Here is a 72,089-nt window from a genome sequence, read left to right on the forward strand (position 1 = left end):
AACAACTCGGAATGACCCCCTATATTGGACATACCATCAGACATTTACCAGACACTCCAAGTTGCATATATATGGTAACTATGGGCCCGATTCAAACCTAATCGCTGCTGTGCGATTTTGCACAGCAGGCGATTATTGATAGATTGCTCGTGCGTATGCACCGCAATGCGCACGCGCATCACCAAAAACACAACAGGCACTGCCGAACAGCGACAGGCTGGTGTGAAAATTTCAATTGCACATGCTGATTGACAGGAAGAGGCGGTTTGTGGGTGGTAACTGACCATTTTCTTGGAGTGTCAGGGAAAACGCAGGCGTTCCCAAGCGTTTTCAGGCAGGGTGTGTGACGTCAGCTCCGGACCCGATCAGTCTGTTTCATCGCACTGTAGGAGTAGGTCCTGGGCTGCCCACAGACTGCAGACAGTGGAAAAAACATTAGATGGTGAATGAGGTGTGAACGGATTTGCAGCTGTCCACTGCTGGAGGGAAATTTGTAGCATGGGGCGTACACATGTGATCGCACACTTGCATGGAAAATTTACACTCCCCTTGGGCGGCGACTATCTGATCGCAGGATAACAAAATTTGCAGCCCAGCAATCATGTCTGAATCACCCCCCATGTATCTACCAAATAGATAATTTACCTCCTATACAGGTTATTCACCCAGTGGAGGTCATTCCGAGTTGTTCGCTCGCAAGGCGATTTTAGCAGAGTTGCTCACGCTAAGCCGCCGCCTACTGGGAGTGAATCTTAGCATCTTAAAATTGCGAACGAAGTAATCGCAATATTGCGATTACACACCTCGTAGCAGTTTCTGAGTAGCTTCAGACTTACTCGGCATCTGCGATCAGTTCAGTGCTTGTCGTTCCTGGTTTGACGTCACAAACACTCCCAGCGTTCGCCCAGACACTCCTCCGTTTCTCCGGCCACTCCTGCGTTTTTTCCGGAAACTGTAGCGTTTTTTCCCACACGCCCATAAAACGGCCTGTTTCTGCCCAGTAACACCCATTTCCTGTCAATCACACTACGATCGCCTGAGCGAAGAAAAAGCCGTGAGTAAAAATCCAAACTTCATAGCAAATTTACTTGGCGCAGTCGCAGTGCGGACTGCGCACTAAGCGGAAAATCGCTGCGATGCGAAGATTTTTACAGAGCGAACAACTCGGAATGAGGGCCAGTGTTTTATGTATTGCTTTATTGGCACCTTTATTATCATTGAGTGTTTTGTGTAAATGTATTTGTACATAGCCGGCTGTATTGCTGTTTTTTTATGTGATTTTTTTTTTATATAAAGTATATTGAAGATTGGATAAATATATGCTATATAATTAAATTATAATAATAAATATTCATTTATAGCACACATGTAATTCTAATGGTGTTCCCCCCCCCCATCCCCCCCTCCATATCAGACTCTGGGGTCTATTCATGAAGCAGTGAAAAGAGTGGAGAAGTTGCCCACGGCAACCAATCAGCTGCTCTGTACAATTGTATAGTATACAAATTATAAATGTTACTTCAATACCGATTAGCAATTTCTCCACTGGCTCACTTCTCCACACTTTTCACTGCTTCATGAATAGACCACTCTATGTTAACAACTAGCGCAAAAATCCTATCCTATTTAAGTTTAATTCACTAATAGATGTTAAATGAGTGCACCTACCGCTGATATTTACTAACAGATGCTGCAAGAGTGCACCTACCACTAATGTTTACTAATAGATGCTGCACGAGTGCACCTACCGCTGATGTTTACTAACAGATGCTGCAAGAGTGCACCTACCACTAATGTTTACTAATAGATGCTGCACGAGTGCACCTACCGCTGATGTTTACTAACAGATGCTGCATGAGTGCACCTACCGCCGATGTTTACTAATAGATGCTGCACGAGTGCACCTACTACTAATCTTTACCAATAGATCATGCTGCATGAGTGCACCTACCACCGATGTTTACTAATAGATACTGCACTCGTGCACCTACTGCTGATGTTTACTAATAGATGCTGCACGAGTGCACCTACCGCTAATGTTTACTAGTAGATGCTGCACGAGTGCACCTACCGCTAATGTTTACTAATAGATACTGCACGATTGCACCTACTGCTGATGTTTACTAATAGATTCTGCACGAGTGCCCCTACCGCTGATTTTACTAATAGATGGTGCACGAGTGCACCTACTGCTGATGTTTACTAATAGATGCCGCACGAGTGCACCTACTACTGTTTACTAATAGATGCTGCACGAGTGCACCTACTACTAATGTTTACTAATAGATGCTGCACGAGTGCACCTACTACAGTTTACTAATAGATGCTGCATGAGTGCACCTACTGCTGATGTTTACTAATAGATGCTGTACAAGTGCACCTACTGCTGATGTTTACTAATAGATTCTGCACGAGTGCACCTACTGCTGATGTTTACTAATAGATTCTGCACGAGTGCACCTACTGCTGATGTTTACTAATAGATTCTGCACGAGTGCACCTACCGCTAATGTTTACTCATAGATGCTGCATGGGTGCACCTACTGCTGATGTTTCCTAATAGATGCTGCAAGAGTGCACCTACCGCTGATGTTTACTAATAGATGCTGCACGAGTGTACCTACCGCTTTTTTTTGTATCATTGCTCTGTCAGCCAATGTATTAGAAATTTACTTTGTCTACCCTCCTGTTGCCGGACCTGCCCGCAGCCTGGCAAGACTTAGGCTGGGCGGCCGTGGAGAGTATAGGCAGAGATGTGTGTGGAGTAGGGGATAGGTACTGACGCAGAAGATGGGCATATGCAATAATACTGTTTGGTGCATCCTTAGACGCCACTATCTGTTGTACCATCAAAACTATCGCTATATAGATTTTTTTGTTTGACAGTTTTCACGATCTGGGAATGCCATGTCACTTACAGTGCCCCAAATGCTGCCGCATGATTGACATGCTGCTGGAGTTCATGGACAGCAATAGGGTGGCAACAGGAAGCATTTCAGAAACGAGGACGTTTCGGCCCATTTTCTGGGCATGCAGGAGCCAGTGGCTGCATCCTTGGAAGCAGCTTCACTGGCCCTGGCCAGGGCCGGCGCTACCATTAGGCAGCTTTAGGCAGCTGCCTATGGGCGCCGACTCCTGAGGGGGCGGGACCGAGTCTCCCAGCACTGTAATAAGGATGTCTCTTAAAAAGACATCCTTATTTTACCACAGTGACGGTTTGCACAGGCTTACTGGCTGAGACTGCAGACATGTCACAGTCTGACATGTCCGGTGCAGCCAGCAGCAGTGCCCGATGCCTGCCCCCCTTCCTCTCTGCGCTGTGGTTGCTCCGTTCCCCGGGACCCAACCACGTACCTACTATAGTATGACCTTCTCCTGCCCCTCCCGAGGCTCCGCCCCCTCTTCCCGAGGCCCCGCCTCTTCCTACTCCTGGAGTCATGCTCTGTCTGTGTGGGCCTATCCTGCCCTGCTTCTCAGTGTGCAGTATGAGTGAGAGAAAATGCAGAACCCTTCAAGCAGTAGGTGGGTGTTTTTTAGTGTTATCTGGGGGTTGGGGTGTATATTAATATTATCTGGGGAAGTGGGTATAGCAGTTACTGTATATGTGGGGTGGGATAATGTCATATTTAGATATACTGTATTTAAGTTACTAGCGCATGGTGTAAAGTTATGCGTGCTTGGAGTGGGGGCAGGTGTCTGTAGTAATGTTTTGTGGGGTCTCAGTAAAGGGATGTATTGTTTAATATGTAGATACAGAGCACTTGGGACTTCATAAATTATATATATATATATATATATATATATATATATATATATATATATAATGGGAGGAAGCAGCACAGAGGAGCAGTGATACAGGTGACGGGGAAGTGACAAAAAAGCATTGGCATACAGGTGACAGGATGGGTTAAATGGCACAAAGGAGCTGGGATACAGGTTTTGGAATATGGGGGGGGGAGGCAAAGAGAGAGAGAGGAGCTGGGATACAGGTGACGGGATGGGGAAAGCAGCATTGAGGAGCTGGGATACAGGTGACGGGATGGGGAAAGCAGCATTGAGGAGCTGGGATACAGGTGACGGGATGGATGGAAGCAGCACCGAGGAGCTGGGATACAGGTGACGGGATGGATGGGAGCAGCACCGAGGAGCTGGGATACAGGTGACGGGATGGATGGGAGCAGCACCGAGGAGCTGGGATACAGGTGACGGGATGGGGAAAGCAGCATTGAGGAGCTGGGATACAGGTGACAGGATGCGGGGAAGCAGCACCGAGGAGCTGGGATACAGGTGACGGGATGGATGGGAGCAGCACCGAGGAGCTGGGATACAGGTGACGGGATGGGGAAAGCAGCATTGAGGAGCTGGGATACAGGTGACAGGATGCGGGGAAGCAGCACCGAGGAGCTGGGAAACAGGTGTCAGGATGCAGGGGGAAGCAGCACAGAGAGCTGGGATACAGGTGACAGGATGCGGGGAAGCAGCACCGAGGAGCTGGGAAACAGGTGTCAGGATGCAGGGGGAAGCAGCACAGAGAGCTGGGATACAGGTGACAGGATGCGGGGAAGCAGCACCGAGGAGCTGGGAAACAGGTGTCAGGATGCAGGGGGAAGCAGCACAGAGAGCTGGGATACAGGTGACAGGATGCGGGGAAGCAGCACCGAGTAAATGGGGAAACAGGTGTAAGGATGCAGGGGGAAGCAGCACAGAGAGCTGGGATACAGGTGACAGGATGCGGGGAAGCAGCACCGAGGAGCTGGGAAACAGGTGTCAGGATGCAGGGGGAAGCAGCACAGAGAGCTGGGATACAGGTGACAGGATGCGGGGAAGCAGCACCGAGGAGCTGGGATACAGGTGTCAGGATGCAGGGGGAATCAGCACAGAGAGCTGGGATACAGGTGACAGGATGCGGGGAAGCAGCACCGAGGAGCTGGGAAACAGGTGTCAGGATGCAGGGGGAAGCAGCACAGAGAGCTGGGATACAGGTGACAGGATGCGGGGAAGCAGCACCGAGGAGCTGGGAAACAGGTGTCAGGATGCAGGGGGAAGCAGCACAGAGAGCTGGGATACAGGTGACAGGATGCGGGGAATCAGCAACGAGGAGCCGGGATACAGGTGACGGGATAGGGGGACACAGTACAGAGGAGCAGGGATACAGGTGTCAGGATGCTGGGTGAAGCAAAGAGGGAGAGAGGAGCTGGGATACAGGTGACAGGATGGGAAAAGCAGCACCAAGGAGCTGGGATACAGGTGACGGGATGGGGCAAAGCAGTACAGAGGAGCTGGGATACAGGTGTCGGGATGCAGGGGGAAGCAGCTCCGAGGATCTGGGATACAGGTGTCGGGATGCAGAGGGAAGCAGCTCTGAGGATCTGGGATACAGGTGTCGGGATGCAGAGGGAAGCAGCTCAGAGGATCTGGGATACAGGTGTCGGGATGCAGAGGGAAGCAGCTCTGAGGATCTGGGATAAAGGTGTCGGGATGCAGAGGGAAGCAGCTCTGAGGAGCTGGGATACAGGTGACGGGATGGGGCAAAGCAGTACAGAGGAGCTGGGATATAGGTGTCGGGATGCAGGGGGAAGCAAAGAGGCAGAGAGGAGCTGGGATACAGGTGATGTAATGAGGGAGAGACGGCACAGAGGAGCCAGGACACAGTTGACGGGATGGGGTGATAGGCAAAAATTTTGCCTAGGGTGCCTAGAAACCTTGCACCGGCCCTGGCCCTGGCAGTGTGATTTGGCCGGACATCCCGAGTAACCTGGGGCTAACTCAGATGTCCGATGGTCACGCAGCTGATCCTCAGATGCAGCAGTGCATCACAGAAGCCAATAGTGGCCACCTTTATACATAAGACACCTCATGCGGCTTTTATATGTTTTAGCACAGCTGCTACGTACACAGATGCAGAGCCGGATTATAGGAGGGGCAACAAGGGCGGTTGCCCCGGGGCCCCCACTTACTGTCCCCCAGACTCCGCACTCACCGGTGCCCGCAGTCAGCGGCACTAATAGTGAGTCAGACTGACTCATTATTAGTAAGCCGCGAGCAGTCCAACTCCCAGCAGTAACGACGTAGGAAGGATGGAAGTGGTGCACTCATGCACCGCATCAGAGGAGAGGAGAAGACTCTTCCCCTCCCCGTCCAGCCTCTTTCTCCCCTATTGCCGCTGGTGACCATATGACAATGTCAGGATGATCCCATCAAAGGGAGCCGCAACCGCCCTGCAGTGTGAGATCTCAAAGGAACGGAGCTGCAACTGCCCAGCGCTGAGCCTGCCCACCTTGGGGGGGGGGGGGGGGGGGCAGAAACAGCTCTCCCTCTCCCTGCGCATGGATGAACAAAAATAAGAAGATAAATACATACATATATATATTTATTTTTAAAATTACAGTGTTTGAAAGGGGCCCCCACAAGATTGTTGCCCAGGAGCTCCCACAGCCCTTAATCCGACTCTGCACAGATGTAGAGGCTGTGCTATAGTATCCACCTCTGAATCTGCCCCATTGTGGTGTGATTATTTGGAGATTTGTGAGTGTAAATTGATAACTGAATGATTTATCTTTGTGGCTCTGTGCACTGGCGTGTCTATAATGGGTGCAGTGTGTGCGGTGCACACGGGCCCCTGTGTCCAGAGGGGGCCCACACTGCACCCATTTCTTCTATACTCACCTTTCTGGCGTCCATCGGTGATTGTGTGTGGGCCCCCTCATCTCCCGTAGCCGTCATCGCCACTGCTAGCGCACTGAGAACTAGAGACTCTGGCGCAGTGCCAGAGTCTACAGCGCATGCGCAGGAATCCCAAAAAATTTCACTGTGGCCATTTTTTCGGAGTCCTGCGCATACGCTGTAGACACTGGCACTGTGCCAGAGTCTCAGTGCTGAGAGCGCCAACATCGGCGACGACGGCTACGGGAGATGAGGGGGCCCACACATGGAGTCTGCACATGGGTCCCCTCCTATCTAGAAACGCCTCTGGCTCGGTGTGTATTTTTGGCTATAACTTGTCTTTGTCTTTTTGTCTGTACGGTTTTATTTGTATATGAGTGCTATCTGGTTGTCAGTGTTTGCACTGTCTATATCTTTTCAGTGTTACTTGTTTGTGAACAACGAAGAGTGGGAGGCGACAGGCTGGAGAGTTGAGTGAGGAGGAAGAACAGGTTGGGGGACTCTACCAGGTAGTGGAGGAGGGTGGAGAGCGTGTTAACGAAGATGACACTCACTGTGCCCCTGGAAAAGCATAGTTAGGCATAACATACGCTTAACTTTTGAGGAGAATTATGCAAATTTATGACAAGGAAGAAGCAGCTTTAGGCATCTGTATTTGAAGCTGTGACTGCAGTAGGACATGTGAAGAGAAGACAACGGTCTTAGGAGTCTATTTACTAAGCCGTGGATGGAGATAAATCTGAAGTAGATAAAGTCCCAGCCAACCGGCTCCTAACTGCCATGTCACAGGCTGGGATTGAAAAATGACAGTTTGGAGCCGATTGGCTGGTACTTTATCTCCGTCGGATTTATCTCCATCCAATGCCTAGTAAATAGACCCCTTAATCCCTTATACACAGTGGTCGAAGTGGAAATTTTGAAGTGGGCGTATGGAAAAGTGAAGGTTGTAATTATGCTCCGGAAAAAGGGGGCGAGTCCACTTAAAGGGGGCGTGTCCATAAGTGTAGTGTACCACACCATATACACATTATGCACCACAATAATAGGACCCCTTATACTATCTAGTACTGGTGCCCTTTACATATTATCCCACAGGGAATGAGACAAAATTCACATTATGCCACACTGAATGAGCCAAAATTCACATTACGCCACACGGAATGAGACAAAATTCACTATATGTCACACGGAATGAGCCAAAATTTACAATATGCCACAAAGTATGAGCCAAACATTATCCCACACAGTATGATCAACAATTCAGGGACAGGGAGAGAGAGGGACAGCAGTGACGGGGAGAGTGACGGCAGTGACGGGGAGAGTGACAAGAGGAAGTAGGGGAACATTACCTGATGAGATGAGCAGCGGAGGTGCTGAAGGGACTGTGGTCGGTGGCTGTGCAGAGGTGTAGTCGGCAGCAGTGGAGGAGCCCATGGGCAGCGGCGGTGGCGGTGGTAAGGAGGCCTTCGGTGTGGTGGCAGTTAGAAGGCCTTTGGTGCGGTGGCGGCGAGGTCCCTCCGGCGGCGGGCGACTGTGAATGGCGAGCGGCTGTGACCATTGGGCGGCTGTGAGCGGCAGAGAGCCTCACAGGTCCGGCGCTCTACACTGCTGCCTAGTCAGGCCGGGAGCAGCATCCTTAGTGCAGGAGGCTGGCCACTTCCCTCGCCTCCTGCTGCACACTTTAATTTAATTTTTTTTTAAATTACTACCAGGTTCAGTGGAAAGAAGTGCAGGTATACCGTACCGCTGCATACCGGCCCACTTCGACCACTGCGTATACATTTAAAAAAAAATCTTTCTGAGAAGAGCTGCAGTATAATTGTTTATGCATAATTGTATTATAAAGTCACATAATGCTTAAGTCTCTCCTAACCACAGTATAAATTTATAACCTGTGCAGTATGGAGTCGGATGACTGCACTCAAAAGATGTCTATTTAATTTATGCCCACTATAGGTAAGAAGCAGCAACAGTGGTTGCAGTGTTTAGAACACTGGCATACCTCCCAACATTTGATGCAGGAGACTCAGGACCAGCCGTGCCGTAGGTGCTGCCGCAAAGGGGCGAGGTCTCAGGAGGAGTGGGCTTGGCCTCGGGTGGAGGGCCTGGCCTAGCGTCGCATCCCCTGTTTTCACCATTTTGGGGGCGTGCCCGGCACTCTCTGAGCAGCTGGGCAGCCCCCGGCTAGCACTCCCCGCATGCGCACAGCATCTATTCAGTGATCACCTGCTGCTTTGCTGAGCAGCCAGTGCCAGATTAAGGTTTACATGGGCCTAGAGCTGACATTTGTGAAGGGCCTATTGTGTGGCATCGCAGATGTAACCAGCACTGTACGGCGTGACCAGTGCTGTGGGCATGAGACCTACACATGGGTTGTGGGCGTAGCCTATTCCGTGACACGTGGCTAGCACCATGGAGGGATTAGCTAACACTAATCCAACTAACTCAATCTCCCTCTCCTCGTCGCTTTATATGAAGTAAGCACTGCCTGTAATTTTATTGACCACTAAATAAAAACAATAAAAAAACCACTGGCTGTGGTCAGGGCCGGATTAAGCCCTTGGGGGGCCCAGGGCACACATGACAGGGGGCCCACCCACCAGCAACCACCCCCCGCAGGGGGGAAAGCAGGATTCGGAAGGGGGTTTCCTTTGAACACACACACACACACACACACACACACACACACACACACACACACACACACACACACACACACACACACACACACACACACACACACACACACACACACACATTACATAGAACTCATGCACCCCCATACACACAAATACATACACACACACTAAACACATACACACGTACACGAATAGAACATATACACATATATACAGTATACACAGATAGAACACATACACACATAGAACACAAACTGTGCGTACACGTACACTTACACTAAAGCCTGCCCTGAGGAAAAGGGTGAGGATGCCGCAGCCAGGACATATTGCTGGGAGCCAGGGGCACAGTTCACCATTAGGCCCCGCCCCCACGGCAAAAATGCCGTGATTCGCGGGTCGGCGGGGAGGGGGCGGGGCCAATATGACATGATTCTATAACAATTATCTTATATTACCTCCGTCCCCTCTGCTCCGACCCCCGAATCGCGGCATACCCCCGCACAAAGACCCCACGCTGCAGTGGGGAGAAGACTACTGGTGTGTTATGTCCCGCTTGTGGCTGTGCGTGTGGCTCCCTCCCCCTCCTAATGGGCAGCTCGGATCAGGGATTGATACAGGCAGCAATCTCCAGCCTCCACTGCAGCCAGGAGAGCTGCTGCTGGCGGCGGAGGCTGGAGAGGGGACAGCAGCACCAGAGCGGGGCAGCGCAGCTTTGGCTGGGGGCCCCTTATGACAGGAGGGCCCGGGGTACTGAACCCCTGGGCCCCCCCCCTTAATCCGGCTCTGGCTGTGGTTGCTCCCCCCATCTTTATATTAATGTGTGATCACTATATATACACTGCTCAAAAAAAATAAGAATTTACTCACCGGTAATTCTATTTCTCGTAGTCCGTAGTGGATGCTGGGTACTCCGTAAGGACCATGGGAAATAGACGGGCTCCGCAGGAGACTGGGCACTCTAAAAGAAAGATTAGGTACTATCTGGTGTGCACTGGCTCCTCCCTCTATGCCCCTCCTCCAGACCTCAGTTAGGGAAACTGTGCCCGGAAGAGCTGACACTACAAGGAAAGGATTTGGAATCCCGGGTAAGACTCATACCAGCCACACCAATCACACCGTACAACTTGTGATAACTATACCCAGTTAACAGTATGAACAACAAAGGAGTCTCATTAACAGATGGCTCATAACAAAACCCTTTAGTTAAGCAATAACTATACATGTATTGCAGAGAGTCCGCACTTGGGACGGGCTCCCAGCATCCACTACGGACTACGAGAAATAGAATTACCGGTGAGTAAATTCTTATTTTCTCTGACGTCCTAGTGGATGCTGGGTACTCCGTAAGGACCATGGGGATTATACCAAAGCTCCCAAACGGGCGGGAGAGTGCGGATGACTCTGCAGCACCGCATGAGCAAACACAAGGTCCTCCTCAGCCAGGATATCAAACTTGTAGAATTTTGCAAACGTGTTTGACCCCGACCAAGTAGCAGCTCGGCAAAGTTGTAATGCCGAGACCCCTTGGGCAGGCGCCCAAGAAGAGCCCCCTTCCTTGTGGAATGGGCTTTTACTGATTTAGGATGCGGCAGTCCAGCCGCAGAATGTGCAAGTTGAATCGCGCCACAGATCCAGCGAGCAATAGTCTGCTTAGAAGCAGGAGCACCCAGCTTGTTGGGTGCATGCAGGATAACAGCGAGACAGTATTTTTGACTCTAGCCGTCCTGAAAACATAAATTTTCAGGGCCCGGACTACATCCAGCAACTTGGAGGCCTCCAAGTCCCGAGTAGCCGCAGGCACCACAAAAGGTTGGTTCAAATGAAACGCTGATACCAACTTAGGGAGAAATTGGGGACGAATCCTCAATTCTGCCCCGTCCCTATGGAAGATCAGATAAGGGCTTTCACATGACAAAGCCGCCAATTCTGATACACGCCTAGCCGAAGCCAAGGCCAAATATATATGACCACTTTCCACGTGAGATACTTCAACTCCACGTTCTGAAGTGGCTCAAAACAATGTGATTTTAGGAAAACCAACACTACGTTGAGATCCCAAGGTGCCACTGGAGGCACAAAAGGGGGCTGAATATGCAGCACTCCCTTAACAACGTCTGAACTTCAGGCAGCGTCTCTCCTAGCCTTTAACAGCGTAGGAATAACTTCATCTGGAACGCCCTTTCCCGTTAGGATTCTGCGTTCAACCGCCAAGCCGTCAAATGCAGCCGCGGTAAGTCTTGGAACAGACAGGGCCCCTGCAGTAACAGGTCCGTCTGAGAGACAGAGGCCATGGGTCCTCCGAGATCATTTTTCTGGGTACCAAGTTCTTCTTGGCCAATCCGGAACTACGAGTATAGTTCTTACTCCTCTCTTACTTACTATCCTCAGTACCTTGGGCATGAGAGGAAGAGGAGGGAACACATAAACCTACTGGTACACCCACGGTGTCACTAGTGCATCCACAGCTATCGCCTGAGGGTATCATGACCTAGTGCAATACTTTTTTAGCTTTTTGTTTAGGCGGGACGCCGTCATGTCCACCTGTGGCCGTTCCCAACGGTTCACAATCTGCGTGAAGACTTCTGGATGAAGTCCCCACTCTCCCGGGTGGAGGCCGTGCCTGCTGAGGAAGTCTGCTTCCTAGTTTTCCACACCCGGAATGAACACCGCTGACAGTGTTAGCACGTGATACTCCGCCCATCGGAGAATCCTTGTGGCTTCTGCCAACGCCATCCTGCTTCTTGTGCCGCCTTGTCGGTTTACATGGCCGACAGCCGTTGTGTTGTCTGACTGAATCAGCACCGGCTGGTTTTGAAGCAGGGGTTCTTGCTGCCTTAGGGCATTGTAAATGGCCCTTAGGTCCAGAATATTTATGTGTAGGGAAGTCTCCTGACTCGACCATTGTCCTTGGAAATTTCTTCCCTGAGTGGCTGCTCCCCAACCTCGGAGGCTTGCATCCACGGTCACCAGGACCCAGTCCTGAATGCCGAATCTGCGGCCCTCGAGAAGATGAGCACTCTGCAGCCACCACAGCAAAGACACCCTGGCCCCGGGGACAGGGTGATCAGCTGATGCATCTGAAGATGCGATCCTCACTAGTCTAACAGGTCCCACTGAAATTCCTTGCATGGAACCTACCGAAGGGAATTACTTCGTAAGAAGCTAGCACCTTTTCCAGGACTCGCGTGCAATGATGCACCGACACCTGTTTTGGTTTTAGGAGGTCTCTGACCAGAGATGACAACTCCTTGGCCTTCTCCTCCGGGAGAAACACCTTCTTCTGTTCTGTGTCCAGAAACATGCCCAATATCAGCAGACGCGTCGTAGGAACCAGCTGCGACTTTGGGATATTCAGAATCCAGCCGTGCTGTTGTAGCACTTCCTGAGATAGTGCTACTCCGATCAACGACTGCTCCTGGGACCTCGCCTTTATAAGGAGATCGTCCAAGTACGGGATAATTATAACTCCCTTCTTTCGAAGGAATATCATCATTTTGGCCATTACCTTGGAACACACCCTCGGTGCCGTGGACAGACCAAACGGCAACGTCTGGAATTGGTAATGGCAGTTCTGTACCACAACCTTGAGGTACTCCTGGTGAGGTGGGTAAATGGGGACATGTAGGTAAGCATCCATGATGTCCAGTGATACCATGTAATCCCCCTCTTCCAGGCTTGCAATAACCGCCCTGAGCGATTCCATTTTGAACTCGAATTTCCTTATATAAGTGTTCAAGGATTTCAAATTTAGACTGGGTCTCACCGAACCGTCTGGTTTCGGTACCACAAACATTGTGGAATAGTAACCCCGTCCCTGTTGAAGGAGGGGAACTTTTATTATCACCTGCTGGAGGTACAGCTTGTGAATTGCCGCCAGTACTACCTCCCTGTCCTGGGGAGTAGTTGGCAAGGCTGATTTGAGGTAACGGCGAGGGGGAGACGCCTCGAATTCCAGCTTGTATCCCTGCGATACCACTTGTAGAACCCAGAGATCCACCTGTGAGCGAACCCACTGGTCGCTGAAGTTCTGGAGACGCGCCCCCACCGCACCCGGCTCCGTCTGTGGAGCCCCAGCGTCATGCGGTGGACTCAGTAGAAGCAGGGGAGGATTTTTGTTCCTGGGAACTGGCTGTCTGGTGCAGCTTTTTCCCTCTCCCCCTGCCTCTGGGCAGAAAGGAAGCACCTTTGATCCGCTTGCCTTTCTGAGGCCGAAAGGACTGTACCTGATAGTATGGTGCTTTCTTAGGTTGTGAGGGAGCCTGAGGTAAAAATGTCGATTTCCCAGCTGTTGCTGTGGATACGAGGTCCGAGAGACCATCCCCAAACAATTCCTCACCCTTATAAGGCAAAACCTCCATGTGCCTTTTAGAATCAGCATCACCTGTCCACTGCCGGGTCCATAATACCCTCCTGGCAGAAATGGACATTGCATTAATTCTAGATGCCAGCCGGCAAATATCCCTCTGTGCATCCCTCATATATAAGACGACGTCTTTAATATGCACCATGGTTAGCAAAATAGTATCCCTGTCGAGGGTATCAATATTATCTGACAGGGTATCAGACCACGCTGCAGCAGCACTACACATCCATGCTGAAGCAATTGCAGGTCTCAGTATAGTACCTGAGTGTGTATATACAGACTTCAGGATAGCCTCCTGCTTTCTATCAGCAAGCTCCTTTAAGGCGGCCGTATCCTGAGACGGCAGTGCCACCTTTTTTGACAAGCGTGTGAGCGCCTTATCCACCCTAGGAGATATCTCCCAACGTGACCTATCCTCTGGCGGGAAAGGGTACGCCATCAGTAATTTTTTAGAAATGACCAGTTTCTTATCGGGGGAACCCCACGCTTCTTCACACACTTCATTCAACTCATCTGATGGGGGAAAAAACACTGGCTGCTTTTTCTCCCCAAACATAATACCCTTTTTAGTGGTACCTGGATTAATGTCAGAAATGTGTAACACATTTTTCATTGCCGTAATCATGCAACGGATGCCCCTTGTGGATTGTGTATATGTCTCATCCTCGTCGACACTGGTGTCAGACTCCGTGTCGACATCTGTGTCTGCCATCTGAGGTAGCGGGCGTTTGTGAGCCCCTGATGGTCTTTGAGACGCCTGGGCAGGCACGGGCTGAGAAGCCGGCTGTCCCACGGCTGTTACGTCATCCAGCCTTTTATGTAAGGAGTTGACACTGCCGGTTAATACCTTTCACATATCCATCCACTCTGGTGTCGACCCCGCAGGGGGTGACATCACATTTATCGGCACCTGCTCCGCCTCCACATAAGCCTCCTCATCAAACACGTCGACACAGCCGTACCGACACACCGCACACACACAGGGAATGCTCTGACTCTGAGGACAGGACCCCACAAAGTCCTTTGGGGAGACAGAGAGAGAGTATGCCAGCACACACCACAGCGCTATATAATTAGGGATTTACACTAACACAAAGTGATTTTTCCCTATAGCTGCTTTACATGTATAGTTTGCGCCTAAATTTAGTGCCCCCCCTCTCTTTTTAACCCTTTGAGCCTGGAAACGGCAGGGGAGAGCCTGGGGAGCTGTCTTCCAGCGGAACTGTGAAGAGAAAATGGCGCCAGTGTGCTGAGGGAGATAGCCCCGCCCCCTTCACGGCGGACTTCTCCCGCTCTTATATTAATATTATGGCATGGGATTTTTGCACATATATAGTTTATTAGACTATATTATGTGCTTTTTGCCAATTTAAGGTACTCTAATTGCAGCCCAGGGCGCCCCCCCCCCCAGCGCCCTGCACCCATCAGTGACCGGAGTATGTGGTGTGCATAGGGAGCAATGGCGCACAGCTGCAGTGCTGTGCGCTACCTTAATGAAGACCGGAGTCTTCAGCTGCCGATTTCCAGGACGTTCTTCTTGCTTCTGGCTCTGCAAAGGGGACGGCGGCGCGGCTCCGTGACCGGACGACCGAGGCTGGGCCTGTGTTCGATCCCTCTGGAGCTAATGGTGTCCAGTAGCATAGAAGCCCAAGCTAGCTGCAAGCAGGTAGGTTCGCTTCTCTCCCCTAAGTCCCTCGTAGCAGTGAGTCTGTTGCCAGCAGATCTCACTGAAAATAAAAAACCTAATAAATACTTTCTTTACTAGAAGCTCAGGAGAGCCCCTAGTGTGCAACCAGCTCGAGCCGGGCACAGATTCTAACGGAGGCCTGGAGGAGGGGCATAGAGGGAGGAGCCAGTGCACACCAGATAGTACCTAATCTTTCTTTTAGAGTGCCCAGTCTCCTGCGGAGCCCGTCTATTCCCCATGGTCCTTACGGAGTACCCAGCATCCACTAGAACGTCAGAGAAATAAAGGGAACACTAAAATAACACATCCTAGATGAATGAAATATTCTTATTAAATACTTTGTTCTTTACATAGTTGAATGTGCTGACAACAAAATCACACAAAAATTATCAATGGAAATCAAATTTATTAACCCATGGAGGTCTGGTTTTGGAGTCACACTCAAAATTAAAATGGAAAAACACACTACAGGCTGATCCAAGTTTGATGTAATGTCCTTAAAACAAGTCAAAATGAGGCTCAGTAGTGTGTGTGGCCTCCACGTGCCTGTATGACCGCCCTACAATGCCTGGGCATGCTCCTGATGAGGTGGCGGATGGTCTCCTGAGGGATCTCTTCCCAGACATGGACTAAAGCATCTGCCAACTCCTGAACAGTCTGTGGTGCAACGTGGCGTTGGTGGATGGAGCAAGACATGATGCCCCAGATGTGCTCAATTGGATTCAGGTCTGGGGAACGGGCGGGCCAGTCCATAGCATCAATGCCTTCATCTTGCAGGAACTGCTGACACACTCCAGCCACATGAGGTCTAGCATTGTCTTGCATTAGGAGGAACCCAGGGCAACCGCACCAGCATATGGTCTCACAAGAGCTCTGAGGATCTCATCTCGGTACCTAATGGCAGTCAGGCTACCTCTGGCGAGCACATGGAGGGCTGTGCGGCCCCCCAAAGAAATGCCACCCCACACCATTACTGACCCACTGCCAAACCGGTCATGCTGGAGGATGTTGCAGGCAGCAGAACGTTCTCCTTGGCGTCTCCAGACTCTGTCACGTCTGTCACGTGCTCAGTGAGAACCTGCTTGTATCTGTGAAGAGCACAGGGCACCAGTGGTGAATTTGCCAATCTTGGTGTTCTCTGGCAAATGCCAAACGTCCTGCACGGTGTTGGGCTGTAAGCACAACCTCCACCTGTGGACTTCGGGCCCTCATACCACTCTCATGGAGACGGTTTCTGATCGTTTGAGTAGACACATGCACATTTGTGGCTTGCTGGAGGTCATTTTGCAGGGCTCTGGCAGTGCTCCTCCTGTTCCTCCTTGCACAAAGGCGGAGGTAGTGGTCCTGCTGCTGGGTTGTTGCCCTCCTACGGCCTCCTCCACGTCTCCTGATGTACTGGCCTGTCTCCTGGTAGCGCCTCCATGCTCTGGACACTACGCTGACAGACACAGCAAACCTTCTTGCCACAGCTCGCATTTATGTGCCATCCTGGATGAGCTGCACTACCTGAGCCACTTGTGTGGGTTGTAGGGAGTCTACAACCCACACAAGTGGCTCAGGTAGTGCAGCTCACCACTAGTGTCTCATGCTACCACTAGAGTGAAAGCACCGCCAGCTTTCAAAAGTGACCAAAACATCAGCCAGAAAGCATAGGAGCTGAGAAGTGGTCTGTGGTCACCACCTGCAGAACAACTCCTTTATTGGGGGTGTCTTGCTAATTGCCTATAATTCCCACCTGTTGTCTATTCCATTTGCACAGCAGCATGTGTAATTGATTGTCAATCAGTGTTGCTTCCTAAGTGGACAGTTTGATTTCACAGAAGTGTGATTGACTTGGAGTTACATTGTGTTGTTTGAGTGTTCCCTTTATTTTTTTGAGCAGTGTGTGTATATATATATATATATATATATATATACACACACACACACACACACACACACACACACACACACACACACATATACATACATACACATATATATATTTTCATTCATTCATTCATTCATTCATGTGCTCTCCTCGTGTCAATTCATGTACCAGCCCACTTCCTGCTGCCCCCAATGTGTTAATTCTCCCCCAGATGGAGAGAATGCACTGACATTGAGGGGGGCATTGATCATGATATCATGTGGTGGAGGAGGCAGTAGATCAGATGTGTGCTGTGTTAATGGCCATACACACTGGGCGATTTTGAGCTCAAAGTAGCTCACTTTTGGTATGTTGAGCTACTTTGAGCTCAAACTTGTCCTGTGTGTATGGGCTAGCGATGAGCTGTGAGCGCTGATGCGCGCTCCAGCATCATTGCTAGCTGTCGCCGTCCGTCGGGCTGTTTGTACAGCTGAGTGAAGCACTTTCCACAGACTCCTATTGTGGAAAGTGCTTCACACACACACACACACACACACACACACACACACACACACACACACACACACACACACACACACACACACACACACAAACAAACCCCCCCCCCCCCCTCCCCGTGAACATCGCTGGCACAGGGAAAATAGCTCAGTGTGTTTGCACTGAGCTATTTTCCTGCCAGCGATGTCCACACACGCTGGGCAAAAACCCGGCGTGTATGCACCTTTAGTTGCACTTTCCACCAGTCACCTGCTTTGTGACTTTACTTGTCTTGAGCAGCACACAAAGAAATGCCCCCACTTCCTGTCCCTCCCTCCCAGCATCCTCTGCATGACCAGTCTAAGCTGCACTGCAGAATGGTTGCCTGTCCTTGACTGATGGGTCTGATTTTGTGAGCGGCAGCTTAGTGTGCAACGTAAGAGTGCAGACAACGGACACCGGCACTGACATTGGCCCATGATGATTAGTAGTATGCAAGCCGTAACAATACATTTTAGAGCTCTGGACCAAAAAGAGCATCAGAGACACAGACACTGTCATTGCATGCTCAGGTATAGTTGTTGCCGCTGTACAACACTACCTCACCCAATGCACATACCTCTCACCAAATACACCACCCACCCACTCACTGCTATACATCTCACCTATCTGTCAATGCTATATACAGCACTCCCTTTCCTCTACAACTTACAGATAACATTCTTCAAATACTGAAAAACATCTCACTATTAACCCCCAACCCCACACCTCCTCCAATGAAATAACTCTTCCTCAAACCTGGGGTTCTCAGCTCCAGTTCTCAAGTACCACCAACATGGCATGATTGTGGATATTTTGCAATCTATTTTTCTAAATCAGTAATTATCCCACCTGTTTCACAGACAGAAATTCTGAATACATGACCCGTTTGGAAAACCTGAGGTTTGAGGTTAAGGACCATTGCTCTAAAACGTTGAAATACTCTACACCTCTACTCCCTGACCACATACTGCAACTGACCCAATATCATACTCCTTACTCACCAGGATGCCCTGATCCATAACTGACACACAAATACCCTCTCCAAAATCTGAAGTAAAAAAAAACTGAAGAGAATAGTAAAACATTTTGGCTCAGATTTATCAAGCCTTGGAGAGTGATAAACTGCACAGGGCTAAAGTACCAACCAATCAGCTCCTAACTGTCATTTTTCAAACACAGCCTGTAACATGGCAGTTAGGAGCTGGTTGGTTGGTATTTTATCACCGTGCAATTTATCCCTCTCCAAGGCTCGATGACTCTGGGCCTTTATTTCTTAAAATTAAGCTTTCCTATCTCTCAATGGGGTCAATTCAATTCAGCGCGATGTGATGCCAGCCAAGAGGATTTCTTCTCGTGCGAGCAGAAATCTGACAAAAGTACTGTTGCGATGCTGTTTTATGCCCTTAGCATGGCGGAAACAGCATGGCGCCGGGCACATAGGTTGGAGAATGCTGGTTTTCTCTACTAAACACCCTGTTTAGTCCGCAAGAACCGGCCTTCTCCGACATAATAGTATGCTGAATTTAACAGCAGCGGGAGCTCCTTCCCATCGCTATTCAATCTGCGCTAAATTGAATTGGTCATAATGAAGCCGTTGCTATGCATCCCTCCGTGTGCTATCTGTATTATTAAGAAGCTTCTCATCCTGAGGCAGCTCTCCTATATTCCAACACTGGCTGGGGACACCATGGCAGATTGTACTACAAAAGATGTTCACAAAAAAAAAATAAATAAAAAAAAAAATATATATATACACACACATATACAAACACTCACTTCCTCCAAAATAGAAAAAAGATTAGACCAGCACTCACGTTTGATGAAAGAAAAAAAGGGTTTTTTTATTCCTGACAAGCCATCTGGAAATACCCACTGCTACAATCCGCCCAACAGCTGTTTCAACGCTTTCTGGTTTTCATCAGGGGCAATTGACACTCTGTCTGGAGTCCTTTTAAAAGGCAGAGAGAGCGCCGAGGGTTTTGAAACCGGAAGTCCGTCACCGGGAGGCAGCGCGTCATAGCCGCTGTCCGATAGGCCAATTCCACACACGTGGGTTGCATTGCCATAATACACAAACCCGGCTTTCTCCTTAGTAACCCGCTCCGGCAGCGTGACGTAGGTGTAGTTCAGGCATATCGATGTTCAGTGTACAGTGGCAGACAGGTATAGTTGCTGCTGTCAATGTCTCCAGCCATAGGTTAATCCGTGGAGTAATTAACCCCACAGAGCGCCAATAATATGGAGATATGACAGTCCAGAATAAAGAACAATAGTAAATGTCAAACAAATTAAGGTGAACAAACTGTGTTAGCTTGCACAGCAAGGGTGTACCCAGGGGATAACTAAATGCAGTACAATGCCCAAGACTAATGAAACACAACAGTAAATGGTCACAATTATTGAGATAATGTGGATGCGGGCAGCCAATAATAATTACAATTGCCGTGCCGTATCAAGAGCATAAAAGAGCGTCACCTGTGGGTCAAGGATTGTCCCTTAGTACAATACCCAATATTCCCATGTTGTCTCCATACATGGTACTGATTGGGCCCAACACTGCTTAATTACCAAGTTCGGATGGGATCGGATGGTTTCCAGTGTGGTATGATTGTATCAGACAGGTGTGTCCCTATGTGATAGTACACAGTGTGACAGTGCCAGCCCCCGCCTCTCAATCATAACATATCTCGTGTGGTGATATGTAAGAATGGACACCACCAAAATTGCCAGTGTGTGGGAGACAGTGGGGAGGGGTGGGGAAGGTACACCAAGTTCCTTGATACAACACCCAGTATTCCCACCTTGTCTCCAAGAGTGGTACTGACTAGGCCCATCACTGCTTAATTGCCAAGATCAGACGGGATCGGATGGGATCCAGTGTGGTATGGTAGTATCAATCTCCATGGTATATAGGATAGGAGTGCAGGACAATCAGGGATTAGTAGGTGACAATTGATGAGGACATGTCATAGATGATGTAACATGACACACGGCGGTGTCTCAGAAAAATAAACCAAAAAAGATTAGGCTCTATACATTGATGTATAGAATCAAAGGAAGCATCCAAGGCGGAATTCTTCATTGAGCCCATTGGGGGCCAATGTTTGTAATCTATCAATCCATTGATGTTCTCTCTGTAGTAGAATTTTGTTGCGATCACCACCCCTTTGGAGCGGTGGGATTTGGTCCAAAATGCAACACTTAAGTTGGTTGATAGTGTGTTTTGCTTCCCTAAAGTGTCTGGCCACAGGTAAATTTGCGAAGTCACCTGAGGCCCCCCCTAGGGTGATGCTCTTTTTGATTGTGGAACGATGTTGGCTTAAACGCTCTTTTAGCATTCTGCTAGTCTTTCCAACGTAAAGCAGGTTACACGGACATTTCAACACATAGACCACAAATTTACTGTTGCAGTCAAGTCTTTGTTTAATGGTGTAAGTCTTGTTATCTTGAGGGTTAATAAACCGCTTGCCAAGTAGCAAGAAAGGACAGTTTGGACAGCCTGTACATTTGTAAACCCCTGTTTTGGTAGTCAACCAGTGAGAAGGTGTATTCCTTTTTCTCTTGGAAAAGTCTGTTACAACAAGCATGTCTTTCAAATTCGGTCCTCGTTTATATGCAAATCTAGGTGGTTGCGTGATTGCTTTTGCCAGACTTGGATCTGTGCTAATGAGATGCCAATGTTCATGGATCTTATTACGAATTAATTTAGAAGCAGTGGTATACATGCTGACAAAATTAAATCTGTCATTGTCTTTGTTTGAAGATATGTCTTTACTAGATAGGAGTTCATCTCTCCTTATCTGGCCAATCCTTGTAAGTGCCGCATCAATCTCCTCCTTTGAGTATCCACGATCGAGGAAGCGTTGACTCATAGATTGTAGAGCTGAGGGTATGTCAGCAGGGTTAGAGGTGATACGTAACTGTCACGATCCGGGTATCTGGACGCCATTTCTTACCCATCAGATGCCTCCTAAGGCTGGCTCAGCGCTCCAGGACCGGATCCCATCTGTTATCCTAATGTTCACATTCCTGCATCCTCTCCTGTCTCTCTGAGACGCTGTCACAGTAACGCCATATTACATCTGGCATGGCGTCTCCCGCGGCCTCCGCCGCCGTCCCTGAGCTTCTGCATGCAGAGTGTCAGAGTGGCGATTACGTCAGCCGCGGCCTCCGCTGTGTCCGCGTGGTTGGATGTGCACTTGTCAGCCTGGCGTCTCCTGTCTCCAGTGGCCGGCGCCGCCATTACTGTTTTCATTACCACATGGATTACAAACCAAACTTCCCTCCAAGTGTCTGCATGGGCGCAGCCATCTTGGATTCTGTCAGCTGATCATTTCCTCCAATCTGTTGTCAGTATTGTTAAATCTGCATAATTGCCTAGCCCAGTGGTTCTCAAACTCGGTCCTCAGGACCCCACACAGTGCATGTTTTGCAGGTCTCCTCACAGAATCGCAAGTGAAATAATTAGCTCCACCTGTGGACCTTTTAAAATGTGTCAGTGAGTAATTAATACACCTGTGCACCTGCTGGGTTACCTGCAAAACATGCACTGTGTGGGGTCCTGAGGACCGAGTTTGAGAACCTATGGCCTAGCCAATCCCTTCCTTGCTGCAGGTATAAATACACTGTGCCTGAGCAAGGAAGGCGTCAGTGCTTTGGTTGTCAAACCTAGTTCCTGTTTGTCTCTCTCCTGTGATTGTCTTCCAGGTTCCAGCTCCTGTCTCAAGACTTCCACCATAGAGACCCGCACCAGCATTCCACCTGCGGTGTAGCCTGACTCTCCAATCCATTGTGGATTCATCTGTTTCCTGCTACAACATTACCTGCTTCCAGCTCAGCTTCCAGCAGAGTACAGCTTCCCTTAAAGGGCCGGTGTCCTTTCTACACTTTACCACTCTCCACCGGTATTATTATTTCTCCGCTCTCAAGTTCTACATTTCAGTTCATATTTCATCGCTCCCAAGTTCATTTATTATTTAACTGGTTCCAGCCAGTATCCACTCCGTGCTAACAACAGTCTGGTTCCAGCCAGTATCCACAGCAGCTGTTTTATCTTCAGCAACCCAGCTTTTCCTGGAACACCAGCTGGCACAATCCTGGGTTATCTCCATTGCTACAGTCGGGCCTGGTAAGGACTTTCCATCTAGAAGATCATAAGAACTATCTCACACTACCAGTGCCCTGTGGCTCCTGCCATCCTATAGTACCCAGGAATTGTATTTATTCTTTGCTGACTTTTACGTTTTCTTTTACTGCACCTGTGTTGCGGAGTTGTCATAATAAACATCATTGACTTTTATCCAAGTTGTCGTGGTCACGCCTTCGGGCAGTTATTATTCATGTTACTTACATGTCCAGGGGTCTGATACAACCTCCCAGGTTCCGGTACATCTCAGCCCCTACAACTGAGGCTGCCTCCCGTCAGCTCAGGCCCTCAGTTGTGACAGTAACACCCTGAGGAGCTGTGAAAACGGTAAACCTCCTTTGAGCGGCGCCGGATGGAAACTGGTGGAGAGCAAGAGAGTGTTTCTGTCAGAGTCTTTACAATAAATTCTGGTGGTCAGTGTATTGTTGGAGAGGAGAATGGATACGTCTAAAAAATTGATTTCTGCTTTGCTAAACGTGAGGCTGAATCTAATGGTGCCGGGAAGTGAATTCAGATGATCAATAAAGGTCAGGAGAGCTTTTTCTCCCCCGTGCCAAATGAAAAATAGATCATCAATATATCGAACATATGCTGTCAAAAACCGGCCAAAGACAGGGTGACCTGTGATGTGTTCTCGTTCATACGCTGACATAAATATGTTGGCGTATGCTGGGGCCATGTTCGACCCCATAGCCGTGCCCTGCTTCTGCAAGAAAAAACAGTTTTCAAACAGAAAGTAATTTTTGTTCAAGATAAGGTTGATTAATAATATCATATAATCTGATGGAGGTCCAAAGTACACGTCACTTTCTGTTATTGATCATCTACATGATTCAATTCCAAGTGCATGTGGAATGTTCGTGTAGAGACTTGAGACGTCAAGTGTCACCAATAGTGCATCATCAGGGATGTGCTTAACGTCATCCAATTTTCTTAAGAAATCTGTTGTATCTTCAATGTAACTAGCTGCACTTTTAGCAAGTGGTTGTAGATAAAAATCTACAAACTGTGAGAGTAGTTGACACAAAGATCCTCGTGCTGAAATAATCGGGCGTCCGGGGGGCGTTGTTAGGGATTTGTGGATTTTTGGTAGAGTATATAGGATAGGGGTCTTAGGGTGAGGTGTGGTCAGAAAGTCAGCAGTGGTCTGATTAATGTACCTGTTATTGACTCCCAAATTGATTATTGAATCAATTTCCTTTTTGTACGTCCATGTGGGATCATAGGGGAGTTTTTGGTAGCAGGTTGGATTAGACAATTGCCCATAGGCCTCTTGTATATAATAATCATAGTCAAGGAGGACTATGCCCCCTCCCTTATCCGCCGCTCTGATGACCAAATGTTTGTCATTCTGTAGAGATTTGATAGCAGATCTTTCTTCCTTCGTAATATTGGAATAACTGGTCTTTTGCTCCTTGATGTAAGGCATCGTGTCTCTTTTAAGTACCCTTAGGAAGGTGTGAACTGAGGGATTGAGTGACGGTGGATCGAATTGGCTTGGTTTCTTTAATGGACATTGAAGTATAGAGGAAGGAGCCATCGTGGTAGAGTCTGGACACTGAGAGTTGGAGTAAAAGTCTTTTAAACGGAGTTGTCTTCCTAATTTGTAAAGGTCAACCTGCCAGTGAAAACTATCCTGGCCCACCGTAGGTACAAATGACAGTCCCTTGTTTAGGATGGAAAGTTCTTCATCAGTCAGTTCATGTTTTGATAAGTTAAATACTACTGATGTCTGTACTCCGTTCACAGTTGTTTTCTTCTTCCTTTTTCTCCCACCTCTACGGGTGGGTAAAGCGGGTTTTTTGGAGCCCTCCTGTTGCGTTCGGATCTGGAGAGATAGGTTGCCCCCTGTGCAGATGTAGACGGTGCGTCAGAGTCACTTGCTGATGTTTGGGATCTGCTTTCAATATCTGTGAACGGTGTAGTAGGTCTGCGTCCTCCACGTCTCTGTTGTGGTCTGTATTTGCGTTGCTCACTCCGTGATACCCAGGGATATACCCTGTTCTCTTTATAGTCCAGTTTGACTTGTTTATATTTATTTTTCTTAAATTTTAGCAGGTCTCCACGAAATTTGTCAATGTCTTTATTCAGTTTGGTGAAAAGATCACTGTCAGGAGATTGGATTGTCCTAAAAAGTTCTGACGCCTCCAATTCTGAGATGTCCCTTCTAATTTCAATTAGATCTACGCCAGCCTGCTCAATTACAAGCAACATTAGATCCTGGGAACATTTATTCAAGATATTGCACCACTTGGTGCAAAAATCATTATTGTGCCTCCCCAGTGTGGGTTGGTTGTGTAATCTGAACCCTATGGGGCAAACACATATAATAAATATTTTACATTTATGTATACACACTCAACAACACACCTATACATAGGCACATAAAAGGAGATTTATGGTAAGAACTTACCTTTGTTAAATCTCTTTCTGCGAGGTACACTGGGTTCCACAGGAAATAACATTGGGGTGTAGAGTTGGATCTTGATCCGAGGCACCAACAGGCTAAAATCTTTGACTGTTCCCAAGATGCACAGCGCTGCCTCTTCTATAAACCCGCCTCCGTGCACAAGAGCTCAGTTTTGTTAACCAGTCCAATGCAGTAGCAGGTAAAAGAGACGACAACCGTTAGTAGCCACATATACCACGTTCTCGCGACAGGAGAAGGTACCAGCGGCTAATGCCATACAAACTCAAAGAAGCCAAGTGCGTCAGGGTGGGCACCCTGTGGAACCCAGTGTACCTCGCAGAAAGAGATTTAACAAAGGTAAGTTCTTACCATTAATCTCCTTTTCTGCAGCGGGGTACACTGGGGTTCCATAGGGAATAACATCGGGGATGTCCTAAAGCAGTTCCTCATGGGAGGGGGGGAGCACTGTAGCGGGCACAAGAACCCGGCATCCAAAGGAGGCATCCTGGGAGGCGGAAAACCTTATGAAAAATCAGAAAGGGAGACCTACAGGACAAGGCACCCAAGTCTGAAACCCGTCAAGCAGAGGCAATAAACAGCAAGAATAAGACATTAAAAGTAAGCCACTTAAGGTCCATAAGCTCAAGGATGTTCAAAAGGAGACTCTTGTAAGGCGTCCAGAACAACCGAAAAATCCCAAGGAGCCACAGGCGGGACATAGGGAGGTTGAATCCGCAAAACACCCTGAGTGAGTGAATGTGTGATCAGGCAGAGTCGCAATGTTTCTCTGAAACCATATCGACAAGGCAGAAATATGAACCTTGAGGGAGACCAGACGATGGCCTAAGTCCAGACCCTGTTGCAGGAAAGCCAAAAGCTTGGCAGTACTGAACTTATATGCATCATAACGGTTAGTCGCACACCAGGTGAAGTAAGAATTCCAGACCCTATAATAAAGCCAAGCAGACGCTGGTTTACGGGCCACAACATAGTTTGAACGACCGCCTCAGAAAATCCTTTGGCCCTCAGTACGGAGGCTCCAAGAGCCACACCAGGAGGTCTGGGCACTGTGGAAGTAGAAGAGGACGCTCTATCGAGAGACCCTGTAGGTCTGAGAACCAATGCCGTCTGGGCCATGCTGGAGCGATTAGAAGTAGTATTCCTCCTTCTTGCTTGAGCTTCCTTATCACCCTGGGCAGAAGTGACACCAGAGGGAACACATATGGCAGCTGAAAGTTCCATGGAATTGCCAGTGCATCCACGAACGCTGCTTGAGGATCCCTTGTCCTTGCTCCGAAGACTGGAACCTTGTGATTGTGTCGAGACGCCATTATGTCTATATCGGGTAGGCCCCACTTGTCCACTAGGAGTTGAGAGTTGAAAGACTTCTAAATGAAGGCTCCACTCTCCGGTGTGTACGTCCTGATGATTGAGGAAGTCCACTTCCCAGTTGAGGACTTTCGGAATGAACACTGCCGATATGGCTGGCAAATGGCGTTCCGCTCAATGAAGGATTTTTGACACTTCCATCATTGCCATGCGGCTTCGAGTGCCGCCTTGATGATTTATGTACGCCACTGTTGTGGCGTTGTCCGATTAGTATAGAACAGGCCTGTTCACGTACAGAGGCAGGGCTAGTGTCAATGCATTGAACACTGCCCGCAATTCCAGAATGTTTATCGGGAGGAGAGATTTCTCTCTGGTCCACCGACCCAGAAGAGAGTGTTGCTCCAACACCGCTCTCCAGCCCCGCAGACTGGCATCCATCGTCAGAAGGACTCAGTTGGAGATCCAGATGGGACGACCCCTGCTCAGTTGCTGGTCCTGTAGCCACCAGCTTAGTGACAAGCGGACCTCCGGAGTCAAGGAGATCATGTGAGTCCTGATCCGATGAGGCAGGCTGTCCCACTTGGAAAGTATCAACCGCTGCAGAGGGCGGGAATGAAATTGAGCATACTTTACCATGTCGAAAGCCGACACCATGAGACCAAGTACTTGCATCGCCGAGTGTACCGACACACGTGGGCGAGAGAGGAAGCATCTTATCGTGTCCTGAAGTTTCAGGTCCTTCACCGGAGACAAAAACAACCGCTGGTTGTGGGTGTCCAATAGCGCTCCCAGGTGCACCATGCTCTGAGCAGGGACCAGGGAAGATTTCTTCCAGTTGATGAGCCACCCGTGGGCTTGCAGGAATTGGACCTTCAGTTCCAGATGACAGAGAAGAACCTCTGGAGAGTTGGCCAGGAGCAACAAGTCATCCAGATACGGCAGTATCCTGATACCCTGATGGCGGAGCAGAGCCGTCATGTCCTTGGTGAAAATTCTTGGAGCCGTGGTCAGATCGAAAAGGTAAGGCCTGGAATTGAAAATGTAAGTTGCCAATAGCAAACTGCAGGTATTGATGATGCGACACTGCAATAGGTATATGCAGGTAAGCATCCTGTATGTCCAGGGATATCATATAGTCCTTGGGTTCCAAAGCCAGAACAATAGAGCAAAGCGTTTCCATACGGAATTTGGAAACTTTCACAAATTTGTTCAAAGACTTGAGGTTGCGAATAGGCCGAGAGGACCCATTCGGTTTCGGGACTATGAACAGGGTGGAATAGTACCCCCTGCCTCTCTGAGCCAGAGGCACCAGCACTATCACTCCTGTATCCAGGAGAGATTGTACCACCAAATGGAGAGTTTTTGCTTTTACCTGATCCAAAGGGATGTTTGTTGAGCAAAATTGGCGAGGGGGACGTTTCTTGAAAGAGATGGCGTATCCGTGAGTGACGACTTCCCTTACCCAGGTGTCCGAAGTGGTCTGTAACCATGCTTGAGCAAACCGTAGAAGTTGGCCTCCCACCCTGGGATCCCCCAGGGGGAGGACCGCCCCATCATGCTGCAGGCTTGTCTGTTTTGGAAGCAGGCTGACGGGCAGCCCAGGCACGTTTAGGTTTGGGCTTACAGGTTTTGGAAGTGCATGCCTGTTTCGGGTATGCCTGACCCTTTGCTTTACCTGGAGGTCGAAAGGAACGAAAGGTAGTACTCTTAGCCTTTGGAGCCGAAGGAGAAGTACTAGGCAGACATGCAGTATTAGCTGATGCCAAGTCAGCAACAATCTTGTTGAGATCTTCCCCAAAAAGAATGTTTCCCTTAAAAGGGATCACATCCAAGGTCTTTTTAGAGTCCAGATCTACAGACCAGGACTGCAACCAGAGAATCCATTCTCGTAGATGCCTTGGCCGCCTGGACACCTGCATCAGATGCCGCCTCCTGAATATAATGAGAGGCTGTAAAAATATATGAAAGACACTGTCTAGCATTATCAGGAAAATCCGACGGTAGTTCCGCTTCAACTTCCTGAACCCAGGCTTCAATAGCTTTTGTCGCCCAAGAAGCCGCAATAGTGGGTCTATGCATAGCTCCAGCAAGAGTATAAATGGAATTCAAGCAACCCTCCACATGCTTATCCGTCGGTTCCTTCAGTGAGGTGACGGTAGTGACAGGCAGAGCAGAGGACACCACCAGACGCGCGACTTGTGAATCCACCGGCGGAGGGGTTTCCCAATTTTTACTTAACTCTGCAGCAAGAGGATAACGAGCTAGCATCTTTTAGACAGGGAAAATGTCTTTCCTGGATTTTCCCAGTATTTCTGTCTAATGTCAACCAAGTGGTCAGAATGAAGTAAAACTAATTTAGTAACCTTCTGACGTTTAAACTTACCTGGTTTCTTAGAGGTAGCTGGAGGCTCTTCGTCATCATCGATTTGAAGAATCAGCCTGATAGCCTCCAAGAGGTCAGGAACATCCACTTGTGTCAGAGATTCCCCATCAGAAGCATCTGCATCAGTGTCTGAAGGGTCAGTGTAAGCGCCATCTTCATCTGACGAAATATCCAAAACGTGTGGATTGTGAGGAAGTAATGACCCGTTTAGATGACCCCTTGGTCTTAGGCGTGCGAGAGTCAGGATTTTGCTTAGCAGGAGACTGATTTAATTGCTGTAATTGAGAGGACAGTGTATCTGTTCATGGCGGATTAACTGCATGGACAATATGTGGCTGTAATGGCACAGGAGGTCCCATAGGGGGCGCAAGTCTAGTTACTAGCGTAGTCAGTAAATTAGACAGGGCCGAAACTAGGCTTTCCGTCACCCGGGGCAAGGCAGTAATTTGGCGCCCCCACCCAACCACACAAAAAAGAAACCCCCCCAGCAAAACAAACTCTGGTGCAGGATCAGCCATGGATCTACCACCCTGTTTAGTAGACAGTATATGCAAGCATAACTTAAGGGTGAAATAGTACAAAATAAGCAGACAAATTACCTGACAAAAAAATCCTGTATAGTGTTACTGCAAAGCAGAGCACAAACAGAGGATTTAAGAGGTATGTGGTGACTGTAAGACACAGAGAAAAATACTAGAGATGTGCACCGGAAATTTTTCGGGTTTTGTGTTTTGGTTTTAGATTCGGTTCCGCGACCGTGTTTTGGATTCGGACGCGTTTTGGCAAAACCTCCCTGAAAAATTTTTGTCGGATTCGGGTGCGTTTTGGATTCGGGTGTTTTTTTTCTTCAAAACACCCTCAAAAACAGCTTAAATCATAGAATTTGGGGGTAATTTTGATCCTATAGTATTATTAACCTCAATAACCATCATTTCCACTCATTTCCAGTCTATTCTGAACACCACACACCTCACAATATTCTTTTTAGTCCTAAAATTTGCACCAAGGTCGCTGGATGACTAAGCTAAGCGACCCAAGTGGGCGGCACAAACACATGGCCCATCTAGGAGTGGCACTGCAGTGTCAGACAGGATGGCACTTAAAAAAATTGGCCCCAAACATCACATGATGCAAAGATAAATAAAAAAATAAAAAAAAGGAGGAGGAGAAAAGAGGTGCAAGATGGAATTGTCCTTGGGCCCTCCCACCCACCCTTATGTTGTATAAACAGGACATGCACACTTTAACAAACCCAACATTTCAGCGACAGGGTCTGCCACACGACTGTGACTAAAATGACTGGTTGGTTTGGGCCCCCACCAAAAAAAAAGAAGCAATCAATCTCTCCTTGCTCAAACTGGCTCTACAGAGGCAAGATGTCCACCTCATCATCATCGTCCGATTCCTCACCCCTTTCACTGTGTACATCCCCCTCCTCACAGAGTATTAATTCGTCCCCACTGGAATCCACCATCTCAGGTCCCTGTGTACTTTCTGGAGGCAATTGCTGGTGAATGTCTCCACGGAGGGATTGATTATAATTTATTTTGATGAACATCATCTTCTCCACATTTTGTGGAAGTAACCTCGTACGCCGATCGCTGACAAGGTGACCGGCTGCACTAAACACTCTTTCGGAGTACACACTGGAGGGGGGGGGGGGGGGCAACTTAGGTAAAGTAAAGCCAGTTTGTGCAAGGGCCTCCAAATTGCCTCTTTTTCCTGTCAGTATACGTACAGACTGTCTGACGTGCCTACTTGGATGCGGTCACTCATATAATCCTCCACCATTCTTTCAATGGTGACAGAATCATATGCAGTGACAGTAGACGACATGTCAGTAATCGTTGGCAGGTCCTTCAGTCCGGACCAGATGTCAGCACTCGCTCCAGACTGCCCTGCATCACCGCCAGCGGGTGGGCCCGGAACTCTTAGCCTTTTCCTCGCAGCCCCAGTTGCAGAAGGATGTGAAGGAGGAGCTGTTGACGGGTCACGTTCCGCTTGACTTGACAAGTGTCTCACCAGCAGGTCTTTGAACATGTGCAGACTTGTGTCTGCCGGAAAGAGAGATACAACGTAGGCTTTAAACCTAGGATCGAGCATGGTGGCCAAAATGTAGTGCTCTGATTTCAACAGATTGACAAACCCGTGAATCCTGGTTAAGCGAATTAAGGGCGCCATCCACAAGTCCCACATGCCTAGCGGAATCGCTCCGTTTTAGCTCCTTCTTCAATCTCTCCAGCTGCTTCTGCAAAAGCCTGATGAGGGGAATGACCTGACTCAGGCTGGCACTGTCTGAACTGACTTCACGTGTGGCAAGTTCAAAGGGTTGCAGAACCTTGCACAACGTTGAAATCATTCTCCACTGCGCTTGAGTCAGGTGCATTCCCCCTCCTTTGCCTATATCATAGGTAGATGTATAGGCTTGAATGGCCTTTTGCTGCTCCTCCATCCTCTGAAGCATATAGAGGGTTGAATTCCACCTCGTTACCACCTCTTGCTTCAGATGATGGCGGGGCAGGTTCAGGAGTGTTTGCTGGTGCTCCAGTCTTCGGCATGCGGTGGCTGAATGCCGAAAGTGGCCCGCAATTCTTCGGGACACCGACAGCATCTCTTGCACGCCCCTGTCATTTTTTTAAAAAAAATCTGCACCACCAAATTCAATGTATGTGCAAAACATGGGACGTGCTGGAATTTGCCCACATGTAACACACGCACAATATTGGTGGCGTTGTCCGATGTCACAAATCCCCAGGTGAGTCCAATTGCGGTAAGCCATTCTGCGATGATGTTCCTCAGTTTCTGTAAGAGGTTGTCAGCTGTGTGCCTCTTATGGAAAGTGTTGATACAAAGCGTAGCCTGCCTAGGAACGAGTTGGCGTTTGCGAGATGCTGCTACTGGTGCCGCCGCTGCTGTTCTTGCTGCGGGAGGCAGTACATCTACCCAGTGGGCTGTCACAGTCATATAGTCCTGAGTCTGCCCTGCTCCACTTGTCCACATGTCCGTGGTTAAGTGGACATTGGGTACAACTGCATTTTTTAGGACACTGGTGACTCTTTTTCTGACGTCTTTGTACATTATCAGTATCGCCTGCCTAGAGAAGTGGAACCTAGATGGTATTTGGTACCAGGGACACACTACCTCAAGAAATTCTCTAATTCCCTGTGAATTAATGGTGGATACCGGACACACGTTTAACACCAACACAGCTGCCAAGGCCAGAGTTATCCGTTTTGCAGCAGGATGACTGCTGTGATATTTCATCTTCCTCGCAAAGGACTGTTGGACAGTCAATTGCTTACTGGAAGTAGTACAAGTGGTCTTCTGACTTCCTCTCTGGGATGACGATCGACTCCCAGCAGCAACAACAGCAGCGCCAGCAGCAGTATGCGTTACACTCAAGGATCCATCGGAGGAATCCCAGTTAGGAAAGGACTTGTCAGACCTGCCAGTGACATGGCCTGCAGGACTATTGGCGTTCCTGTCGAAGGAGGAAATTGACACGGAGGGAGTTGGTGGTGTGGTTTGCAGGAGCTTGGGTACAAGAGGAAAGGATTTAGTTGTCAGTGCACTGCTTCCACTGTCACCCAAAGTTTTTGAACTTGTCAATGACTTCTGATGAATGCGCTCCAGGTGACGTATAAAAGGGAGGATGTTCCTAGGTGGTTAACATCCTTACCCCTACTTATTACAGCTTGACAAAGGCAAAACACGGCTTGACACCTGTTGTCCGCATTTCTGTTAAAATAATTACACACCGAAGAGGTGATTTTTTTTGTAATTTGACCAGGCATGTCAATGGCCATATTCGTCCCACGGACAACAGGGTGCTTGACTTAAACAAACCACCTCACCATCAGAATCCTCTTTGTCAATTTCCTCCTCAGCGCCAGCAACACCCATATCCTCATCCTGGTGTACTTCAACAGTGACATCTTCAATTTGACTATAAGGAACTGGACTGTGGGTGCTCCTTCCAGCACTTGCAGGGGGCATGCAAATGGTGGAAGGCGCCACCTCTTCCCGTCCAGTGTTGGGAAGGTCAGGCATCGCAACCGACACAATTGGACTCTCCTTGGGGATTTGTGATTTAGAAGAACGCACAGTTCTTTGCTGTGCTTTTGCCAGCTTAATTCTTTTCATTTTTCTAGCGGGAGGATGAGTGCTTCCATCCTCATGTGAAGCTGAACCACTAGCCATGAACATAGGACAGGGCCTCAGCCGTTCCTTGCCACTCCGTGTCGTAAATGGTATATTGGCAAGTTTACACTTCTCCTCAGACGCTGTTAATTTTGTTTTTTTTCGGTCATTTTACTGAACTTTTGTTTTTTGGATTTTACATGCTCTCTACTATGACATTGGGCATCGGCCTTGGCAGACGACGTTGATGGCATTTCATCGTCTCGGCCATGACTAGTGGCAGCAGCTTCAGCACGAGGTGGAAGTGGATCTTGATCTTTCCCTATTTTACACCCACATTTTTGTTCTCCATTTTTTAATGTGTGGAATTATATGCCAGTAATATATCAATAGCAATGGCCTACTGTACTGTACTATATGTATACTGCTGGTCACCAAAATGCTGCACTGTCCTACTAGATACTGCTCACAATAATGCAGCACAGATATGGATAGTATACTTGACACAGAGCTGCAAGATACAGCAATGGCCTACTGTACTGTACTACTATAATTATATACTGGTGGTCTCCACAATGCAGCACACTGAGCACAGATATGGAGCGTTTTCAGGCAGAGAACGTAGATATTTGCAGCACACTGAGCCCAGATATGGAGCTTTTCAGGGAGAAAACGCAGCCACGTCCTCTCCGTTCAATCTCCAATGCACGAGTGAAAATGGCAGCAACGCGCGGCTCTTTATATAGAATACGAATCTCGCGAGAATCCGACAGCGGGATGATGACGTTCGGGCGCGTTCGGGTTAACCGAGCAAGGCGGGAAGATCCAAGGCTGCCTCGGACCCGTGTAAAATAGGTGAAGTTCGGGGGGGTTCGGATCTCGACGAACCGACCCCGCTCATCTCTAAAAAAATACCAAGGTAGTATATCCTGTGAAACACTATATTATATAACCCTGATGCACTTAGCCCCCCTCAGGGTACAGAATTTAGGGATAGCAATACGTGTAAGATACACGAAATAGAAATCACACAGCAGCTATTGGCACACACTTAGTCACATATACAATGCAGAAATTATTACAAACAATAAAACTGCACTGGCCTAGCAATACTAAGTACAAACTGTACCACTAAGTAAAGCTATATAGGAATATAGATATAACAATGCACAGTAAAGACTGGATGTATATCACAGGGTACTTGAACTAATGGGCCCTACACACTGGCAGATAATACTGAAAGATATCTTTCAGTGTGGAGGCACCAGCGATGAACGATGCGCGGCCCCCCGCTCGTTCATCACTGGTGCCCCGTCGCTTGTGCATGCACGCCAATATGGACGAGATCGCCCATATTTGCCTGCACTGCTATGGAGCCGGGTGATGGGGGGACTGAAGAAACTTCACTCCCCCCGTCACTGCCCCCCCGCCACTGGGTTGCTTGTCTCCGCCGTCGGGCAGTTCGGCAGCGGATCTATCAGTGTGTAGGGCCCATAACTATCCCTGTAGTAATGCGCTTGTTCTTAACTAACACTGTCTAAACAACATGTAGAATACTTAAGTGTCCTGTAAATGCACAGCGCTGATGATGCAGGTGGCTTTACAGAGGAGACATTGCCCAGCAGTCCCAGAATCAGCTCAGCATGTGTGTAATGGCGCCCAAATGCTGACAGGAGTGAGGGAGACAGAGAGATGCAGCTCCAGGGCGGGAACATTTGCAGTAAATGGCGGCTGGGGCTACAGGTCAGAGCCATAACCCCTTGCTGGACTTCACAACCGGGTACTGCAGGGCCTATTAAAGTGGATTATGAGGTAATCCGACCTGTGCCCCTTACCCTGGTAGTCTAGTGGGGTCCCTGTATGGCCACAGTGTCCACGCCAGAGCGCGTGGCCCGTCTCCTAGAGACAGCGGCGGATCGTGGTTTTCAGCGGGTCCCGCCTGGGGGACCCTCTTACCTCCTCCCTGTAATGTGGCCACGCGATCCTGGAGAGCAGCGGCAAGTGTATGTGCCTGAAGAGAAACCAGAGCCCTCCGCTGTAAGTAAATAATTTGCTTCAAGAAGCAAATAAGCCACGCGCTTGACCACAGCTGGTTTTCCAAGCAGCTGAATAACAATGGATTGTCAATCCAAATAACATGAACTGATACAAACAATAACAATGCTTACTACATAAATATGAGCAGACAGGTGTATATGTAAAAAACGATTAATAGATCACTTATTAAAATGTATACACTTTAAAAAGGAAAATCTTAACCTTACATTAATATAGCACACACTATATCAAAATTATTTTTCAATGGAGCTTTAAAAAGAAAAGTCTTTGGTAAATTCAGGACTAGGGACAAATCACCATTTGATCCAGTGGTAGGTGGACATAAACTGTATGAATTTTAATATACAGTATATATGGGGCTATGTATATATAGTGTGTGTGTGTGTGTGTGTGTGTGTGTGTGTGTGTGTGATCTGTAGCCCGTAGGCTGCAATTACTATTATTATTAGCTTGAGGACGAATATCCGGAATGCATCGCATTCCAGATATTGGTAAATTTTAGCAGCATTGCATACCCCACAGAGACCTATGGGAGATGCGGCTGCGATTTCTCAATCTAAGACACAGATGTTACTTAATATTTGCGGCTAACCCCCCAAAATAGGTGTTTTGGGGGATATAGGGCCTAATTCTGAGTTGATCGCAGCAGCAATTTTGTTAGCAGTTGGGCAAAACCATGTGCACTGCAGGGGGGGCAGATATAACATTTGCAGAGAGAGTTAGATTTGGGTGGGGTGTGCTCAAACTGAAATCTAAATTAGTGTAAAAATAAAGCAGCCAGTATTTACCCTGCACAGAAACAATATAACCCACCCAAATCTAACTCTCTCTGCAAATGTTATATCTGTTCCCCCTGCAGTGCACATGGTTTTGCCCAATTGCTAACAAACTTGCTGCTGCGATCAACTCAGAATTACCCCCATAGCTGCAAATATACTGTGATAAATAGGCCCCATAAGGAGTGAATACAGTTATAATAAATCCCTAATGTTATAATAAAGCCAATAATGCTAATAACGCTATGGTTGACCAGTGGTCCCAAATCATTTACACTTGTTAACAATGTTCCTAACCCATTGCTGTCTGAATTGTAACAGAAACCAAAATTCCAATGCATTTTCATAGGCTTCTTTCCTCGGGGCTTCAAAATGTCAGATGTATTGCATAGGTTCTGAATGGTGCTTTATAATATGCATTAAAATAAGATTTTACTCACCGGTAAATCTATTTCTCGTAGTCCGTAGTGGATGCTGGGACTCCGTAAGGACCATGGGGATTAGCGGCTCCGCAGGAGACTGGGCACAACTAAAGAAAGCTTTAGGACTACCTGGTGTGCACTGGCTCCTCCCTCTAAGACCCTCCTCCAGACCTCAGTTAGGACACTGTGCCCGGAAGAGCTGACACAATAAGGAAGGATTTTGAATCCCGGGTAAGACTCATACCAGCCACACCAATCACACCGTATAACTCGTGATACTATACCCAGTTAACAGTATGAAATATAACTGAGCCTCTCAACAGATGGCTCAACAATAACCCTTTAGTTAGGCAATAACTATAAACAAGTATTGCAGACAATCTGCACTTGGGATGGGCGCCCAGCATCCACTACGGACTACGAGAAATAGATTTACCGGTGAGTAAAATCTTATTTTCTCTGACGTCCTAAGTGGATGCTGGGACTCCGTAAGGACCATGGGGATTATACCAAAGCTCCCAAACGGGCGGGAGAGTGCGGATGACTCTGCAGCACCGAATGAGCAAACTCTAGGTCCTCCTCAGCCAGGGTATCAAACTTGTAAACACTTACAAAAATGTTTTAACCTGACCAAGTAACAGCTCGGCAAAGTTGTAAAGCCGAGACCCCTCGGGCAGCCGCCCAAGAAGAGCCCACTTTCCTCGTGGAATGGGCTTTTACAGATTTAGGGTGCGGCAGTCCAGCCGCAGAATGTGCAAGTTGAATCGTGCTACAGATCCAGCGAGCAATCGTCTGCTTAGAAGCAGGAGCACCCAGCTTGTTGGGTGCATACAGGAGAAATAGCGAGTCAGTTTTCCTGACTCCAGCTGTCCTGGAAACATATACTTTTCAGGGCCCTGACTACGTCCAGTAACTTGGAAACCTCCAAGTCCCAAGTAGCCGCAGGCACCACAATAGGTTGGTTCACATGAAAAAACTGATACCACCTTAGGAAGGAATTGGGAACGAGTCCTCAATTCCGCCTTATCCACATAAAATACAGATAAGGGCTTTTGTATGACAAAGCCGCCAATTCTGATACACGCCTGGCCGACGCCAAGGCCCACAGAATGACAACTTTCCACGTGAGGTATTATAGCTCCACGGATTTAAGTGGCTCAACCCAATGCGACTTCAGGAAATCTAACACCACGTTGAGATCCCACGGTGCCACTGGAGGCACAAACGGGGGCTGACTATGCAGCACTCCCTTAACAAAAGTCTGAACTTCAGGCAGTGAAGCCAGTTCAATTTTGGAAGAAAATCGATAGAGCCGAAATCTGGACCTTAATGGAACCCAATTTTAGGCCCATAGTCACCTCTGACTGTAGGAAGTGCAGAAATCGACCTAGCTGAAATTTCTCCTTTGGGGACTTCCTGGCCTCACAGCACGCAACATATTTCCGCCATATGCGGTGATAATGGTTTGCGTTCACTTCTTTCCTAGCTTTAAATAGCGTAGGGATAACTTCCTCCGGAATTCCCTTTTCCTTCAGGATCCGGCGTTCAACCGCCATGCCGTCAAACGCAGCCGCGGTACGTCTTGGAACAGACAGGCCCCCTGCTGCAGCAGGTCCTGTCTGAGCGGCAGAGGCCATGGGTCCTCTTAGATCATTTCTTGGAGTTCTGGTTACCAAGCTCTTCTTGGCCAACCCGGAACAATGAGTACAGTTCTTACTCCTCTCCTTCTTATTATTCTCATTACCCTGGGTAAGAGAGGCAGAGAAGGGAACACATACACCGACTGGTACACCCACGGTGTTACCAGAGCGTCCACAGCTATCGCCTGAGGGTCCTTGACCTGGCGCAATATTTGTAGCTTTTAGTTGAGGCGGGACGCCATCATGTCCACCTGTGGCCTTTCCCAATGGTGTACAATCATTTAGAAGACTTCTGGATGAAGTCCCCACTCTCCCGGGTGGAGGTCGTGTCTTCTGAGAAAGTCTGCTTCTCAGTTGTCCACTCCGGTAAAGAACACTGCTGACAGTGCTAACACATGATTTTCCGCCCATCGGAGAATCCTTGTGGCTTCTGCCATCGCCATCCTGCTTCTTGTGCCGCCCTGTCGGTTTACATGAGCGACCGCCGTGATGTTGTCTGACTGGATCAGCACCGGCCGGTGTTGAAGCAGGGGTCTAGCCTGACTTAGGGCATTGTAATGGCCCTTAGTTCCAGAATATTTATGTGTAGGGAAGTCTCCTGACTTTTCCATAGCCTTGGAAGTTTCTTCCCTGTGTGACTGTCCCCCAGCCTCGAAGGCTGGCATCCATGGTCACCAGGACCCCTTAGAAGATGAGCACTCTGCAGCCACCACAACAGCGACACCCTGGCCCTTGGAGACAGGGTTATCCGCCGATGCATCTGAAGATGCGACCCGGACCACTTGTCCAACAGATCCCACTGGAAGATCCTTGCATGGGACCTGGCGAATGGAATTTCTTCGTAAGGAGCTACCATCTTTCCCAGGGCTCGCGTGCATTGATGCACCGACACCTGTATACGTATTAGGAGGTCTCTGTCTAGAGATGACAACTCCTTGGACTTCTCCTCCGGGAGAAACCCTTTTTATCCTGTTCTGTGTCCAGAACCATACCCAGGAACAGTAGACGCGTCGTAGGAACCAGCTGCGACTTTGGAATATTCAGAATCCAGCCGTGCTGTTGTAGCACTTCCCGAGATAGTGCTACTCCGACGAACAACTGCTCCCTGGACCTCGCCTTTATAAGGAGATCGTCCAAGTACGGGATAATTATTTCGGCCATTACCTTGGTAAATACCTCGGTGCCGGGGACAGACCAACGGCAACGTCTGGAATTGGTAATGACAATCCTGTACCACAAATTTGAGGTACTCCTGGTGAAGAGGGTAAATAGGGACATGCAGGTAAGCATCCTTGATGTCCAGTGATACCATGAAATTCTCCAGGCTTGCAATAATCGCCCTGAGCGATTCCATTTTGAACTTGAACCTTCGTATATAAGTGTTCAAGGCTTTCAATTTTAGAATGGGTCTCACCGAACCGTCTGGTTTCGGTACCACAACATTTTGGAATAGTAACCCCGGCCTTTTGAAGGAGGGGTACCTTGATTTCACCTGCTGGAAGTACAGCTTGTGAATTGCCGCCAGTACTATCTTTCTCCGAGGGCAGCAGGCAAGGCTGATGTGAGGTAACGGCGAGGGGGAGTCGCCTCGAACTCCAGCCTGTATCCCTGTGATACTATTTGCAGAACCTAGGGATCCACCTGTGGGCAAGCCCACTGGTCCCTGAAGTTCCCGAGACACGCCCCTACCGCACCTGTCTCCACCTGTGGAGCCCCAGCGTCATGCGGTGGACTCCGAGGAAGCGGGGGAAGATTTTTGATCCTGGGAACTGGCTGCTGGTGCAGCTTTTTCCTTCTTCCCTTGTCTCTGTGCAGAAAGGAAGCGCCTTTGACCCGCTTGCTTTTCTGAAGCTGAAAGGACTGTACCTGAAAATACGTTGCTTTCTTAGGCTGTGAGGAAACCTGAGGTAAAAAATTTTCTTCCCAGCTGTTGCTGTGGATACGAGGTCCCAGAGACCATCCCCCAAACAATTCCTCACCCTTATAAAGGCAGAATCTCCATGTGCCTTTTACAGGCAGCATCACCTGTCCACTGCCAAGTTTCTAATACCCTCCTGGCAGAATGAACATTGCATTAATTCTGGATGCCAGCCGGCAAATATCCCTCTGTGCATCCTTCATATATAAGACGACGTCTTTAATATGCTCTATGTTAGCAAAATATTATCCCTGTCTAGGGTATTAATATTATCTGACAGGGTATCAGACCACGCTGCAGCAGCACTATTTATGCTGAGGCAATTGCAGGTCTCAGTATAGAACCTGAGTGTGTATATACAGACTTCAGGATAGCCTCCTGCTTTTTATCAGCAGGCTCCTTCAAGGTGGTCGTATCCTAAGACGGTAGTGCCACCTTTTTTGACAAACGTGTGAGCGCCTTATCCACCCGAGGGGATATCTCCCAACGTGACCTATCCTCTGGCGGGAAAGGGTACGCCATCAGTAACTTTTTAGAAATTACCAGTTTCTTCACGTGGGAACCCACGCTTCTTTACACACTTCATTCACTCATCTGATGGGGGAACAAAACACTGGCTGCTTTTTCTCCCCAAAAATAAAACCCCTTTTATGTGGTACTTGGGTTCATGTCAGAAATGTGTAACACATCTTTCATTGCCGAGATCATGTAACGGATGTGTCACAACTGAGGGTTTAAGCTGACGGGAGGAAGCCTCAGTTGTAGGGGCTGGAATGAAGTTAAACTTAGATGGTTTAATCAGACCCCTGGACATGTAAGTGTGGAAGGAAACCCGAAGGTGTGACCATGACAAGCAAGTTAAAAGTCAAATGAAAGTTTATTAAACAGACTCCGTATAATCACAACAGGGTTCACAGTCAGTATTAGCAGTGGCAGATAATACAGTTCATGGATCACTAAACCATAGAAGGTATAACAGGGCACTGGTAGGTTGCAGAACATATGTTATAGTCCTTGGGTAGAATAACCTTACCAGGCCAGGCTGTAGTAGTGGAGACAACCGAGGAACACGCCAGTAGGTGTATAAGATGATGCTGGTAACTGGAATGCACTGAAGGAGTCACTGGACGGAACCAGCCAGATGGTGGAGATACGGAGTTAAAACTGAAAGATGCTAGGGTGCGTAGAAACAGATGAAATGAAGAGTGGTTACCGGTGGTAGTGGATACTGCTGGTAAGTAGAAATCCGCTGGGAGAACACCGGCTCTTTAAGGAGGTTGAATTCTGTTGGAAGCAGGTTGCTGGAAACAGATGGGTTAATAGCTGAAAGCTTGGAAGCTGGAAGCAAACGAAGTAATAGCTGAAAGCTGGAGCAGTCACAGAGGATTGCAGAGTCAGGCTGCACCGCAGGATGGAAAGCAGGTGCGGGTCTCTTTGTGGATGCTGGAGACAGGAGCTGGAACCTGGAGAAACAAACCACAGGAGAGAGAGACTGGAACAAGGTATGACATTCAAAGCACTGACATCTATCTGGCCCAGACACAGGATACTTATACCTGCTGCTATGCAGGCATTGGCTGGGCAATTATGCAGATTCCAGCAACGGTGGATTGGAGGAATTGGAGCATGTGATCAAATCCAACATGGCTGCGCCCATGCTAAAACCTGGAGGGAAAACTGTTTTGAAATGAAATGTGCTAACATAATGATAATGGCGGCGCCGGCCGCGGAGGGCAGGAGACGCCAGATGACAATTATATGCTGAGACACTTGGAGGGCAGCAGAGGCCGCGGCAGGCATGATACATGATTCTGAGAACCTGCAGCAATAACAGTAACGGCGGCGGAGGCCGCGGAGGACGGGAGACGCCATGTTGGATTCAAACATGGCGCCGCTGTGGTAGTGTCTCAGAATGACAGGAGGGATGTGCAGAGTGTTGACACAGATGAGATCCGGATTTGGAACGCTGGGCCAGTCTCAGAAGACACCTAAACGGCAGGTAATGGCGTCCAAATAACCGGATCATGACAGGATGTTCCTAGTGGATTGTGTATATATCTCAACCTCGTCGACACTGGAGTCAGACTCCGTGTCGACATCTGTGTCTGCCATCTGAGGTAACGGGCGTTTTTTGAGCCCCTGATGGCCTTTGAGACGCCTGGGCAGGCGCGGGCTGAGAAGCCGGCTGTCCCACAGCTGTTACGTCATTCAGCCTTTTATGTAAGGAGTTGACATTGTCGGTTAATACCTTCCACCTATCCATCCACTCTGGTGTCGGCCCCACAGGGGGCAACATCCCATTTATCGGCCTCTGCTCCGCCTCCACGTAACCTTCCTCATCCAACATGTCGACACAGCCGTACCGACACACCGCACACACACAGGGAATGCTCTGATTGAGGACAGGACCCCACAAAGTCCTTTGGGGAGACAGAGAGAGAGAGTATGCCAGCACACACCAGAGCGCTATATAATGCAGGGATTAACACTATAACTGAGTGCTTTTTCCCCCAATAGCTGCTTGTATACATATATTGCGCCTAAATTTAGTGCCCCCCCTCTCTTTTTAACCCTTTGAGCCTGAAAACTACAGGGGAGAGCCTGGGGAGCTGTCTTCCAGCTGCACTGTGAAGAAAAAATGGCGCCAGTGTGCTGAGGGAGATAGCCCGCCCCTTTTTCGGCGGACTTTTCTCCCGCTTTTTTATGGATTCTGGCAGGGGTAATTTATCACATATATAGCCCTGGGACTATATATTGTGATGATTTGCCAGCCAAGGTGTCTTATATTGCCCTCAGGGCGCCCCCACCCAGCGCCCTGCACCCATCAGTGACCGGAGTGTGAGGTGTGCATGAGGAGCAATGGCGCACAGCTGCAGTGCTGTGCGCTACCTTGTTGAAGACAGAAGTCTTCTGCCGCCGATTTTCCGGAACACTTCTTGCTTCTGGCTCTGTAAGGGGGCCGGCGGTGCGGCTACGGGAACGAACACCAAGGTCGGGTCCTGCGGTCGATCCCTCTGGAGCTAATGGTGTCCAGTAGCCTAAGAAGCCCAAACTACCACCTGTTAGGTAGGTTCGCTTCTTCTCCCCTTAGTCCCTCGCTGCAGTGAGTCTGTTGCTAGCAGATCTCACTGTAAAATAAAAAACCTAAATATACTTTCTTTCTAGGAACTCAGGAGAGTCCCTAGTGTGCATCCAGCTCAGCTGGGCACAAGAATCTAACTGAGGTCTGGAGGAGGGTCTTAGTGGGAGGAGCCAGTGCACACCAGGTAGTCCTAAAGCTTTCTTTAGTTGTGCCCAGTCTCCTGCGGAGCCGCTAATCCCCATGGTCCTTACGGAGTCCCAGCATCCACTTAGGACGTCAGAGAAAATTGTATTATAATCATATCTAGAGGTCATGACATGCTGAAGTGCCTGTCTAAAAAACACTTGTGTATCTGTATTTCTCCCCCTCCCGGTCCCAGTTACCTGGTTCCCCAGCACGTCGGTAGTACAGGCCGTGGACACCTCCTTGGGACTGAACCAGATGAAGGCCACTCGAGCGTGCAGGTCGAGGATGCAGACCTGGGCCACGGAGCAGACAGCAGGGTGACCGGGAAAAGGTATGGCTGATGCACTTGATCCAGGCAGTACAGGTGCTTCTCGTGCCAGGGAGACCCTCGGGGCAGCATGGTTTGTCTCTCCTCTGGGGTCGCTTAATCGCCATTACTTTTAGAGGCTGCCAGCCTTCCCTAGGATCAGGTGCTTGTTACTGCTGGGATCGAGAGGCACCATGCTGCTGCCGAGAGGTGCCGGGGGCTCTCTGCTATGGGAAGCAGTTCACTGGGCTATGGGGTGTGGGCACTAGGAGATATGTGGAGGTGGGCAGTGGTAGCTGCATCCCGCCAACATGTTCTGCACTGACAGCAGGATGACAGGAGAACACAGGTGGTGGGGGAGGGGGCAAACAGTGCGATCTGACTGAATGTGGCCAATGCGGCCAGGTCCTGGTCGGTACCAGCAGCTTCCCCAGACCTTTGCTGCCTGCAGGAAGAGTAGGTGGGTGGGTCTGAGGCTGTGTGTTACAGGGGGCGATCACCCCCCTGTTCGCCTCTCCATGGATCCGCCAGTGCTTCTATGTTTAGTATTTTGACAATAAACCTGTCTGGTGTAAGCTCACACTCACTTTGTATTTGTACACTATGGTGGAAGTACACACTGTGTCTGCCATACAGTTGGTGTTCATACAAAACACTTAGCTCTTCACAAAAGCTCCCCAAACAGCCCTATCACTAACAGAGACCGTCTCCCTAGTCACTGGCCAGCTTTGACAATACAAATGCCTCAGACAGGCTTTTATACCATAACCCCCATGCTTTCTTAATGTTACTGTGTTTAATGGGATAATGCTGGAGTTACAGGCTACAGATGATAGGATGATGGTTACACGGATAAATACAGAGGTTGCACAGATGACAGGTGATGATGGTTTAAAATAAAACTGTATTGAAGCATAATTCCAAATAAGGCATACAGGATAACTGAAGAAACATGACATAGGCATACAGAATCAGGTTAACTTCACCTGAACACATGGATGGCAAGGAAAACAGTCACTGAAATTAGGTGCAGGCAAGGTTCAAGACTTTGGCTACAGCAGGGATTCCGGCACAGGACCAAGCAAACAAGGACTCCAAAACTGTGACAAATAAACTGGCTAGGAACAGACTAGGAACAACATAAGTTAACACGAGCTGGAACAAAACTATAGCTGGCCCTGACTCTCAAAGCTAGCTCATACTTAACATAGGTCAGGGCTCATACTTAACATAGGTCAGGGCCAATCACTAGAGCACACACAAATACACACATTGTGCTGCAGCTGGAAAAGGTAATCAGGAGAGAGCATGTTCCACCTGATTACCCCAGCTGGGACTGCTCTTCCAATAGCAGCACCCCTGGCTGCTCAGAGGTACTGCAGGTGACAGACATAACAGCAGCACCCCTGGCTGCTCAGAGGTACTGCAGGTGAGAGACATAGCAGCACCCCTGGCTTCTCAGAGGTACTGCAGGTGAGAGACATAACAGCAGCACCTCTGGTCGCCCAAAGGTACTGCACTCCAGAACATCATAGATGGCAGAGTCGTAGCACTTAAGCTAGTTCCTCACAGATGCTCTGGTTAATCAGCCACATGCTGTCAGCTGCACCAGGGTGCAAGGGAGAAGTGCAATTATGCTGGTAAGACACACATTGTCTCTCCTCCAAATATGTGATTTCCATGGGTGTGTCAACTAAACACCCCTGGTTCTATTGTAGCACACTACTCCTATTGCTACATTATTACAAAATTGGGATGATGACTTGCAGCCCTTTGGGAATGATTCTAGCAGATGTCTGAGAAATGTGCAGAAACAGCTATATTTGGATGGGGGTATGTTCACAATGAATTATAAATTGCAATATTTTAAGTGGAAAAAAAACTAAGAAAACCCAGCATTTGTTGCCTACATACTAAAACAGGCACAATTGCTTCTGCACAGAACATTACTAAATGTATTTTCTCCCGTTGCACTGCTACATGGTCTGTTCAATATAGAATGTTGTGTTTTTTTCTTTATTGCTTCCACGTCTGGTTCAGGGCCAAATACAATAATTTAGAAACATAAAAATGTATGTTTTCATTTGGTAATATGTGTAGGATCATATGTATCTATATTTTCTCTTTATAGATGGATAGATTGATATACAGCAGAGAGCTATAAATATCAATAATTTTTTTTATTGTAGATAATCAGACCTATTCAGGGACACAACAGATGGGCCTGAGGGAGTATTCCCAAACTATTCCTCAGCACTCCTCCAGTTTCACACTAGAAGAAAACATTGCAGCGATCAGGGTGGTACTGGAAGGCAACAACACACGTCTGGATTCCTGATCGAGTTCCTGGAGAGGGATTCTGAAGACAGATTGCGGGATACCGCTCTTCTATACCAAAGACTGGGAGAGCTTATTGAGATTCTAGCTAATAGACCCTGCACCACAAACCAACTATCCCCATGCCCTGGCCAATCTGATTCCACCCCTGGCCAGGGCACGTGAGGATGGGCCAGCAAGCCTGCCCCCTCTATGTCCTCAGACTGCTGGAAAGCATGGGCACCACTAGGAACTGAGGCCAGATCTTGACCTACTTTTCTGTACTCCTGACATTGAAACCATGAATACAATCTTGTCATTGCCTCTTTATTCAGGATTGCATTCTTCCACTTTGTGATGTGTGGCACTTGTCTATCAGAAATGTCATATTCATTACAGGTGTTTTCTGACTGTTGTCACATTGGAGTGGGTGCTTGAGGAACTGTGTATCTACAGCAAGAGCAGCTGCAATAGCATCCTTAATTTTCTCTAGATTTGGAACCCAAACGCTCTAGTTAACAAACAACATATCCAGTAAATCTATGTCTTAACCACATTTTGAATATATGTTTAAAAAACATTTAATAGCATTTCATGTGTTAATGTTTGACATTGGGTTAAGTTAGGAGTCCTGTAAATGTTAGCAAACTGGAAACCAAGAAAACAGGGGAAGGAGGGAGAGACACAGAGACAGACATGGGGAAGGAGAGAGCGGCAGACATGCGGAGTGAGACAGGGACAGAGAGAAAAAGACAGTTATGGTGAGAGTGTGACATGGGTAGGAAGACCAGCATAAGAAAAAACCTGGCGCCACTGTTAGCCCTGAATGTCAGCAGCACGTCCTAAGGGTCAGGTTTATAACCCTAAAAACTAGAATATAAACAAAAAATACAGGACTACGCTTTTCATCCAGGAATGGATATTTATTGCACAATTTAACATATAATAAAAACTACAATACACCGGTCGTATCATATAAAACAACCGATAAAAGTTACAGTTACCTACCGGTAAATCCTTTTCTCGTAGTCCGTAGAGGATGCTGGGGTCCACATTAGTACCATGGGGCATAGACGGGTGGCACTTTAAGAGTTTAACAGTGTGGGCTGGCTCCTCCCTCTATGCCCCTCCTACCAGACACAGTCTAGAAACTGTGCCCAAGGAGACAACATACTTCAAGAGAAGGATTATACACAGATAGTGGCGAGATTCATACCAGCTCACACAACAAGGCAAATCCGGCCAACATGCCGGATAAACTCAGCAAAAGCTGAAACAGTACTGAAACAGTAAAAAATGCAGAACTTACCTAGAAACCAGGCAGTACTGAACTAAATAACCACTGTAAGAAAACGAAGTGCTGGGCGGGCGCCCAGCATCCTCTACGGACTACGAGGAAAGGATTTACTGGTAGGTAACCAAAATCCTATTTTCTCTTACGTCCTAGAGGATGCTGGGGTCCATATTAGTACCATGGGGATGTACCAAAGCTCCCAGAACGGGAGGAAGAGCGCGGAGGCTCCTGCAAAACTGCTTGACCAAACTTGAGGTCATCAGGGGCCAAAGTATCGAACTTGTAAAACTTAGCAAACATCTTCGACCCAGACCAAGTAGCTGCTCGGCAAAGCTTTATAGCCGAGACACCCCGGGCAGCCGCCCAGGAAGAACCCACCTTACGAGTAGAGTGGGCCTTAACAGATTTTGGACACGGCAAACCGGCAGTAGAATATGCATGCTGGACGGTGAACCTGATCCAGCGTGAAATCGACTGCTTAGAAGCAGGACACCCAATTTTCTTGGGATCATAGAGGACAAACAGAGTCAGATTTTCTATGACGAGTCATCTTCATAGCCCTCACAACATCCAAGGCCTTTAAAGCAATTGAAGAGTCAGTAGCCACTGGCACCACAATAGGTTGGTTGATATGAAAAGCTGACACAACCTTAGGAAGGAACTGTGGACGAGTCCTGAGTTCCGCCCTATCTTCATGGAAGACCAGATAGGGACTTTTACAGGACAAAGACCCCAATTCCGACACACGTCGAGCAGACGCTAAGGCCAACAAAGTGACCGCCTTCCACGTGAGAAATTTAATTTCAGCCTCCTGCAGAGGCTCAAATCAAGCAGACTGCATAAACTGCAACACCACATCAAGATCCCAGGGTGCGTCGGTGCCACAAAGGGAGGCTGGATATGCAGAACCCCTTTCAAAAACGTCTGAACCTCAGGGAGGATAGCCAATTATTATTGGAAGAAAATGGATAAAGCTGAGATCTGGACTTTGATGGAGACCAATCTCAGGCCCATATCCACACCTGCTTGTAGGAAAAGGAGAAAACGTTGAAACTCCACCACAGGAAATTTCTTGGACTCACACAAAAATACATATTTTTTCCAAATTCGATGGTAATGTTTAGACGTTACCCCCTTCCTAGCCTGTATCAGGGTAGGAATAACCTCGCTCGGAATACCCTTCTGAGCTAAGATCTGGCGCTCAACCGCCATGCCGTCAAACGTAGCCGTAAGTCTTGATAAGCGAACAGCCCCTGCAGTAGAAGATCCTCTCGAAGAGGTAGGGGCCTTGGATCTTCCAGCAGTAGATCCAGCAGATCTGCGTACCAAGCCCTCCTTGGCCAGACCGGAGCAATGAGGATTGCCAGAACCTTTGTTCTTTTTATAAGTTGTAGAACCTTTGGAATTAGAGGAAGTGGAGGGAACATATACACTGACATGAACACCCACAGTGTTACTAGTGCGTCCACCGCCACTGCCTGTGGGTCTCTCGACCTGGAACAGTACCTCCACAGCTTCTTGTTGAGGCGGGAGGCCATCATTTCTATGTGAGGAACCCCCCACCAACCGGTTACCTCCTCGAACATCTCCGGGTGGAGGCCCCACTCTCCTAGATGGAGATCGTGTCTGCTGAGGAAGTCCACTTCCCAGTTGTCTACTCCCGGAATGAAGATTGCTGACATCGCTACCGCGTGCCTTTCTGCCCAGAGGAGGATTCTTGTCACCTCTGACATTGCAGCCCTGCTCTTCGTTTGTTTATGTATGCCACTGTGGTCACGTTGTCCGACTGCACCTGAAAAGCCCGACCCTGCAGAAGGTGTGCTGCTTGAAGAAGGCCGTTGTATATGGCTCTGAGCTCCAGGATGTTTATCGGGAGAAGGGATTCTTGACTTGACCACCTTCCTAGGAAGGTTTCCCCCAGAGCTACTGCTCCCCAACCTCTTAGACTTGCATCCGTGGTTAGAAGGATCCAGTCCTGAACTCCAAACCTTCGGCCCTCCAGAAATCCTGGCTTTTGGCGACAGACGTATCCTCTGGTGCATAAGTAGGTGAGATCACGACCACTGGTCCAAAAAATCCAGCTGAAAGGATTGAGCATGAAACCTTCTGTACTGCAGAGCCTCGTAGGAGGCAACCATCTTCCCCAGACGGCGGATGCACTGATGATCCGATACCCGAACAGGCTTCAAGACATCCCGGACCATTGTTTGAATCACCAACGCTTTCTCCACCGGTAGAAACACCCTCTGCACCTCCGTGTCGAGGATCATCCCCAGTAAAGACAGCCTCCTTGTCGGCTCCAGATGAGACTTTGGAAGGTTCAGGATCCAACCGTGCTCCTTTAGCAGATGTGTCGTGAGAGCAATGGATCTTAACAACTACTCTCTGGACGATGCCTTGATCAGCAGATCGTCCAGATACGGAATTATGTTCACCCCCTGCTTGCGGAGAACCATCATCTCTGCCATCACCTTGGTGAAGACCGGTGCCGTGGAGAGACTGAACGGCAGTGCCTGAAACTGATAGTGATCGCCTAACAGTGCAAACCTGAGATAGGCATGGTGCGGTGACCAAATGGGAATGTGGAGGTACGCATCCTTGATGTCCAGGTACACCAGGAACTCCTCCTCCGTCAGTTCTGAGATAACTGCTCTCAGAGACTCCATCTTGAATTTGAAGTCCCTGAGATAAGGGTTCAAAGACTTCAAGTTCAGAATTGGCCTTACCGAACTGTCCGGCTTCGGTACCACAAAAAGGTTCGAATAGTAACCTTTGTTCAACTGGTGAGGTGGAACTGGAACAATGACCTCGGACACTACCAATTTTCGGATAGCATCCAGAAGAATAGCTGTGTCTGGCGGCAAAGCCGGCAAGCCTGATTTGAAGAAACGGTGAAGCGGGAGAGTTTGAAACTCCAGCCTGTACCCCCTGGACACAATATCCTGTATCCAGGGGTCCAGGCCCAACGACACCCAGACGTCGCTGAAATGCCGGAGTCTTGCGCCCACCTGACCTACCTCCAGGCTGTGCGGTCCACCGTCATGCTGAGGACTTTGAGGTACCAGAAGCCGGCAGGAGGAGGCTTTTTGGATTTGGCACGACCACCTATAAAAAAAAGGTGTGAGAAGGCTTATTCTTTCTAGGCCTCGCGTGCCGAAAGGACTGTGATGTGTTGAGAGTAAAAGGCTTCTTTGCAGCCGATGCAGCTGATGGGAGAAAAGGAGACTTACCCGCGGTAGCCGTGACAATCCACGCATCCAGTGCCTCCCCAGAGCCTGACCCGTATAGGGTAGGCTCTCCACACTTTTCCTGGATTCCGCGTCCGCAGACCATTGGCGCAGACAGAGACCCCTGCGAGTCGAGACGGACACGGAGGAGATCCCCGCAGCCATGAAACCCTTCAGAATCCTGTATGTTAAGTAAAAACAAATCAACGTCACCTTTATCCATCGTAGTCAAGTCCTCCTGCAGAGTGATTGACCACTTGGCTATAGCTTTAGAAATTCATGCACAGGCAATAGTAGGCCGTAGTATAGCCCCTGAAGCCGTGTATATGGATTTGAGCGTAGCATCCACTTTGCGATCAGCCGGGTCCTTCAACGCTGTAGATCCCGCGACTGGCAATACCACCTGTTTTGACAGCCTGGAGACAGAGGCGTCAACTATAGGTGGGGACTCCCATTTTTTTCTATCGTCTTCCGGGAAGGGAAAAGCAACCAGGACCCTTTTAGGGATCTGGAATTTTTTCTCCGGGTTTTCCCAGGATTTTTCAAATATAGGATTTAATTCCTTAAATGCCAGGAAGGTGAGAGGGTTCGTGAAAAAGGCCTCCTATACCTGCTCAGGAGGTGTGTCAAAAATATGTAACACATCCCGCATGGCCTCAATCATCAACTGCACCCCCTTAGTAAGTAATGGCGTCCCCCTCGACACATCCCCATCACCGTCTGCTGTGTCAGAATCGGTATCTGTGTCATCCTGCATAATTTGGGCAAGAGCACATTTGTGAGAATGTACCGCAGGGGGCCCCGTGGGAGCAGTATCAGACCATACTGCCATAGAGGACTGCAACACCTGAGTTGCATGCTCAGTCCTTGCAACCCTTTCAGAAATCTGAGAAATAGCCCCCCTATGAGAGGTTAACCACTCCGGTTCCAACAGTGCAATCCTGATTACATGGGATGGGATCTTCCTGAGGAGATAAATCCTCTGCAGCAAAGGAGAGTCTCTAGACATGTTTGCTTGTACACCCCACGCACACACAGGGTACAGGGCAGACAGCGTTTCCCCCCCAAGAATGGCAGAGAGACATAGAGATTGGAGCCAACACACACACAGCGCTATATAGGTATAGGGAGACCCTTAACCAGCGCTGACTGTGTCCCTTAATAGGTGACACAGTCTTACACAGCCTCCCCTCCCTTCTACAACCCCCTGGTACCGTACAGATAGCTGGAGTTGCTCTGGAGGGACTGCTCTTCCACTGGCAGCGTGTCTGCAGGCAGGAAAATGGAGCTGAACGCTGCTGGGTCCGCTCTGAGTGGAAGCTCTGCCCCCTTAATGGCGCTGTCTTCCCACTCTTCTAAGATTATACTGGCCTGAGGATTTTTTGCTGGCTGAGATCTGCAGACCCCGACAGGTTTTCTGGTCAGTGTGGGGTTAAGGCGCTGGCTCAGGGCGCCCCTCACAGCGCTGCACCTAAGTACCGCTGAGCCTCCCCCGGGGCGCAGTTAGTACTGCGCTCCTACCCTGTAGCAGCCATCTTCCCACCGGCCCCCCGCTTGCTAGGGGGGTCGGTGACTCACTCGCCACAAACTTCAGCTCTGCAAGGGGGTGGCAGCATGCTGCTGGGGTGAGCGTTCCCCTGCGGCGGGGAGCAATCTATCCCCTCTGGAGCTCAGTGTCCAGTCAGCGGAGATAGTGGCTCAGACCCCGCAGGGCAGATACTGCTCCCCCCCCCCCCCCCTCAGTACCTCGATGCAGGGATGCAGTTGCCAGCAGCCTCCATGTAAAATAAAAATTCTAAAATAAACTTTTACTAAGAAAGCTCTGTAGAGCTCCCCTAGCTGTGACCGGCTCCTCCGGGCACATTTTCTAAACTGAGTCTGGTAGGAGGGGCATTGAGGGAGGAGTCAGCCCACACTGTTTAACTCTTAAAGTGCCAATGGCTCCTGGTGCACCCGTCTATACCCCATGGTACTAATATGGACCCCAGCATCCTCTAGGACGTAAGAGAAAACTCACATATATGCATAAATATACAAATGACTACTTCGTAATATACCACAATTAGTAGCACAATTGAATACTTCGAAATATAACCACAATTAGTAGCCGTAATATTAATAGTAGGCTCTCTCAATATTCATGCCATGTGTGTTAGAATAAAACTCCAGCTGTATGTTAATTATAGTGCAACACATTGGAATTGAAACCGCACAGGACCTATTACCGATAAATAAATAATTTGTAAACCAACATACTAGCTGTTACTGACAAATTAATTGCTATCAGCTCTTGCTTGGTGGTGCTCCCAGATAACTAGTCCAAATAGACTCAACACAAAAGGTTTTTTTTTCACAAGATAATGCCAAAAAAAAAAGGGAAAAAGGGGACTACAATGCCTTTTCTGGGGCACACCTATAAAATTATGAATTTTTGACACGATTAAAAATTAACTTTTAATTCATCTTTAAAAAGTTTTTCGTGAGTATAACAATTTTTACACCAAGTTTTGAAGCATGCCATGCTATTCTGGTAATGTATATTAACACACCATATGTTAAATATTCAGCTCTAGCGAAAATATCAAATAACCATCTATATTTCTCAAACGGTACCCGGAGACCTCAAAATTTCTCTGTGAATAAATTTAATTATAATGGTCTGATCATCTTATTCATCACCTCTCACCATCAAAACCAAAACAGAAGAGAGAAACACCAATAAGCTCAAAAGTTTTATTTTGTTGGAGTTTATACGTACTCCCTTTTTCTTAAAATTATTAAGCTGAGGAGTCATTCTTCTGCTTTGCTGCTCACCAATCAGTCGTGTGGGCAAGCAATCTAGAAAATAAGATTTTACTCACCGGTAAATCTATTTCTCGTAGTCCGTAGTGGATGCTGGGAACTCCGTAAGGACCATGGGGAATAGCGGCTCCGCAGGAGACTGGGCACAACTAAAGAAAGCTTTAGGTCACCTGGTGTGCACTGGCTCCTCCCACTATGACCCTCCTCCAAGCCTCAGTTAGGACACTGTGCCCGGACGAGCTGACATAATAAGGAAGGATTTTGAATCCCGGGTAAGACTCCTACCAGCCACACCAATCACACCGTATAACTCGTGATACTATACCCAGTTAACAGTATGAATATAACTGAGCCTCTCAACAGATGGCTCAACAATAACCCTTTAGTTAGGCAATAACTATATACAAGTATTGCAGACAATCTGCACTTGGGATGGGCGCCCAGCATCCACTACGGACTACGAGAAATAGATTTACCGGTGAGTAAAATCTTATTTTCTCTGACGTCCTAGTGGATGCTGGGAACTCCGTAAGGACCATGGGGATTATACCAAAGCTCCCAAACGGGCGGGAGAGTGCGGATGACTCTGCAGCACCGAATGAGAGAACTCCAGGTCCTCCTCAGCCAGGGTATCAATTTTGTAGAATTTAGCAAACGAGTTTGCCCCTGACCAAGTTGCAGCTCGGCAAAGTTGGAAAGCCGTGACCCCTCGGGCAGCTGCCCAAGATGAGCCCCCTTCCTTGTGGAATGGGCTTTTACAGATTTTGGCTGCGGTAGTCCAGCCGCAGAATGCGCCAGCTGAATTGTGCTACAAATCCAGCGAGCAATAGTCTGCTTAGAAGCAGGAGCACCCAGTTTGTTGGGTGCATACAGGATAAACAGCGAGTCAGTTCTCCTGACTCTAGCCGTCCTGGAAACATAATTTTTCAAGGCCCTGACTACGTCCAGTAACTTGGAATCCTACAAGTCCCTAGTAGCCGCAGGCACTACAATAGGTTGGTTCAAGTGAAAAGCTGATACCACCTTAGGGAGAAACTGGGGACGAGTCCTCAATTCTGCCCTATCCGTATGGAAAATCAGATAAGGACTTTTATATGACAAAGCCGCCAATTCTGATACACGCCTGGCCGAAGCCAAGGCCAATAACATGACCACTTTCCGCGTGAGATATTTTAGATATTTTTAGTGGCTCACACCAATGTGATTTTAAGAAACTCAACACCACGTTGAGAACCCAAGGTGCCACTGGAGGCACAACCGGGGGCTGAATATGCAGCACTCCTTTTACAATGTCTGAACTTCAGGTACTGAAGCTAGTTCTTTCTGGAAGAAAATCGACAGAGCCGAGATCTGTATCTTAATGGAGCCTAATTTTAGGCCCATAGACACTCCTGCTTGTAGGAAATGCAGAAATCGACCTAGTTGAAATTCCTCTGTTGGGGCCTTTTTTGGCCTCACACCAAGCAACATATTTCCGCCATATGCGGTGATAATGTTTTGCAGTTACATCTTTCCTGGCTTGAATCAGCGTAGGAATGACTTCCTCCGGAATGCCCTTTTCCTTTAGGGGGCGGCGTTCAACCGCCATGCCGTCAAAACGTAGCCGCGGTAAGTCTTGGAACAGACAGGGCCCCTGCTACCGCAGGTCCTGTCTGAGCGGCAGAGGCCATGGGTCCTCTGATATAATTTCTTGAAGTTCTGGGTACCAAGCTCTTCTTGGCCAATCCGGAACCACGAGTATCGTTCTTACTCCTCGCCTTCCTATTATTCTCAGTACCTTTTGTATGAGAGGCAGAGGGGGGAACACATAAACCGACTGGTACACCCACGGTGTTACCAGAGCGTCCACAGCTATCGCCTGAGGGTCCCTTGACCTGGCGCAATATCTTTTATAGCTTTTTGTTGAGGCGGGACGCCATCATGTCCACCTGTGGCCTTTCCCAATGGTGTACAATCCTTTGGAAGACTTCTGGATGAAATCCACACTCTCCCGGGTGGAGGTCTGCTGAGAAGATCTGCTTCCCAGTCGTCCACTCCGGGAATGAACACTGCTGACAGTGCTAACACATGATTTTCCGCCCATCGGAGAATCCTTGTGGCTTCTGCCATCGCCATCCTGCTTCTTGTGCCGCCCCGTTGGTTTACATGGGCGACTGCCGTGATGTTGTCTGATTGGATCAGTACCGGCTGGTTTTGAAGCAGAGGCCTTGCCTGACTCAGGGCATTGTAAATGGCCCTCAGTTCCAGAATATTTATGTGTAGGGAAGTCACCTGACTTGACCAAAGTCCCTGGAAGTTTCTTCCCTGTGTGACTGCCCCCCAGCCTCAAAGGCTGGCATCCATGGTCACTAGGACCTAGTCCTGTATGCCGAACCTGCGGCCCTCTTGAAGATGGGCACTCTGCAGCCACCACAGTAGAGATACCCTGGTCCTTGAAGACAGGGTTATCAGCCGATGCATCTGAAGATGTGATCCGGACCACTTGTCCAACAGGTCCCACTGAAAAGTTCTTGCATGGAACCTGCCGAATGGGATTGCTTCGTATGAAGCTACCATTTTTCCCAGGACTCGCGTGCAATGATGCACCGATACCTGTTTTGGCTTCAGGAGGTCTCTGACTAGAGATGACAGCTCCTTGGCTTTCTCCTCCGGGAGAAACACTTATTTCTGTTCTGTGTCCAGAACCATCCCCAGGAACAGTAGACGTGTCGTAGGAACCAGCTGTGACTTTGGACTGTTTAGAATCCAACCGTGCTGTTGTAGCACTTTCCAAAATAGTGCTACCCCGACTAGCAACTGCTCCTTGGACCTTGCCCTTATAAGGAGATTGTCCAAGTACGGGATAATTAAAACTCCCTTTTTTCGAAGGAGTATCATCATTTCGGCCATTACCTTGGTAAACACCCTCGGTGCCATGTACAGTCCAAACGGCAGTGTCTGGACTTGGTAATGGTAATCCTGTACCACAAATCTGAGGTACTCCTGGCGAGGATGGTAAATGGGGACATGCAGGTAAGCATCCTTGATGTCCCGGGATCCCATGTAATCCCCCTCGTCCAGGCTTGCAATAACCGCCCTGAGCGATTCCATCTTGAACTTGAATTTTTTTATGTATGTGTTCAAGGATTTTAATATAAAATGGGTCACACCGAACCATGCGGTTTCGGTACCCCAAACCGTGTGGAATAGTAACACCGTCCTTGTTGAAGTAGGGGCACCTTGAGTATTACCTGCTGGGAATACAGCTTATTAATTGCCTCTAGCGCAGCCTCCCTGCCTGAGGGAGTTGTCAGCAAGGCATATTTGAGAAAACGGCGGGGGGGAGACATCTCGAATTCCAGCTTGTACCCCTGAAATACTACTTGAATGAAACAGGGATCCACCTGTGAGCGAGCCCACTGATCGCTGAAATTTTTGAGACGGCCCCCCACCGTACCTGGCTACACCTGTGGAGCCCCCGCGTCATGCGGTGGACTCAGAGGAAGCGGGGGAAGAATTTTGATTCTGGAAACAGGCTGACTGGTGCAGCTTTTTCCCTCTTCCCATGTCTCTGTACAGAAAGGAAGCGCCTTTGACCCGCTTGCTTTTCTGAAGCCGAAAGGACTGTACCTGATAATACAGTGCTTTCTTAGTCTGTGAGGAAACCTGAGGTAAAAATATTTCTTCCCAGCTGTTGCTGTGGATACGAGGTCCCAGAGACCATCCCCAAATAATTCCTCACCCTTATAAGGCAGAATCTCTATGCACCTTTTAAAGTCAGCATCACCTGTCCAGTGACAGGTCTCTAATACCCTCCTGACAGAATGGACATTTCATTCATTTTGGATGCCAGTCGGCAAAATATCCCTCTGTGCATCCCTCATATATAAGACGACGTCTTTAATATGTTCTCATGTTTGACAGGGTCACCGACCACGCTGCAGCAGCACGATCTGCAGGTCTCAGTCTAGTACCTGAGTGTGTAAATACAGACTTCAGGATAGCCTCCTGCTTTTTATCAACAGGTACCTTCAAAGTGGCCGTTCCTAAAACGGCAGTGCCACCTTTTTTGACAACCGTGTGAGCGCCTTATCCACCCTAGGGTATATCTCCCAGCGTAACTTATCCTCTGGCGGGAAAGGGTACGCCATCAGTAACTTTTTAGAAATTACCAGTTTCTTATCGGGGGGAACCCACGCTTTTCACACACTTCATTCATTCATCTGATGGGGGAACAAAACACTGCCTGCTTTTTCTCCCCAACATAAAAACCCATTTTTAGAGGGTTAATGTCAGAATTGTGTAACACACTTTTTTATTGCCGGGATCAAGTCACGGATGTTCCTAGTGGATTGTGTATATGTCTCAACCTTGTCGACACTGGAGTCAGACTCCGTGTCGACATCTGTGTGAGCGGGCGTTTTTGAGCCCCTGATGGCCTTTGAGATGCCTGGGCAGGCGTGGACTGAGAAGCCGGCTGTCCCACAGCTGTTACGTCATCCACCCTTTTATGTAAGGAGTTGACACTGTCGGTTAATACCTTTCACCTAACCATCCACTCTGGTGTCGGCCCCACAGGGGGCGACATCACATTTATCGGCATCTGCTCCGTCACCATATAAGCCTCCTCATTAAACATGTCGACACAGCCGTACCGACACACCGCACACACACAGGGAATGCTCTGACTGAGGACAGGACCCCACAAAGCCCTTTGGGGAGACAGAGAGAGTATGCCAGCACACACCAGAGCGCTATATAATGTGGGGATTAACACTATAACTGAGTGAAATTTCCCCAATAGCTGCTTGTATATATAATATTGCACCCAAATTTAGTGCCCCCCCTCTCTTTTTAACCCTTTGAGCCTGAAAACTACAGGGGAGAGCCTGGGGAGCTTTCTTCCAGCTGCACTGTGAAGAGAAAATGGCGCCAGTGTGTCTGAGGGAGATAGCCCCGCCCCTTTTTCGCTGACTTTTCTCCCGCTTTTTTCTGAATTCTGGCAGGGGTATTTACCACATATATAGCCTCTGGGGCTATATATTGTGGTATTTTTGCCAGCCAAGGTGTTTTTATTGCTGCTCAGGGCGCCCCCCCCAAGCGCCCTGCACCCTCAGTGACCGGAGTGTGAAGTGTGTATGAGGAGCAATGGCGCACAGCTGCAGTGCTGTGCGCTACCTTGGTGAAGACTGATGTCTTCTGCCGCCGATTTTCTAGACCTCTTCTTGCTTCTGGCTCTGTAAGGGGGACGGCGGCGCGGCTCCGGGACCGAACACCAAGACTGGGCCTGCGGTCGATCCCTCTGGAGCTAATGGTGTCCAGTAGCCTAAGAAGCCCAAGCTGGCTGCAAGCAGGCAGGTTCGCTTCTTCTCCCCTTAGTCCCTCGCTGCAGTGAGCCTGTTGCCAGCAGGTCTCACTGAAAATAAAAAACCTAATTCTATACTTTCTTTCTAGAAGCTCAGGAGAGCCCCTAGTGTGCATCCAACCTCGGCCGGGCACAAAATCTAACTGAGGCTTGGAGGAGGGTCATAGTGGGAGGAGCCAGTGCACACCAGGTGACCTAAAGCTTTCTTTAGTTGTGCCCAGTCTCCTGCGGAGCCGCTATTCCCCATGGTCCTTACGGAGTTCCCAGCATCCACTAGGACGTCAGAGAAACAGCTGTTAGATAAAGTTTTGGTTAGCACTGACTTGGTGTATATAAATCACCCCGGTATCTCTAACTACATAGGCAGAAGTCCACCATTCAGTTGTGTGGACGTCCACCTAACCTGCAAATCTTAATTGCTCTAATTCTATATAACAGCTGTTAATTAGCCTTTAAGGTAAATAGTACCAGTAGTCGCTGATAATCTAGAATGCAATTGCAATAACATGCAAAAAATTCAAATGACAGTAACTAGCTTGATTGAGTGATTATGTTAGATAGTATACACTGTAGGTCATATACAGAGATCCTCTGTCAATATATTAGGTCTATGGATACATGTGTACACAATAGTACAGAGAGATTAGTGGAAATATCTAGCTAGAATTGCATATTAAGAGATAATTAGATCCTTAGTGGAGAAATTCTTGTAAGCCAGAGTGTAGGGAGATAGAAAGTCTTCTGCTGTCCTGTATCTGTTATAAAAACATCAAATACAGGATGAGAGAGACTACCTAAGCTCCACTCTGTTTGGAAAAGTACAGAGAGGAGCTGGCTTCTGCTTTTTCTATATTGCTGCACAGGGAACCCTGATGCTCTAATAGCAGTGCAGGGTAACCCGGCTGCAGAGATAAGAGAGCCCGTTCCTGTGGAAAAAAGAAAAAGCACATAGGACAAGAGAAATGCTATTGTCCCTGTCTGCACTAGCTAGTTACCACCAAGATCTCTCTGTATGATGAGCGCTGGAGTGCGGTGATGTGAGGCACGATCCCCGGACCGGAACCGGAAGTGACGTACGTTTCGCTTTAACAGCTTGATCAGTCAAGCTGTTAAAGCGAAACGTACGTCACTTCCGGTTCCGGTCCAGGTCTGTCTCACTGGGCGACGGCCGCCGGGGATTGTGCCTCACATCACCGCACTCCAGCGCTCATCATACAGAGAGATCTTGGTGGTAACTAGCTAGTGCAGACAGGGACAATAGCATTTCTCTTGTCCTATGTGCTTTTTCTTTTTTCCACAGGGAACGGGCTCTCTCATTTCTGTAGCCGGGTTACCCTGCACTGCTATTAGAGCATCAGGGTTCCCTGTGCAGCAATATAGAAAAAGCAGAAGCTAGCTCCTCTCTGTACTTTTCCAAACAGAGTGGAGCTTAGGTAGTCTCTCTCACCCTGTATTCAATGTTTTTATAACAGATACAGGACAGCAGAAGACTTTCTATCTCCCTACACTCTGGCTTACTAGAATTTCTCCACTAAGGATCTAATTATCTCTTAATATGCAATTCTAGCTAGATATTTCCACTAATCTCTCTGTACTATTGTGTACACATGTATCCATAGACCTAATATATTGACAGAGGATCTCAGTATATGACCTACAGTGTATACTATCTGACATAATCATTCAATCAAGCTAGTTACTGTCATTTGAATTTTTTGCATGTTATTGCAATTGCATTCTAGATTATCAGCGACTACTGGTACTATTTACCTTAAAGGCTAATTAACAGCTGTTATATAGAATTAGAGCAATTAAGATTTGCAGGTTAGGTGGACGTCCACACAACTGAATGGTGGACTTCTGCCTATGTAGTTAGAGATACCGGGGTGATTTATATACACCAAGTGCTAACCAAAACTTTATCTAACAGCTGTTTCTAGATTGCTTGCCCACACGACTGATTGGTTAGCAGCAAAGCAGAAGAATTACTCCTCAGCTAAGTAATTTTAAGAAAAAGGTAGTACGTATAAACTCCAACAAAATAACACTTTTGAGCTTATTGGTGTCTCTCTTCTTCTGTTTTGGTTTTGATGGTGAGAGGTGATGAATAGGATGATCAGACCATTATAATTAAATTTATTCACAGAGAAATTTTGAGGTCTCCGGGTACCGTTTGAGAAATATAGATTGTTATTTGATATTTTCGCTAGAGCTGAACATTTGACATATGGTGTGTTAATATACATTACCAGAATAGCAGGGCATGCCACAAAACTTGGTGTAAAAATTGTTATACTCACGAAAAACTTTTTAAAGATGAATTAAAAGTTAATTTTTAACCATGTAAAAAATTCATAATTTTATAAGTGTGCCCCAGAAAAGGCATTGTAGTCCCCTTTTTCCCTTTTTTTTTGCATTCTCTTGTGAAAAAAAACCCTTTTGTGTATGTTAATTATAGTCAGCTTGTTAGTCCATAGTTAGAACTTACAACACACATCTCCGGACTCCATGCATTTATCCACAGTATCCCTGCACTTCATCTCATACACAGCAAATTCAATCAAGGAGTTCTCTTCTGTTAATGAATAATGGCCCTCATTCCGAGTTGATCGCTCACTGCCGATTTTCGCAGCGCAGCGATCAGGTGGAAAAACAGCAATTATGTGCATGGTACGCAGCGCGCATGTGCTAAGTACTTTTACACAAAACTTTGTAGTTTTACACAAGCTCGAGCAACGCTTTTCAGTCGCTCGAGTGTTCGGTGTCTGATTGACAGGTAGTGGGTATTTCTGGGCGGCAACTCAGTGTTTTCAGGGAGTGTGCTAAAAAACGCAGGAGTGGCTGGAGAAACGGGGGAGTGGCTGGCCGAACGCAGGGCGTGTTTATGACGTCAAACCAGGAACTAAACAGACTGCAGTCATCGCAAGCTAGGAGTAAGTCTTGAGCTACTCTGAAACTGCATTACATTTTTTAGTTGCAGAACAGCTAACCTTTCGATCGCACTTCTGCTAAGCTAAGATACACTCCCAGAGGGCGGCGGCCTAGCGTTTGCAATGCTGCTAAAAGCAGCTAGCGAGCGATCAACTCGGAATGAGAGCCTATGTACATAAGCACAGTGATAGTGGAGCTCACTCCTTAATTCCCCTTAGCACTGGGGTTCACGTGCTATCAAAATCCTCTGCCCCATATAGGTATTGACAACCGGGCGAGTAGATAGTTCACTTAGCCGGCCGGCTGGTGACTCATGTGTTGGAGGATATGCACTCCTCTTACTTTGACCTCCACAAACGCATTTCTCCGCCTATATTGATAGTCAGCGGCTTCCTCAGTGTGTAAACCAGGAGAGACAGGCATGTGGAGAGAGAGAGACATGGAGAGGATGACTTGTGGAGGGAAAGACAGACATGGAAAGAGACAGGAGAGGAAGGCAGACATGGGGAGGGACAGATACAGGAAGAGAGAGTGAGACACAGATATGGGGAGGGAGGAGAAGACATGGTGAGAGAGACAGACACAGGGAGAGAGATGGAGACAGACAGGTACAGGGAGAGAGACATATGGAGAGACACAGTGCCAGACAGACATGCAGAGAGAGATGGAAATAAAGAGAGTGACATGGGGAGGGAGAGAGAGACTGACATGAGAAAGGACTCGGAAGAGAGAGAGACACACACAGAGAGAGACAGGGTGAGAGACACATGGAGAGAGACAGACACAAGGAGAGAGACATGGGAAAGGAGAGACAGAGAGAGCGGCAGACATGCAGCGAGGGTGAGAGACAGGCAGACATGGGGAGAAAGACAGGGAGAGAGAGAGTTATGCAGTTATGGGGAGAGACTGTGACAAGGGTAGGGAGATTCAGACACGTGGAGAGAGAAAGACAGACATGGAAAGTGACATGTGGGGGGGAAGACAGACATGGAGAGAGACAGATACAGGAAGAAAGAGTGAAACACACAGACATGGGGAGGGAGAGAGACATATGGAGGGAGAGACGGACACAGCGAGAGATAGACATGAAGAGAGAGAGATAGAAATGAAGAGAGTGGGGAGGGGATAGGGAGGGAGAGAGTCTGACACGAGAAGGGACTCAGAGAGAGACACACACAGGGAGAGAGCAGACAAAGGGTTAGAGAGAGACACAGGGAGAGAGATGGAGGGAGACAGACACAGGGAGAGAGACAAAGACACACATAGAGGGAGAGACATGGAGAGACAGACACAGGGAGGGAGGGACAGACATGCAGAGAGAGAGAGGGAAATGACATTGAGTGACATGGGGTGGGAGAGAGAGACTGACATGTCCATATTCAGTATCCAGTGTATAAACAGACCAGTGTTTACATTAATGTCCAGAGTTATTACTACGTCCTTCTGACACTCCCGCACTTGCACCAATGTTCCGTAGAGTTGGAGATTGTGGACTGCATTTGGAAACCCCCCTCTAGAAATCCTGCGTTTGCCACTGGAATGGGAGGGAGAGCGCGGAGGCTCCTGCAGAACTGATTGACTGAACTTCAGATCATCAGAGGCCAAAGTATCGAACTTGTAAAACTTTGCAAACGTGTTCGACCCTGACCAAGTTGCAGCTCGGCAAAGCTACACTGCCGAGACACCCCGGGCAGCCGCCCAGGAAGACCCCACCTTACGAGTAGAGTGGGCCTTAACAGATTTTAGACACGGCAGTCCTGCCATAGAATAAGCGTGCTGGATAGTGAACCTAATCCAGCGAGAAATAGTCTGCTTAGAAGCAGGGCACCCAGTTTTCTTGGGATCATATAGGACAAACAGAGAGTCCGACTTCCTGTTACGAGAAGTTCTCTTCACATATATCTTCAGAGCCCTCACGACATCCAAGGACTTTGAAGTAATTGAGGAGTCAGTAGCCACAATAGGTTGGTTGATATGAAATGCTGACACAACCTTTGGAAGAAACTGCTGAGGAGTCCGGAGCTCAGCTCTATCTTCATGGAAGATCAAGTAAGGGCTTTTACAGGATAAAGCCCCCAGCTCGGAGACACGTCTAGCAGAAGCCAAGGCCAACAAAGTGACCGCCTTCCATGTAAGAAATTTGAGCTCCAGCTCCTGTAGAGGCTCAAACCAATCCGACTGGAGGAACTGCAACACCAGGTTAAGGTCCCATGGCACCGTAGGCGGTACAAAGAGAGGTTGGATATGCAGAACTCCCTTCAAAAAGGTCTGAACCTCAGGGATGGCAGCCAATTGCTTCTGAAAGAAAATGGATAAGGCTGAAATCTGGACCTTCACAAATCCCAACCTCAGACCCATATCCACTCCTGCTTGCAGGAATAGGAGGAAACGTCCCAGTTGAAATTCCACTGCAGGAAACTTCTTGGACTCACACCAAGAAACATATTTCTTCCAAATACGATGGTAATGTTTTGACGTTACCCCTTTCCTAGCCTGTATGAGGGTAGGAATAACTGTCTTTGGAATGCCCTTCCGAGCAAGAATCAGGCGCTCAACTTCCATGCCGTCAAACGTAGCCACGGTAAGTCTTGATAGGCAAATGGCCCCTGCTGCAGCAGGTCCACCCGAAGAGGCCTCGGCTCTTCTAGCAGCAGATTCAGAAGGTCCGTGTACCAAGCCCTTCTTGGGCAGTCTGGGGCAATGAGGATCGCTTGAACCCTTGTTCTCCTTCTGAGCTTTAGGATTTTTGGGATGAGTGAGAGGGGTGGAAACACGTACACTGACTGGAACACCCACGGAGACACCAGGGCGTCCACTGCCTGTGGGTCCCTCGACCTGGAACAATAACGCCGAAGTTTCTTGTTGAGACGAGAGGCCATCATGTCCATTTGGGGCAATCCCCAAAGATCTATTATTTCCTTGAAAACCTCCGGATGGAGTCCCCACTCTCCTGGATGGAGATCGTGTCTGCTGAGGAAGTCTGCTTCCCAGTTGTCTACTACCGGAATGAAGATGGCTGACAGCGCCAACGCGTGCTTTTCTGTCCAGAGGAGAATTCTTGTCACCTCTGACATTGCCGCTCTGCTCTTCGTTCCGCCCTGTCGGTTTATGTAAGCCACTGTTGTTACGATGTCCGACTGCACTTGGATGGCCCGATTTCTCAGAAGAGGGGCCGCCTGAAGAAGACCGTTGTAGACGGCTCTTAGTTCCAGGATGTTGATGGGCAGGCCGGCTTCCAGGCTTGACCACCGTCCTTGGAAGGTTACTCCTTGAGTGACTGCTCCCCAGCCCCGGAGGCTCGCATCCGATGTTAGCAGGACCCAGTCCTGAATTCCAAACCTGCGGCCTTCTAGGAGGTGAGGCAATTGGAGCCACCAGAGGAGAGAAATCCTTGCCCTTGGCGACAGACAAATTCTCTGATGCATGTGGAGGTGAGATCCCGACCACATGTCCAGGAGATCCAGTTGGAAGGGGCGAGCATGGAACCTCCCGTACTGGAGAGCCTCGTAGGAGGCTACCATCTTTCCCAATAGGCTAATGCATTGATGAACCGACACCCGGGGTGGCTTCAAGACATCCCGGACCATGGATTGGATCACCAACGCCTTGTCCCGCGAAAGAAACACCCGCTGCACTTCCGTATCCAGGATCATTCCCAGAAATGACAATCTCTGGGTTGGTTCCAAATGTGACTTTGACAAATTCAGAATCCCCCCGTGACTCTGGAGCAGTCGCGTTGTGAGAACAATGGACTGCAGCAGCTTCTCCTTGGACGATGCCTTTATCAGGAGATCGTCCAGATAAGGGATGATGTTCACACCCTGGTTGCGGAGTAGTATCTTCATTTCAGCCATCACCTTGGTAAACACCCTTGGTGCTGTGGAGAGGCCGAATGGCAGGGCCTGGAACTGAAAATGACAGGTCAGGAGTGCAAAGTGGAGATAAGCCTGATGCAGCAGCAAGATCGGATTGTGAAGGTACGCATACTTGATATCCATTGATACCAGGAATTCCCCCTCTTCCAGACCTGATATCACCGCCCTGAGAGACTCAATCTTGAACTTGAACTCCTTTAGAAAGGGGTTCAATGATTTTAGGTTCAGAATGGGCCTGACCGAACCATCCGGTTTCGGTACCACGAAAAGGTTCGAATAGTAACCTTTGGTCAGCATGTGAGGTGGTACCGGCACAATGACCTGTGCCTCCACCAGCTTTTGGACAACGTCTTGAAGCACTGTGCTGTCCTCCAACAGAGTTGGTAAGCCCGACTTGAAAAAACGATGAGGAGGGAGACTTTGAAATTCCAGCCTGTATCCCTGAGACACAATATCTACTACCCAGGGATCCAGGCCGGACGATACCCAGACATGACAGAACTGTCTGAGTCTAGCTCCCACAGGCCCCACCTCCGGGCCGTGCCTTCCAGCCTCCTGCGGAGGACTTTGGGGTACCTGAAGCAGGCTTTTGTTCCTGGGAACCTGCAGCGGCAGGTTTCTTGGACATAACCTTACCTCCCCTGAAAAAGGTATTGGATGATCTGGCCTTTCTAGGCTTGTTAGGCCGAAAGGACTGCTGCGCAGCTGAGGAGAAGGATTTCTTTGGAGTAGGTGCTGCTGAGGGAAGAAACTGAGACTTACCCGCTGTAGCGGTGGATAGCCACACGTCTAGAGCTTCCCCAAAGAGAGCCTGACCTGTATAGGGTAGCGACTCCACACCTTCTGGATTCCGCGCCAGCCAACCACTGGCGGATCCACATTCCCCGATGAGCTGAAACAGGCATGGAAGATATTCCCACAGCCATGGAACCCAGGTCTTTCATGGATTCTACCATAAAACCTGCAGAATCATGAAAGTTGCGTAAATACAATGCAACGTCATCCCTATCCATTGTATCCCAATCCTCAATTAAGGTAGCCGACCACTTCACTATTGCCTTTGCAATCCACGCACTAGCAATAGTGGTATGTAATATGGCCCCTGAAGCAGTGTACATTGATTTAAGCGTGTTATCAATTTTACTATCTGCCGGCTCCTTTAAGGTAAAACCACCAATTTTTTTTTGAGAGTCTGGATACAGATGCGTCAACAATCGGCGGGTTTTCCCACCTTTTCCTATCCTCCTCAGGGAAAGGAAAAGCCACCAGAATCCTCTTAGGGATCTGAAACTTCTTTTCAGGGTTTACCCATGCTTTTTCAAATATAGAATTCAGCTCCTTTGACGCAGGGAAGGTTAGCGAGGCTTTCTTATTTTCAGTGAAAAAAGCCTCCTCAACCTGCTCAGGTGTGGTATCATTTAGATTTAACACATCCCTGATAGCTTCTATCAATAATTGCACCCCCCTTGCAAGAGATGCGGACCCCCGCAACACATCCCCATCACCATCTGTAGTGTCAGAATCGGTATCCGTGTTGTCTTGTGTGACATGCACAAGCGCACGTTTGTGGGGGTATATAGCGGGGTGTCCTGAGGTACCAGACACAGGCCATACTGCCATAGAGCTCTGTAATACCTGGGCTGCAGATTCATTACTAGCAACCCTGTCAGAAATCTGAGAAATCCAAGCTTTGACAGAGGAAAACCACTCTGGCTTCCTTGCTGGTATCTGTGCTAAATCAGTGCTAACCTTATTACATGGAATGGGATCATCCTGGATGGATAATTCCTCTGCAGCATATGACACAGTGTCCCTGGACATAGCTAAAGGAGACCACCAAGCACTCCACACACACACAGGTGAGGGCAGACAGAGTTTCACCCCCCAAGAATGGCAAGAGAGAGACAGAGATTGGAGCCAACCCACACACAGCGCTTTGTAGCCAGGAGAAACCCCTGGTCAGCGCTGACTGTGCCCCTTAATAGGACACACAGTCGTATTACAGCCTCCTCTCCCTTCTACAACCCCCTGGTACCGTGTACAGTAAGCTGGAGTTGCTGTGAAGGGACCTGAATCTTCCTCTCAGTGCTTGCAGGCAGGAAAATGGCGCTGGAACGCTGCTGGGTCTGCTCTGAGAAGCTCCGCCCCCTTAATGGCGCTGTCTTCCCGCTCTTCAGATTATTATACTGGCCTGAGGAAAGTTGCTGGCAGAGATCCCTGGACCCCGACAGGCTTGCTGACCAGTGTGGGGGGTAAGCGCTGGCCCAGGGCGACCATCCCAGCGCCGCACTATGTGCCTCTGGTACCATCCCAGGAGCGCGGCTAATACCGCGCCCCCTCACCATTTCCTCCAACTTCACACCGGCCCCCCGCTTGCTAGGGGGGGGGTCGTGACTAACTCACCACTCTCTTCAGCTCTGTAAGGGGTCGGCGGCATGCTGCTGGGGCGAGAAGTTCCCCTGTGGCGGAGACTGATCAGACCCCTCTGGAGTTCAGCGTCTAGTCAGTGGCTCAGACCCCGCAGGGCGGACACTGCTCCCCCCCTTAGTCTCTCGCTGCAGGCAGGCTGTTGCCAACAGCCTCCTGTAAAATAATAAACTCTAAAATAAAACTTTTGTAGAAAAGCTCAGGAGAGCTCCCCTAGCTGTGACCGGCTCCTCCGGGCACATTTTCTAAACTGAGTCTGGTAGGAGGGGCATAGAGAGAGGAGCCAGCCCACACTCAAACTCTTAAAGTGCCAATGGCTCCTGGTGGACCTGTCTATACCCCATAGTACTAATGTGGACCCCAGCATCCTCTAGGACGTAAGAGAAAAAAGAGAGCGACACGAAAATGCCGCTAAATCAGACACTCTGCGAGCAGAGGCAATAGCCATGAGGAAGAGAGTCTTTTCCATCAGCTACTTTAAATCCACAGAGTCCAATGGTTCAAACAGAGCTGCTTGTCACGCCTGTAGAACCAAAGAAAAGTCCCACGGAGCCCCCGGAGGGACAAATGGAGGCTGACTATGGAGATTACCCTGAAAGAAAGGTCTGATATCTGGCAGAGAAGCAATCTTTCTCTGGAACCACACGGACAGGGCAGATATCTGTACCCTGAGGGACGCTAGTCGAAGACCTAAGTCCAATCCTGCTTAAAGGAAATCAAGAACTCTTGCCACTCTGAAAGTAGTAGGATTGTAGTTCCTCAGCAAACACCACTGGAAATAAGTGTGTCAAATACTGTAATAAATTCTTGCTGAGGCAGGATTGCGTACTTTAAGCATTGTCTGGACAACCGAGCTCAAGAAGCCCTTAGATTTTAAAAAGGATGTCTCAAGAGCCACGCCATCAAACACAGACAAGCGAGGTGTAGACACGGACCCTGTGTTAACAGATCCTGCCTTAAAGGCAGTCTGAGAGGAGTGTCGATTGACAGACCCTGCAGGTCTGCAAACCAAGGACGCCTCATTCAGTCTCGTGCTATAAGAAGCATTGAGACTCCCTACAGCTTGAACTTGCGAAGCACCCTCGAAAGAAGTGAAACTGGAGGGAAGATGTATACCAGATTGAAGTCCAACCATATACTGTTAGTTTGTGGTTGTGGTGTGATACCTTGAGATCCACTTATGGACGACCCCACCTGTCCACTAGATCCTGAAAGACCTCTGGATGTAGAGCCCGCTCTCCTGAGTGTATTTCCTGTCGGCTTACGTAGTCCGCTTACCAATTGAAAACTCCTGGGATGAACACTGCCGGCATTGCTGGAAAATGACATTCTGCCCACGTGAGGATGTGTCACCTCTCTCATGGCAGCTAAACTTTGTGTACCTCCCTGATGGAGGAGGTAAGCTACTGTAGTCGCGTTGTCAGATTGGACCTGCATCAGCCAACCCTGAAGGTCCTGCACCCGACTGAGTGCCCTGAACACTGCCCTGAGTTCCAGTATGTTGATGGGCAGGCAACTCTTGAGGACTGTCCAATGGGATTGACCAGCAAGGACTGTTGGCTGTCACTGCTCCCCACCCCCGGATACTGGCATCTGTGGTGAGTAGTACCCAATCCGAGATCCAAAATGGATGGCCCTCTTGAGACAACACCATTGTCTGGGCTTTGAGAAGATTATGCTAGATGAAACTGTCCATTCCATAGTGACAAAATCAGGTGCTGCAGAGGTCTGGAATGAAATTGGGCATATTTCACTGTGTTGAAAGTGGAGGTCATGGCCCCAGTACCTGCATGGCTGAGTGTATCGACACTAGCAGGTGTTGAAGAAAACTGCGCACACAAGAGTGGAGTACCATTATTTCTCATACGTCCTAGAGGATGCTGGGGACTCCAACAGGACCATGCGGTATAGCCGGATCCGCAGGAGCTTGGGCAAACTATAAAGACTTAAACTGGGTGTGAACTGGCTCCTCCCTCTATGCCCCTCCTCCAGACCTCAGTTAGACTTTGTGCCCAGGAGTAATGGGTCACACACTAGGGGAGCTCTACTGAGTTTCTCTGAAAGACTTTAGTTAGGTTTGTTATTTTCAGGTTGTCAAAGTCAGAAACATATCACGCTGCACATTGCCATATATGCACCTCATGCGTGTGCCCGCTGCACGTGCATGAGCCCTCCCGTGCGTATACTCGCAGTCGCGTGCACTCGCAGGCGCACGGTATGCGCATTTACGGTAGAGTTTGTGTGTGTCTAGCGGGCGACTCGATCGTTACATATTTTAGTCATATAATGTATTTTGTAGATTATGGTCCCTTTGATAGAATCTGAAAGTTTAGTTAATGTAGTATGTTCAGAGACAAAGAGATCCCTCTTTGTTTGATACGAAGGGTCAGACAGGGGTTACACAGTGGTGTTTAGTATCCATCGGAAGAGTATTAAATTAGCAATATTCCGGTGTTGGTTAGAAACGGATTAATCGCTCGTGCGTATAGTTATGACTATAAGAAGTTTATGGACATTTACTATATTTGCAGTTTATTATCCATGCGGCGGGAAACCTTTGTTTCCCTCCCACTTGAGCAGTTTGAAATAGTCACAGCCCACCTGTATGAACCAACCTATGACCTTTTGTTATAATGCGGAGACGGATTCCTGTGTCTAATGAACAATAAGAATGTAGGGACCATTGTACTGTACTGTGTGTAAGTGTATATAAAGACAAGCCGACCTGGGCCAGCTCTCTACTCTTCTCAACGGTTCTCATCACTGATAATCGGGAGCTGGATATCCAGAAAGGCGCTTGCGATTGTTTACCCTTGTGCGTAAGTTCTCTGCAACCATATTTATCTCCTGTTTGTTGTAAGCCATTCACTCTCTCCTTCCCCTTAAATGTAATTGTGCCGCTATTGTAATTTTAACGTGTAGTAATTTGGTTAGGTATTTTATGTTAGTTTGGTAGTGTATAAGTTGTAATGTTTATTCTTTTGCAATTGAACGTTCATTCTCTCCCTTAAAGGTGTTAGAACCTTAGACCGGTATTTGAGTGTTTATTATATTGCTAAAAGTGTTCTCTGAGCGTCACATACGTTCATACAGCTTTTAAACTAACAAGGTTACATTGTGTTACATTTACACCCTAACACTGCACAAAGGTTTACAGTATAAGTACATTATTTATGGTAGTTATAAAGGTTTAACTCTGTGAGCGTCAGCGCCGCTTGTGATCTCCTCGTGGTCTCGAGCGTCCGCTACGCTGATAGCGTATCGTTACGTTAATCGGCAGCCTATAGCGTGCTTGCCTCTACGCATTAAGCCGTGAGCGAACGTGCCGCTCGTGCGTCTTGTCCACGGCTAAGCGTACGCTACGCTAAGTGCGTACCCTTACGGTACCACATACTCCAATAGCGTACTGAGTCTCTTAACCTTTTAGCGTGTTTAATATAGGATAAATCAGTAGGCTTTATCAATTGGGGACTCGCCCGCTCTTCACATATCTGCACTAGGTAACTTTAGCAGACATTATCGGTCAGCAAAGGGCGGGAAGGTGTTATCCCTCGTAGTGCTGACCAGATAAGCATCTGCTTCGCTTAGTAAGGAGTGCTGAGGGAATCCGGAACCGGAAGGTAAGAACAGTACGTTATTGTCTTTTAAAACTGTTTAGTTTTTGTTTTGCGTACGTACGCATAAGCACACACACCTGTATTTCTTGTTTAGTAGTATTTGTCCGTATCTCATTCTCCTGATTGCCACATACTAGTGATAACGTGCTGAGAGATTTGTCGCTATTAATAGTTAGATAAAAAGTAATATTTAAGGGAATAATTGTAAAAGGCACGCACACAGTCTCGCCTAGAAATACAAGGGAGATTTGGGTGGTGTTCAGTGAATGATTACAATTAAAGATCATTTACATTGATAAACGTGTAGTGTGTTACTGTGGACGTACTTGGTCTGCGTACACGTGTCCTTACAAGGGCAGGGCGTACGCAAAGCAAGGGTCGATGCACGGAGCGTATATTACGCAACGGAGCGTACGGATACGCCCACATAATACAAACCGCACGATAGTATTGTTTTAATAGGCGATAAAACGCAAATCTATCTCAAATCCAAAAGTTTAAAGTTAAAAGAAAAAACCTTCTCTGTTGCAATTCTTCTGGGTTAGACTATTACTGAATGAAAGGAATTCTGTACAGAAATAAGAGTGTTCGAATGTAAGAGTGTGTATATATTAGTGATGAGCGGATTCGGTTTTACTCGGTTCTCAAAACGGCATCTTATTGGCTCACGGATGTCACGTGTTTTGGATAGCCAATAAGATGCCGTTTTGAGAACCGA

The 72,089-nt window shown here is 48.3% G+C and overlaps 1 long non-coding RNA gene and 2 pseudogenes across 1 annotated transcript; 1 reads left to right on the forward strand and 2 right to left on the reverse strand.

Annotated features, from left to right (window-relative positions):
• Positions 1-3,273: 3,273 nt before the first annotated feature.
• On the forward strand, positions 3,274-46,165 carry LOC134932039 (uncharacterized). Its single transcript, XR_010179234.1, has 4 exons — positions 3,274-3,522; positions 7,085-7,172; positions 43,425-43,562; positions 45,728-46,165. It is a non-coding gene; the product is annotated as an uncharacterized LOC134932039 (long non-coding RNA).
• Positions 20,238-20,357, reverse strand: LOC134939047 (5S ribosomal RNA; annotated as a pseudogene).
• LOC134937309 (5S ribosomal RNA) lies at positions 20,518-20,637 on the reverse strand (annotated as a pseudogene).
• Positions 46,166-72,089: the final 25,924 nt, after the last annotated feature.

Source organism: Pseudophryne corroboree, chromosome 6, assembly GCF_028390025.1.
Source record: "Pseudophryne corroboree isolate aPseCor3 chromosome 6, aPseCor3.hap2, whole genome shotgun sequence".
Classification (NCBI taxonomy): domain Eukaryota; kingdom Metazoa; phylum Chordata; class Amphibia; order Anura; family Myobatrachidae; genus Pseudophryne; species Pseudophryne corroboree.